Source organism: Oryza glaberrima, chromosome 4 (genome assembly GCF_000147395.1).
Source record: "Oryza glaberrima chromosome 4, OglaRS2, whole genome shotgun sequence".
NCBI classification, from domain to species: Eukaryota; Viridiplantae; Streptophyta; class Magnoliopsida; order Poales; family Poaceae; genus Oryza; species Oryza glaberrima.
In genome coordinates this window covers 4,302,444-4,364,468 of record NC_068329.1, presented here as the reverse complement: position 1 = coordinate 4,364,468, position 62,025 = coordinate 4,302,444, and the positions used below count along the sequence as shown (strand labels likewise).

General features: G+C 44.7%; 3 protein-coding genes and 1 long non-coding RNA gene across 4 annotated transcripts in view; 3 read left to right on the top strand and 1 right to left on the bottom strand.

Moving 5' to 3' along the window:
• The first annotated feature begins 1,287 nt into the window (after positions 1–1,287).
• On the top strand, positions 1,288–4,324 carry LOC127769759 (CDT1-like protein a, chloroplastic). Its single transcript, XM_052295389.1, has 7 exons — positions 1,288–1,791; positions 2,036–2,155; positions 2,246–2,480; positions 2,622–3,263; positions 3,342–3,543; positions 3,629–3,719; positions 3,833–4,324. The coding sequence occupies exons 1-7, from the start codon at positions 1,373–1,375 to the stop codon at positions 3,888–3,890; spliced, it is 1,767 nt and encodes a 588-aa protein (XP_052151349.1). The 5' UTR covers positions 1,288–1,372; the 3' UTR covers positions 3,891–4,324.
• Positions 4,325–6,585: 2,261 nt separating this feature from the next.
• Positions 6,586–32,802, bottom strand: LOC127770212 (probable amidase At4g34880). The gene is made up of 8 exons (XM_052295878.1): positions 32,461–32,802; positions 32,365–32,372; positions 31,790–31,991; positions 31,214–31,549; positions 11,991–12,013; positions 9,932–10,174; positions 7,176–7,377; positions 6,586–6,942 (listed from the first exon to the last, which is right to left on the bottom strand). Exons 1-8 carry the CDS (start codon positions 32,800–32,802, stop codon positions 6,586–6,588), a joined length of 1,713 nt encoding a protein of 570 aa, XP_052151838.1.
• LOC127771668 (uncharacterized) lies at positions 21,891–23,161 on the top strand. Its single transcript, XM_052297594.1, has 2 exons — positions 21,891–22,620; positions 22,725–23,161. The coding sequence occupies exons 1-2, from the start codon at positions 22,121–22,123 to the stop codon at positions 23,074–23,076; spliced, it is 852 nt and encodes a 283-aa protein (XP_052153554.1). The 5' UTR covers positions 21,891–22,120; the 3' UTR covers positions 23,077–23,161.
• A 27,395-nt stretch (positions 32,803–60,197) lies between the features above and the next one.
• Positions 60,198–62,025, top strand: part of LOC127769927 (uncharacterized) — an 8,679-nt gene continuing 6,851 nt past the window's right edge. Inside the window, exon 1 of the long non-coding RNA XR_008016860.1 lies at positions 60,198–60,678. This is a non-coding gene — a long non-coding RNA (uncharacterized LOC127769927). The remainder of the gene's footprint in view (positions 60,679–62,025) is intronic.

Sequence of the window (62,025 nt, the reverse complement as noted above, 5' to 3'; positions counted from 1 at the left end):
TAAAAGTCACTATTTGCATCACATATATCATTACTACATTTTTTTATATAGAATGATTATATATAATTAATATAAATATTAATTAAACTTAAAAAAAGAAAATCTCATAGTATCCCGATACTATGATACAATCCTACGATACGATATTACTTTGAGCAAAACGATACTACCTAGCATCCTGATATTGACAACCTTGCTTGAGAATGAATTGTTGACTACAATTTTGAATTCCTTGTACCTTCAGTTTTATTTGGCAAAAAGGCCAGTAGTCCAATGGCCCGGTTCACAGCACGAATATTTGCCCTGGCCTACACAAAGCATGGCCCGACCCAACCATTGGGCTGTGTCTGGGCTCTTCCTCGGCACTACATGCCATCCCGGCCACAGCACGACCCAACGATCAGTAGACTCAAAGAGTTAAGGAAGGCAAAATAGCCTTATTTCTAGCCATATAAGGCACGGTTCACAGAGATGATAGAGACAAAATAGACTTGTTTCAGCCATATAAAGCATGACAAAAAAATGAGGAAGGCAAAATAAGTTTAGTTAAGGACGAGTACGGTGAGCTAATCGTGTCTTCGGGCCGGCATGGCACGCCCCGAACCTTATGGGCTATGTCTGGGTCATAGATGTAGCCGTGAGCGGGCACAACATGACACGATGAGCTGGTCGGACCCGTCGTTCTTGGGCCGAGCCATGCCAGGCGGTCAATTTGGCCATCTATATACCTTCGGTGCATATCAACGCGAAAACACACCAGGTTATGATCTAGTTTTATTTTGTTTTCTAAATATTTACAAAAGAATCTCTTTTACACCATGTACTCCCTCTATCACATGTTTAGAATTGGATTTTTTTTTACAGAAGGAGTATAATGGAAAAAAATAAATACGCACGTATGTAAAAGCATATAATTGGAAAAACAGAAATACACGCATATGTAGAAAAAAAATGTTGGTACGTCCTTATGGATGTAGTTGTAGAGATTATTAATCCATTATCTATAGAAAATAATTTTATGAAAATATCTTGAAAAAGGAAAGAGAGAGCTAGTGGCTTAAAAGGAAAGAGCGTTTCTGGGCCGGCATAAAAAGGAATGCTCGAGGGTGCTACAGGTATTTGGCGCGAACGCGGCTCCACCTTGGCACCTTGGCGCGAACGCCCCCGCGCCCACCCACGTGGCACCACCCAGATCCCTTCGCGCCATCCCCCTGTTCCCGCCAAAACATTTCGCGCCATATCTGACCCCTATATGGTATACTCCCTCAATATAAAGGCGTTCCTCGAATCGGCCTGTTCTCACTTAAATCCCCCACGAAACCCTAGCAACCGCCGCCTCCTCCACCTCCACCAAATCCAATCCACCTCCGAAATGGAATCCGCGACGCCATCCAAGAGGGCCAAGACGGCGGCCGGTGTCGCCACCCCGCAGAAGATGGGGAAGACGACGGCGGCGGCTGCGTTGGCCGACCAGTTCTTGACGCCGGAGAAGCCGACGCCGAAGGTTGCGGCGGCGGCGGCGGCGGCCGAGCAGATCTGGACGCCGGAGAAGCCGGAGCAGCCGTCGGCGGCGGAGCGGAGGGCGCGGAGCAGCGGCGGCGTGGCGTTCTCTGTCAAGGGGGTCCGGCGGGCGGCGCTCGAGCTGCGGCGGCGGTCGGAGAGGGGGGCGGCATCGCCGGCGGCGGCGGCGGCGGCGGCGGAGGACGAGCTCGAGGCCGTGGAGCGGCAGCTTGGTGTTGGTCCCGCGCCCGTCCGGAGCCCCGTCAAGCGCAGGGCCAAGCTGCCGGAGAGGTAAAGATCCAGGCTCCACCATTTGGATCTGGTTCAATTGAATTCTTACATTTTTTTTAGTTTCAGACAATTATTCTGATGCCTGATTGCAAATCTCGCTCCTTCAGTGAATATAGTCTTCATACCCACCATTAAATTTGATATATTGAGATGCTAATCTCTTTTTTATATATATGTTTGAGATGCTAATTTTTGTACTGGTGCTGACTTTCAATTGGTGTTTGTGGATGGTTTGCTTGGTCAGCTACGAGATGCTGTGCGAGTTCTTCAATTGCTTCGAGAGTTCCACCCGGTTGCTCCGTATGAAGGGGTCCAAGGCATCCTTCCCCAACATTTGTGCTAGCATCCAGCATTTGTCTGAACGGTATAACCTCTCTCTGACAGATATTCAGACAATGGCTGGTGTGTTGGATTGTAGTAATTCAGTTCCTAATACTGATAATTGTGTGTGCAGGAGGTTTACCTACAGCCATCTTGCTCAGCTTAAGTACATAATGCCTGAGGTTATTGTTATCAATAAGATCCTTTTGCGTGATGAGACGACTTGCTGCATGAAGCCTGATCTTCAGGTGAACCTCCTGGTTGATGCGGTTGAGGGTGTTGCCAAGCAAAAGGGGGAAACCGGATACTCGGCCTTGAGAAGGATCTTCAGGCAGAGGCTTGTGGATTACTTCAGAGACCATCCTGAGGTATGATCCTGGAAGAAATCCCCCTTGATATATGGCTATTGCTAGTTTGTTCTATGAAAATTGAATGTGCAATTTGATACTATTATGTATTTGCAGTTGATATTATCCTAAATCCTGGTGCCTGTGTTGCTTGATTTTCAGGGACATGACATTCCAGAGCATGAACTGCCACATCCATTTGGTCCAACAAGATCAAGTGCACCCCAGGCCATTCAAGAAGATATTCCCAAAACTGTTTCTGCGCTACCGTTGTCATCTGCAACTGATCGGCAGCCTGTTGCAATGTCTCACATGCCTAATTCCTTCAAGAGAATGTTTTCACAGCGATCTGCGGCTGCTGCTGCTGCAACTACAAGCACAACCAGTCCGCTTTCAAAGGTTGAGCCCTCTATTACCTCGCCATTGAGCAGGAAGTCGCTGCTCGGTTCTCCTGTTTCTGGTAGTGTGAGCTTAGTCCGTGAATCCGAAGGCCAAGAGAGAAGTGTCGAGGGTGTTGCATTCCAGTCTGGTGTTTCAGAAGGAACTCCTGCAAAGTTTGCCTCTACGCCGGTGAGGTTAATGGCAGAGACACCAGTCCTTCAAACCCCCAAAAGGCCTGTGTCTGGTACAGGCTATGATACTCCACCTCTCAAGATGGCGAAGCGATCTGCTAGGACGAAGCTCTTCATGACACCGACGAAAGATGCTAGCAGCATGGATGAGAAAAAGCAAAGCACAAGTGCATCGACCCTTGATGGTGATGATGAGTTGCTCAGTTTTCTCCCAAAGTCTCTCCTGCAATCGGTAAGTTCTTGTGGTTGGTGACAATGATTTTCTTAGTTTGCTCCATCGATCAAATGTTAAAATATGTGTCCGTTGCAGGTGAAGGACAAGGAAAACAGAGCTTTGGTGGAGAAGCAAACCGGATTTGCAGATCACATTAAAAGGGAGAAACTAATAGCATCACTGCCAAGCATCTTTGACATTATCTTCCTTATCTATCAATCAAGGCAGCGCACTGTGATGACAAAGCAGGAGCTCATCCACAAGATAATTGCAAGCAATCCAAAAATTGTGGACAGAGGTATGTGCTAGCTGTGGTTTCGTTTTTGTTGCTTCAACTGCTCTGTGCAATGTGATTCCAGATGCTGAATCTTTTACATATATAGGTGAAGTTGAAGATCAGTTAAAATTGTTGGAAGAGATAATTCCAGACTGGATCTCTGAGAAAACCGCACGAACTGGTGATGTTCTCTGTTGGTAAGCAAGTTTTTCTGATACATTAATGTCATTAGTGTACTATTGTAGGGAAAGTGAATCACTGCTCTCTTTTGCAAATACATGATCTAATTCCTGGTGGTATTCATTTTCAGTGTGGATACAGCAATGAGCCAAGCAGAGATTCGACAGAGGCTGTATGCTGCTGAATAGGGAGGAACTGCAGTATGGATACATTTTGGTTAGTACTGCAGGGATGCCTATCGATAGCAACTTTACAACCACAGAGGCTTGAAGAAATCAAGATTAAACAAGTCGGAATTAATTTAGTTTAATCAACATATTGCAGTCTTCACATCCCGTTCAAGCTCAAATGAATGACTTGTATAGATAACCCAGCCTTGCTAACTGATTGCTGTTGTTTTTTTGTTCCATCATGTGTAAACTCTATTTGTAAAGCCTTGAATGGCATCAATCCGGAAGAAAGGATGTGTCTATTGAAATTATGTCTAGCTCTCTCAGATGTTTCACTATGCATTCCTGAATTACATCTATATATCAGCTGGATATTTTTCTATGTGCAACCTTGCAGAGGTATTGTACTACTTCCTCCTTTGACTCTTTTAAACATGTTTGACCGTTCGTCTTATTCAAAAACTTTTGTGATATGTGTAAAACTATATGTATACATAAAAGTATATTTAACAATAAATCAAATGATAGAAAAAGAATTAACAATTACTTAAATTTTTTGAATAAGACGAACGGTCAAACATTTTTAAAAAAGTCAACGGCGTCAAACATTTTGAGATGGAGGTAGTATAAAGGAAATCAGCTGATTATTTGACTGAAGTGGAAGATTAAACAACTAGGTGCTTATTGGCATCTGAATGGATCTTTTTTCTTTTTTCTGTTTTTAAAAAGAAAAAAGAAAAAAGATTCTATTCTCAATTGGATTTGTATAACAGTTATTTGGAATCCTACTGTTCAAAGCTTGAAGTAACAAATTACCTTGTTCCGAAAAATTCTCAATTATTCTCAAAAAAAAAATCTCAATTCATCGGACCAATTCAACAAACCATGCAACGCATGGCAAGCAAAGGTTCAGTACCAAACATTATTCATTGTGGGATTCAGATCAGGTGCATATTGACTGCAACTTTAGCAGTCGTGTGATCCACCACGTACAAAATGAATCTAACGGCCAAACGTTAAGGCAACCCTGCACATCGTCATCTACCTGAGCCCAGCACCAATAGACCAGAGCCAAGAGGCCAGAGCATGTCGACGCGACCTGAGCATGCTGCTAGCTAGCCGCTCCTTGCCTGGCGCCTTACCGCCGCTCCCGCTGCTCAACATGCCAACCCCAAGCACCCGCTTGGTCGCTTGCCCGCTTCCATCATCAACTATTCATCTCCCCATCAAGCAAGCCTTGAACATATGCTGATATGCGTGCGTGAAGTAGAAGCTCACCATTACTTAAAAAAAAAGTGAAGCAGAACACAGCCTCAATTAATTAGCAGCTTATTAAATTTAAATATCTCAAACCTCACAGATATAGATGGCCATGTGGTCCGCCCGGCACGGCCCAGGCCCGGCCGTGCCTGGGCCGAGACTTGTCGGGCCAGCACGGCCCGACCGATGCACCGGGCCGTGCCGTGCCAGCCCACGTGCCGCACTCACGGCCCAGGCACAGCCCAACACTCCTCGGGCCGTGCCGGGCTGGCCCGAAGGCACGATGGGCCATTGTGCTTTTTTTTAGAATAAGTCTAATTTTCCTCCCTCCTGTTGGGCTGTGACATATATATAGCTAAAAAAGTCCATTTTACCTCCCTCTTCTTTGGGCTGTGGTATATAAATAGCTAAAATAAGTCAATTTAAGGTCCCTATTCTTTGGACAGTGATATTTATATGTCTATTTTCAGTCCCTATACTTTGTGTGCCGGGCCTGGTCTGCCGGCCCATCGTGCCGGGCCAGCCCAGCGTGCCGGTGGGGAGGCCCAGGCACAGCTCGACAGTCGGGCCGGGCCAGCACGGGCCCGACGCAAGTCGGGCCGTGCCGTGGGCCGGGCCTTCGGGCCTCGGGCCTTATGGCCATCTATACTCACATATGCATTACTATCTCGATTGAGAACTAATGGATCCGTAGTAAGAACCCAGTGCTGCCCAGATTAAGGAACATATATATTACATACCTCTTTCATTTCACCATGCACGGGATCCTCAAGAGCTGGGCAACTCATTTTTTAGTTCACCAGCCTTTCCCCGACCGCCGTCCGCCGACACTACCGCTGGCCAGATCAACCCCTTAATACTCAAGTGGAGCCATGACGAACCTCTTATCAGTGAACACCGTTAGATTCAATTTGGACGCTATGGATCACGCGACTGCCAAAGTTACAGTCGATAGGATTGGGTTAGTACGACTATACTAACCCAATCCTATCGACTGTAACTTTGGCAGGTTGCCTTAACGGTTGGCCGTTAGATTCATTTTGTACGTGGTGGATCACAGGACAGCTAAAGTTGCAGTCAATATAGCAACTGCATCTGATCTGAATCCCTTGTACAGGTGTGCTTTCAGCAATTGTATGTACCGGAGTGTACTATTCTAATAAATAATTGCTGGTTATTTAGGGTCTTTTTGATAGTTGCCATTGTTAATTAACCTCATCAAAATTATGTGGATGCAAGATTTGTGCATTACGAAAATGCCGTTAAAGTTAGTAGTTTCAATCTGCCAAAAGTTTTAGAAGTGTTTGGGTTTTAGATTGGTTTGCTTTTCAAAATTTTGTCAATAAATCAAGTGCACATACAATCTTGTTGTTACTACTCAAAGTAACAAACCAAATGGCAAAATAGTTCCATCAACTTATTTTTGGCATGATCGAAATCCAATGCCCATACACTAGTGCTTGTAACGTGGCATCCTTCGAACTTTGGTAGCTTGCTCAAAAGCATAGGCCATTTCGATAAGCCTCGGCTCGTAGCCCTTCAATCCACCGAAGCAGATAGCAAATGGCACTCCCTGATTGTCATACCCAGCTGGTACAGCGATCGCCGGCATGCCGCCGATGGCGAAAATGGTGGAGGCGTCAGAGTTGGGTGTGACAATCGCATCCAACTGGTGCTTCTTCATCAGTTTCTCCAACACATCAGTAGATATCTCTTTGAGTATCTTGAGTACAGTTTTCTCCCTGGGTCCAATGCCATTGGTTTTTTGGGAATCAGTAAGAAAGCTCTGTCCAAAATCTTTAAGCCTCTCCTGCAACGAAGTGTGATACGACAATAAGTTCTTGCATGAGCTTCTTTTGGCAATTACATAAACATTGCAGTGTGCACAAAACTAATTTCCAGTTTATCTATACAAAAATAATATATTTTTTCAGAACATATATATGAAATCCATAAAAAAAAAGAAAGTAAATTTCATGATTTTTTTAAGGCATGAGAACTTGTGATGAAAGATTACTTATTCAAAGCAAATTTTACACTTACCTCCACAGGATGTGCATTGTTGAATGCTATGACATCTGCAAGAGAACGAACTGGGGAGTACAGCAAGTCTGACAAATAAGCATTTAAGCTTAACTTGAACTCTGCTTTCATAGCGACAAGATCAATTTCGAAAAGATGATTCTTTACTTCAGTCTGATTTTCTGTGGTGCCGATATTCTCTATCACCATGGCTCCATGTTCCCTTGATGAAAATATGAGTTAATAAATGAATGCAAATTCAGCTGTTTTAGCCAGCATTTTAATTGTTCAGCGCTAGTTTAGTCGTTTTGCTAAAAAAAATTGACATGATGTGGCACAATTTTTATAATTGTTTACCACTAAGTTTTCAAGACTATGACTACTGTAATGAACCAATTATATACTGTACGAACGTAACTATAATGTTTGACCCGCACTGTCTTGCCTTTAGATTAGGCCTACGCTTACTAAACTCTACAGAGCAAAAATAAGTAAGATTAAGATTTTGGGTGGATAAATGTTTAGGGAATTCTTTCTTAAAGGATAGATACTCATCTTTTTATATATTATTCGAAGAAAAAATATTTCACACTACTAGAGAGCTCATCTTTTATCCTAGTCCCCAAAATACAAATATATTAGATGTACTAAAAATGCATTTTAGTACCGGTTGATAACATCGGTTGGTGTTACCAAACGGTATTAAAGATGTCTTCATGGTTAGTTCAAAAAGAAAGCAAAAGCATCTCTATCTAAATCAGATGTGTGTAGTAGGTAGAATGGTAATGCACGTGAGGGCTGAGGTGAGACATCTTGAGTTTGAATCCCCATAATCCCTCATATTTTTTTCTTTAGTATATATCTATAGTACCGGTTCCTTCAAATGGTACTAAAGATTGAGATCTTTAGTCTCGGTTTCTTTGTCTCGGTTGCTATAACCAGTAATAAAGGGGGTACGAACCGGCAGTAAAGAGCCATTCTCGTAGTGTCAATTATAACTGTTATTAGTTCTATTTCACTTTATGTTTTCTTTCGAAGAGTGTTGATTGATCAAAACTTAATTAATTGGTATAATTTAGTTGCTCCGGTTGCTCATATTCATTTGAATGATAAAAACGGCATTTTAAAAACGGAATGAACTTCCCTCCTTCAATTCCTGGAGGGCCTTGTTCAAATCAGATGTTCTTCTGCATGTGTAGAATGAAGGATCCTTTAGGGTCCCTTTGATTTATAGGGAAAATATAGGAATTTTGGAGGATTTCAATCCCATGGAAAAAAATCCTATGAAGGCCTTTGAAACAAAGGATTGAATCCTATCCAATCCTTTAAAATTCCTATTGAATGGGTAATCCTATACATATTTTGGAGGAAAGTTAGCAAGAGGTCTAACCTCTTGGAACATTTCCTCTGAGTCTATCTCTCTCATCCGATTCCTGTGTTTTTCCTGCGCTCCAATCAAACGACCATTCCTGTGTTTTTCCTGTGTTTTTTGTAATCCTCTGTTTTACACTTCAATTCCTGTCAGAATCCTGTGTTTTTCCTATTCCTCCGTTTTTTCTACCCTGCAATTCAAAGGGGCCCTTAAAGTAGATAGTTTTTGATTGGTTACAAACTGTGTAATCATTTTCCTTCTCCTTCTGTAACTTGTAACTTGTAAATATTTTGAGTTCTTTTTTATAAAATTCACACTGCGAGGCAAAGCCTTGGCAGTACTTCAAGTAAAAGAAAAAGGCATTTTAGATGGAATTCATCAAAATGGTCAATCCGTTATATGTATTTAGCATTAATCAACAATGGACACATAGACATGAATAAGTTTTTTGGAAACTAAATGCATCTTAAAATAAAGATTTTTATGTGGTATATGTTCTAAGAACAAATTTTAACCAAAGATATTTTACAAAGAATAAATTGGAATTGTAGCAAGAGATGATGCTTTTTATGAAAATAAGACTATTCATCATTTATTAATTTTCTTTACAGATATATTTTTAGCCGAAAACCTTCAAATAGTATTTCTCATATGTGTAGGAATTGTCTCATGGGTATTGACTTGAAGACCAAGAAACTTATTCTAGCAGGAGTATCCATTTTATGATATAGCTTTTCATAAATCTTCATCTAAATCTTATATGTAAATACTTTTCAGGATAACGTACTGAATTCGGTTCTAGGCACAAGTAAAAAGGTGTGACGAAAACAAAAAAAAACTAATATATTTTGCATGTCGAAACTTGGACTCCATAGTTATACAAATATTTGCCAACTTCGAATGAAAATGTACAAATATAAATGTATTTCTTCTTATATGTTGGAGTTGCCAGTCTTTTGCCTCCCATTTTCTGGAATATTTTAGTTGCTCTCTATCGAGCGAACTTTGGTTGTAGCAAGTAGCTGTAGTTTCTTGGAAGCAAAGACCATGATTTGTTCCATTTTCTATAAAAACTTATGGTTAATTAGATCCACCAGCGCATGGGGGAAAAAGTCATATGCCACATGCATATTTGCCTACTTATCCAGAAAGGTAAACGAGAGATTTTGTTGTATGCATATCGTACTTGTGAATTGATCATTAACTGATTATAACATAATTGACTGACTCTGCTTCTTTTCATTTTTAGGCCATGAATAAACAATATTGATATTACATTTGATTATACATTCGAACACCATGGAAGATAATATCATCAATATATTGCAACGACTCTTTTCTTCGTAAATTATGCAGACTGACTGCATGTATGCTAGGATGCATTTTTTAACCGCGCTTTGCTTACCTCATTAATGCAACATGTTTTTGGTATACCATCAATTGTTTCTTCCCATATTTTTCTTTAGTGAAAAAGCCATTGGGAATACCAATCCTCTTGCCCTTCAATCCATCCATCCTTAAGAAGTGTCCATATCCACCAGGTGGGATATACTTGGATGATGCTCCAGTGGCTTCAGCATCAAGTGCATCATACCCAACAATGTTATCCAGTACATGGACAGCATCCGACACTGTACGGCATATTGGCCTGCATAATGTTACATTAGAAAGTCAAACGGCTTTAAGTTTAACTAAATTTATAGATAAATATAGTAATATTTGCATTACAAAATTAGTTTTATTAAATTCATAATTAAATATAGGAAAAAGTATGAATTAACCCCGAACTATCGCGGTCGTCCGAATTATCCCACTGAACTACAAAACCGGACATTCTTCACCCCTCAACTATACAAATCGGACGAACTACCCCCCTCGACCCAATCCGCGGTGGTTTTGGTCTACGTAGCATTCCAATTAGCGTTTTTTAATTAAAAAATGGTGGGGCCTGTCTTTCATACTCTCCCACCTCTCTCTCTTCCCCACTATCCTCTCAATCTCTCTCTCTCTTCCCCTCTTTCTCTCAATCTCTCTCTGTTTGCAGGCGTGCACGGGGGCGGGCGGCGGATGGCAACGTTGAGCGCGAAGTGCTCGCGGTGGGCGAGGCGGAAGTAGAGCGTGGAGGCGTTGGTGCGAGGCGAATGCCCGCCTCCGCCGGATCGGTGGCTGCGGGGTCTCCTCCTCTGCTGCCGCCGCCGCCTCGCCTTGCCTCCTCCGCCGCACCACGCCGTTGCTCGCGGCCTCATCCGCCGACGCTTGCCGCCTCATCCCCCGCCGCTCGCCTCCTCCGCCGCCGCCGCCTCGCCTCGCTCGAGCAGCGCGAGCTCCCGCCACACCCCGCCGCCGCTCGCCGCCTCATCCCCCGCCGCTCGCCTCCTCCTCTGCCGCCGCCTCGCCTCGCTCGAGAAGCGCGAGCTCCCACCGCCGCTCGCCTCCTCCGCCGCCGCCGCTGCTCGTTGCCCCCCGCTTGCCGCTGTGCGCATGAGACAGAGAGTGAGATAAGAGAGAGGAAGAGTGAGAGAGAGAAGAGAGAGAAAGAGAGGGAATAGTGGAATAGGAGTATGACAGGTGGGTCCCATATTTTTTAAATAAATAAATTGCTGACTAGACTACCATGCGTACGCCACGTAGACCAAAACCACCGCAGATTGGGTCGAGGGGAGTAATTCGTCCGGTTTGCATAGTTAGGGGTGAAGAATATCCGGTTTTGTGGTTCAGGGGGTAATTCGGACGACCGCAATAGTTTAGGGGGTAATTCATACTTTTTCCTTAAATATATTTTTATAATAAATTTATGTTGGGTCGAAAATATTACTATTTTTTATAAACTTGGTTAAACTTGAAACAGTCTGACTTTGACCAAAGTCAAAACATCTTATAACCTGAATTGGAGGGAGTACGAATTTGTCCACACATCCAAACATAATTATCCATATCACGTTATTGTTGTTTGTCACAGTTTCAATTAGTTTTAGTCACTTCGTCCACAAATATAATCATTCCTAAATAGTTTACCAGAGACTAGCTAAAATCGAGAAAAAAGGATTTGGGGCAATTGCCTTCATACCCCTATTTTCAATTGTAATTGTGATTTTACCCTCATTTTATAGAGTTTACGATTTCACCCTGTTTTTGAAAATGAAATCGCCGTTTGCCCCTATAATGGACGACAGTTATATGGGTCCCACAATTGCGAGTTAAAGAATTGAAAATGAAAAGAAAACAGATGATTTTTGATATACTCGCTCTGCTTATAAATATTTGACACCGTTGATTTTTTAAGAGTAGATTACATCGCCGGTACACGAACTTGTTAGGCGGGTGCAATCTAGTACACGAACTTGTAAAATGCTCGTTTTGGTGCATGAACTTGTCTGGTGCGTGTGGAGGAAGGCAAGAAGATACTACATGGCTAATCTTATTGATTTAGGGGATAAATTTGGGAAGGATGCTATTAGACATACACCTCTTCACTAAAAAAAAATAGAATAAGATACAATGATAGTAGAAAAAGATTAAAAAAACCGAGCAATGATATAAAGGTTAGAAATATATAAAATTCATCATTCTAGGATGAAAATAAAGTAGAGACCAAATTTATAAATATTGAATATCTTATGCACATTCACTACACGTATGCACGTCACATCGTAGTTAACATCAGCTTTATAAAATTAACATTGCCAAGTTATTTTGGTCCTCATTCACACGAACTAGACAAGTTTGTGTACTGAAACGAGCATTTTACAAGTTTATGTACTAAATTGCACTTATCTAACAAACTATTTGTGTACCACCAATACAATTTACTCTTTTTTTAAATATGTTTGACCATTCGTCTTATTAAAAAAATTAAGTAATTATTAATTCTTTTCTAATCATTTGATTCATTGTTAAAATAATTTTATGTATACATATAATTTTAAAAAGTTAACGGTGTTGAATATTTAGAAACGGAGGGAGTACCAGATTACCGCTTTACCCTTGAAGGTATGAACTAACCTAAAGCTCTACAATTCCCTATCCGTTCCCTATCCCCGAATCCTAGCGAGGAGAAACAACAAGCAGCGAAGGCTCTAGCAAGCCGGCCGGTGCAGCAAGGCAAAACGGGTGGCGGTGGGGCAAGTCTGCTTGGCGAGCCAGTGGCGGCGGGAGCACCCGGCTGCAACCTGCAGGGTGAAGAGGCGGCGCAGCAAGCCAATTGCAAGGCGAGGCGAGCGAGCGGGCACGCAGGAGCAGCCAATTGCAAGGCAGGACTGCAGGAGGCTTAGGCGGCTCCGCGTGGCGAGCCGATGCAAGGCAAGCAGGCCGGCGCTGCTAGTGCTCAACAACAGCAGGAGGCTTCGGCGGCTTCTTGATGAGAGCGGGTACAATAGTGGGCGATACCAGCTCCACATATCATTTTGGGATGACGTGGAGGAGAGAGGAGAAATGAGAGAGAAGGAGCGGGGCGACTATTTTGTCGCCCGCTGCACACGCAGTCCAAGATTGTGGGTTCCGCCAGTAGATGGAATCATGGAAAAGCAGCGCGCCAGCACACCGTAGATGGGAAAGCAGCGGTCCTCCTGCCCGTGGTGTCCGCCTTCGCTTGAGTTCACCGGGACGGCCCTCCTCTACCGCGACCGCGGACCTTGTTGACCCAGCCGCCGCCGTCTCCTCACTTCCGCCGACGCGCCGCATTCGTCCCTCTCGGTCGACGCCGTAACCGCGTCCGCCACACAGCCAGCCGTCCTGCTCGGTCGCCGCCGTCTGCAACGTCAACCGCGTGGCCGCCGTCGTTCGGCTCGGTCGCCGCCATCTGCTGCGTCCGTCGGACTGCCGCCGTCGCCCGGCTCGCCCGCCGCCGTTTCCCGCGTCCGTCGCCTCCTTCATCGCGGTCGCTGCCATTTGTCGCATGGCCGCCGTCGTTCGCTACATGACTGCCGTCTTTGTCCTGCCCGACCGCTGACGTATACCGTGTTAGCCGCAAATTAAAGTCCGGCCATCGTCGTCCGCTTCGGCGTTCGTCCCGCTCGGCCATCGCCATCCCGCTTCCGGCGCACATCCGCCATGGCCATCGTCATCTAGCCTAGCCACCACACTCACATGTATCTGCTGGACTACCGCCATCACCTGCGTGCACCGGATGGCCGTCGTCATCCACCTACTCAAGCCCACATCATCTTCACAGGAGTCATCGACGGAATGGTAAAGAAAAGAAGGGAAGAGAAGAAACAAGATGGGAGGAGTAGGAGGAAGAAGGAGAACAAGGACAAAATAGTGGACCTCACAAGGATAGTAAAATATTTTGTTATAGTATTGTTATTGTAGATATTAGCTGCATTGCTTACTATAGATGACATGGCAATTTTTTAGAGCCGGCAGCCGGCTCTCTTATTGACCTTGCTCAAAACATTAATTCCCAACGTTGCTTCTACTATGTGGTTTCTGTGCCTCTTTTGCATGAATACTTATGCTATTTTGTCATATCATCAAGCTTGCTAGAAGTTCGATAAATATTAGTCCAAAACAGGGATAAGTACACATTTCAATGCATTGAAGTAGGGCAAATATGCAATAACAAACAATGGTATATATATCTTTTCATCACTGATTTAACACCGTCAAACTGACCATCCAAATCAGGGGTAACATGTTGCTGTATTTTCAAAAGAACTAGGGTAAAATCGCAAACCCTAAAAAATATGGGCAAAATCATAATTGCTATTGAAAGTAAGGGCATGAACGCAATTGTCCCAAAGGATTTGGGTGATTCACATTAGATGAGGAATGGTTGGGGGTTAAAAGGTGGTTGGGGATAAGATGAGGATGAATTTAATGAGAGTTGATTAATTAAACTACTGTATGCATATACGTGACATCCTAATCCAATTGAGATGTAGCCTGTGTGATCATGATTATTGTGCGCACTTTGAATAGTATCAACTTTTTAGTCGAGCCAGAGCAGAACTAACTTATAAATACATGTCCTTACAATCATATCACTTTTGGGTTAAACCTTTAACACGAAGAGAGAACTAAAGCGTAAGTGGGCTCGTTCGTTGGACGAGCTGCGCGACGCGGTTCTAGAGGATAGACGGTTACATTATAGCCTAGCATTCTGGAGACCGACTGTTACACTGTAGCCTAGCGGTTACAGTGCTCAAATAGCACCTCTAGTTCTAAGGTTTGACTTCTCACGGGAGCGAATTTTAGAACTTTTTTTTAAAAAAGGAACACGCTGGTCTGGGGGGGGGGGGGGGGCGTCAGAGAGTTCGTGGCTTTTGTCCGCCGGTTTGGGTGAGACTTCTTTTTCTTAATAAAATGCAGTGTGGGTGGCTATTTACCCGGCGGTCGAGTTTTTTTTAAATAAGTAGTACTCTAAAATGTTATTATGCTTATACTTGTTGTTAATTTATAAATACTTGGATTATTTGTATTTGTTTGTGGATGGAGGGTGTACTCGGTAGTTTTGCTATCGCTACCATGGGTTAAATTTTAATGGTGTAACTATTGGCAAAGTGAAAAGATACTGACAGTAAATTAACACTACAAACAATAATCAATTATTTTTAGATACATATATCTATAGATCTTACTATAAAAAATGATTTTCCAAATACATTAGGTTCCATTTTTATAGGTGGACCATTAAATAAACACCTGTAAAAGTATACTCTATTTTCATAAATGGTAAAAAAAGGTGAAAAATATTATGCATATTAAATTGTAGTTGGTTGTTTGGCCCTGTTTGGGAATTTTAAAATTCTAGCAAGAAGCAGCTGATTGGTAGTCAGTTTTTGAGAATTTAGAGAAACTGAAAACCCTAGCTTTTGGATTGTAGTTTATTTTCCGGGTTCTATAACCATAGCTTTTTAAAATCTGAATGAAAAACTAGACTATTTAGGGGGTGCTTATGATTCTATAACTAGTTGTAACTGCCGGAAACTCCCCATACATGTGTCACGTCCTAATAAATTCATCTCGAAATAAAAATCATTCTCTAAAAGGAATAATATAATTAATTAAAATTCGAAAAGAAATTGGCAAACACTAAAATACATATGAGAAAAATTCGAATGTGGCCCGGAGAATTTTTGTTAAATTCTCCTTGGTTTAAAAGGAGCCCTCAAATTTTACTCGAATTTTCAGAACATCGGAAATAATTATTAAGCAACAAAAACAGTTATCAAAGTTTATTAAAAAGAAAACTTAAAAATAACCCTGCTTCCTCCTTTGGGCCGAGCCCAGCCCAAAGTGTGTCCTCCCTCCCTCTCTTTTCCTCCCCTCTCTTTCCCGGGCCTCCACTTCCTCCTCTCCTCCTCTCGGCCTGCCTCGGCCCAGCCGCCCGGCCCAAGCCAGGCCGAGCCAAGCCAGCCGCGTGCGCACAACGCGCACTAACCGCGCGACGCGTGGGGCCCAGGCGTCGGTCGTCTCCTTCCTCCCGCCGGCTCCTCTCTCTCCCCCGTGCAACCCTAGCTCCTTTCTTCCCTCAAATCCGCGCAAATCAATTCCCTTCTTTCCAAATTGATTGGGGGGGGGGGGGAATTAATACCCTTTCCTTCCTCTTCAATTCCCCCTAATTTTCCCCTTGATTCGTGCTCTCAACCGCCCGGAACAGCCGCGCCATTCCCGGCCACCTTCCATGGCCGTCGGCCCCAAATCCTGCCGCCGTTCCCCGCCTCTCCCATGGCCGGATCGCTCCCTTCCACTATAAAATGGAGCCTCCTCCTTCCGTTCTCTCGTTTTTGCCTCTTCCCGAGCTCCCCCGTGGCCACACCACCTCTCCCCGCCGCCCTCCTTTCTCTCTCCCGTGCCGCCGGCCGCCTCCAGCCGCCTGTGCCGCCTCGCCTGTGCACCGGCCGACGTCGCCACCGCCTCCCTCGACTCTGCGATGCCACCCCCTTCGCCGGCCTCACCGTCCCCTCGCCCGAAGCTCGCCGGAACGGTGTCCTCGTTGACGTCCAGTGGTGTTGCCGCCACTGTGCCGCCTCCAGCCACCCCGGTTGCCGCGCCAGAGCGCCGGCCGACGTCATTGTCTCCTCCTCCGGCGTCGAAGCGTCGACCTCCACCCTGGCCTGCCCTCAGTTTCGTCCGGAGACCGCCGTGCCGCGTCGGCTTCTCCATACTCCATGTCGACGTCCCCTTTGGTTGGCCGTTCCTCTCCGTTGGCTCATCGTCCCGTTGTGCCGCCTCCGTCGTCGGCATCGCAGCGGCATGCTCCATGTCGTACTTGCCTCCGTGCAGCTGCTGCTGGCTGCCATCTTCGCCTCCTCGTCGGCCCCGGTCGTCGTCGTCGTCCTCTCGTCGTTCCCAGTCGTCGTGCTGTTCGTTCCTCCGTCAAGCCGTGCTCGTTCGTTGCCCGCGTTTTGTCAGAGTGTGCTGCAGCCCCGTCGTCGTCTTCGTCCTCGGCTCCGCGTCGTCAAGCCCTGCACTGGCCACGTCTCGCCTTCATCCAAGGACCGCCGCCGAAGTCGTCCTCTCATCGTTCGCCTCCGTCGTCCCCGAGCCGTCTCCACCGCGCCCGTTCGTCGTCGTCGTTCCACGCCCCGTCTCGTTGTGGTGAGGACCCCTCTACTGGCTGCCTCGTCCTCGCCCTTTCGATGTCGCCCCGTGCCCGTTGTGCGGTTGTCGACCCCGGTACTCGTGTACCAGTGTCGGTAGTCGTTCGTGTGTGCGTGTGGTGACCGTGTTAGTGTGCCCGCTCGGTAGCCACGTGGTTTCCACGTGTGTAGCCCACGTGGTATCTAGTGGAGTCCATTTGTCGGCCACTGGCCTCGGTTGACACACGGGGTCTGCTTCCGTCAACCCGTGGACTGTCTCTGTGTACCTGGTCCACCGTGGTCCCTTAGGTTGACATGTGGGGTCCGCATGTCAACAGCGTAGCCTTCCTGTCTTTTCCAGGCTAGCGCTTACACATGTTTTATAGTTGTAAAGCTTAATTATAATAATCCGCAAATCTCCATATAACAGCATTAAACTTCAGATGACCACGTCCTGGTCATACGAACTCCGAATCGACCCGTTCAAGTCTCTTAATGTTTGTTATAACCTAAAGAACCATGTGCCTTTCTTTTTATGTATTGTTATTGCTTCTTTGTAGGCTTGTAGCTTAGCTTGTGTGCTTCGCGAAGCTTCCATCGTTCCGGAGGTTCCCGAAGTGTGGTTCGTGGTTGTCGCCGAAGGTTCGAAAGGCCGTTCTCTCTAAGCAAGGCAAGTCACATCATCCTTGAGCATATTGAATCCCAGTTTATAAAATTATTTTGATTTAAATTATTGCATTAACGCTTTATTTAAGTTCTTGCGTTATTACTATTTTATTTAGCACTCCCTATTAATCCTTGTTATAGCCTTATCATTGCTATTGTTTATTATCACCTTGTTCACCCTAGGAAAATAAAACCCCAACTAGTGGGTAATCTATGCGTGGTTCCACTAGTATGAACTTAGGTAGATGCTTCGCTGATTAATTAGGCAACATTAGGTGGTTTTATAACTTTAGACTTTGGGAGTTCTCATATCATTTGGACACACACCTCTCCCTCTATTCAAAACCCCCAAAATGGTTTTAGGTTGGGCTCAAGGTGCATGGTTTTGATAGTAGCACCTCGGCCATCAAAAGGACCGGTCTTCGGGCTTCTATTGCAAAGCACTACCGTACTAACCACTTGTCTAATGAGTAAGGCTTAACTCGGTGTTTAGTCTAGTCCTGAACAAAACGACACGGATAGAGATGGATGAAGTCGTTATGATGAATATCTCTGAGGCAAATGAAGGCTACACGGGCTGCGGTTCGGCAGTCGAGATATGTAGGCAAATGAAGGCTACACGGGCCGGTGTCCGTTAGCCGAGATGCCATGGCACTGGACTAGCACGTGGGTGGTCTCACCTCTATGTGTGTGGTGCACCCGGTCTAGGTCCTATTGCTAGGGGCTCAATCCTGGCCTGCCTGTCCCGGGATACCGGTCGTAGGCAGGGTTGGGTCGGTGCTTTTGTTCACGGCTAGGATGGGTGAAGGGTTATGTCACATTTTTTATGATGGGTTCCACTTGCAAGGGAATGCAGAGTAAAGGCGTGTCTTGTTGTTAACAGTGAAATTTGGTAAGCCCGGAGTAGTCATCGGCTTAGAGTCAGCATCGGCTTGGAAGTCCTGAGATTAGCCGATGAGAGTTGTCAAGTCGTCAGTTGTCGGATTCTTGCTATATTCGGTTAAGGAAATTGATCTACTAAAGGAAGCTTATCTAGAAGAGACCGAGTTCAAAGAGAATGCGGCATGGCATGTTATCTATTAATTAGGAATAGTTTGTTAGTTTCCTTTTATCTCTAGGAAAGTATGTTTAGTGTCCTATAAGGACTTTATTTTTTTCTTTTATCTTTAGGAAAGTTTATTTCTTGTCCGACAAGGACTTGTATCAACCCATGGGTATAAATATGTACACTCGGGGTCTATGTGATCTATCTCTACGATCAATACAATTTGGCGCATCGCCACCCTTTTTACTTCTACTTTTGTTTTTTACGTTCCGGCGGAACTTGGCACCCGACGCGGGGCTGCATCGTCTTCGATCTCCGACGAAGGGATAAGTCCAATGTTCCGCCGGCCTAGGCAATTGTATCGTTTACGTCGGCGTCGTTCAAGGCTGCATCAGTACATTCGACCTCTTGGATTGCTCTGGTTTGGATGATATATTTGCCTACCTATTTATCATATGTCTATGTTAATCTAGTCTTAGCATATCAATTTATCTCTATCGGCTGCTTCTCGTTTTAGGGTTTCTGCCGGTATCGGCTAAATCGTATTGCTAGATTAGATTAGCTTAGACATCTACCACCCTAAAAATCAGTCAACGGCTTGATTGTCTAGATATTATGTTTCTTTTCATACTTAGTGCTGCATCAGTTAAGTTTGATCTACTAAGCCGTGCTTAGAACCATAATCTCTAGCCTGCTTCTTGATTGCCAATAAGGGTTTCATCGAGGTTTCAGCTGGTGAGTTATCTGGACGTTGCATCGGCTCATAAGGATTGCACATACATATAAGTTGGATTTCGCCGATGACAACAAAGGTTTCACTGTTTAATCTAATCTTGTGGATTTCTTGACATCGGACCTCCAGCCGATGTGTGCTTTAACCTTCGGATCGATGCTTATTTATCATATCATTGCTAGCCGATTGATTTATACTGGATTATATTGCAATATTATATTATCATCAGCCGATTGCCTTTATATCATCATCTACATTGGACATATAGCCGATTTATCGAAATCCTATCGCTATCGGCTGGTATTGGCATTGGCTATTACCGATATCGGCTGAGATTGCTCCATCGGCTTGTCAGCCGATCGACTGTTTTGATCTACTATTTGCATATCTTGTCAGTTGCAGGATCAAACTGACTGGCACGCCCGCATCTCATCAACCTTTGGACCTGCACAGGAGCTAAGCAGATTTCCCAGGCTAGTGTGTTCGATTTTTTCGTCAACACTTGTGGGTAAAGATGTACACCTCTGATCAGAGTATAATCTATTCGAATAGCCGCTCCCTCGGTTATGGGCAAGCCTAGCAATGTACCCAAGTTAGTGGTTTACTTCTTAAAACTTGCTTAACAACTAAAACGTGGAATGGTTGGCCTGGGTTGGCTTGGGATGAGCTGGGACCCAGGTAGGTTGCCAGTTCGGTCTGAATCATCGTAGGCCTTGGGTTAAGACAGGTTCGTGTGGGTTCATGGCCTTGAGTAATAATATTGTGTAGCTCTAGGATTATATTTACAAAATAACTTTGGGCAACTAAGTGACTTTTAAATGCTATTTACTGCCAAACCTAACCTATATTATTACCCCTTGTATCCCCTTGCATTAATCATGCATCTCCCGGTGTGACTTGCTGAGTACTGTGGTTGTACTCATTCTTGCTCTATCTCTCCCTCTTTCAGTAAGAGAAGCTTTGGAGAAGAAGTCTGTTGACGGTCGTTATCGATCAGTTTCGACCGTTGATACTACCAAAATAAAGGATAACTAGTGATGCTTGCAATGCATAAATCTGTTAGAATAATAATATTCCACTGGTATTAGGTTTACTAACCTTTTACAGAGAATGATCATAAAGTGGAGGAGAATCGACATCAACTCAGACGATAAATCAATCGGACGATGTCGGGAACCAGACTTATGAATAGATGGGCCAAGAACTCAGAACTGACACGATGAATTGGGCCAAAATTCAGAAGTCTGCAAAGTGGAGCAATAGAGGAGGCCACCAGCCGAAATTGGGCTGGATTGGACCAGCCCTAGGTTCGGCCGAACCTGGTGGTTCGGCCGAACCAATCCCGGCGCCGTTGGATGTAGGTTTTGGCGTCGACGTCCAGGATTGCATCCCAATGACGGTTGGAGGGCACTTCGGACAATTCCCCTTCTACAACCGTCATAACTACCTCTATATAAGGAGCTCACTCTCTTCACTTCACACACATCTCAAGCAATAGCTCTCTCATTTCTCTCAAGTTTAATTTAGTAGTATCTAGCTGGTGGAATAGAAATAGAATAGGAGTCAGGAGTCCGGAAGCCTTCGGAAGAGTTCAGGTATGGCTCTAGTAGCTTTCCTTTCCTCTTTTCTAAGCTTTGTACTTTTATTAGAATACTTTTCTATATACATTTATGGTATTGAAAGGCTTTCCAAATATATGAGTACCTACTTTATATTATGTTCATGTTATGCTGAATATACGGCTAGCTTATCTGGGAGATGCTTTGGTGCGGGTATAATGTTTGCATATGCAATTGCTCTATGTCATGACGATGATATTATAGTAGTATTTGGTAATTTAGGCGTGGTGTCTAGATTACGAGATATCATTATTTGGGGTTATATATTGCGGATGAGAGGTGGGCCGCTGATGGTGACAGCTCAATACGGGTATTCCTTCGCGCCTATATATAATCCTAAGTTAATTCCCTGGGGAGGGTATTCCTCCGTATTTAGCCCCGGTTGTATGGTCATGACGGGCTGTTGTAAGGAACTCGGTAGTCAGGGGTGGCTTCTCAAAGTACCAGGAGGGCATCATATTGAGGGTATTAGCTAGTATATCAGTTAACTATAATGTATGTATACTATGTATATTATAAGTACATGAATAGATTCTCTTTCTCTTTTCTTTCCACCTAGCTTAGATTATTTATTATGAGAATGAATTGTTAATGCTTGTGTATCACTCTACCCTTGGATTATCTTAACCCCTGCTTATAATATGATTATCACAAGTAATATATAAACTATTAGTCAATCTCTCTCTACATGATCTTCCCACGGGATAAAATAAATACGATACCCTTGGAATACTCTCGGGTGAAATGCTACAATGGTATATCCGTGCGCATGCGGATAAACTCTGCAACCATAATATACCCGAAGTATTTTTGCGCCATTGCTAAAAATTATATTTCTAGTAATGTCGTTAAGAAATACCAACAAAGTCCTAGGTAGAGTCCTGTCTTATACCCCAGTTGAGCGCCTGTGAAGATGGAGCCGTAGGCCCGCTAGTCCGCTGCTGTTTATTTGTGTTTGTCAGGCCTTAAGTGCCTTTGTAATAATGTAAATATTATCGATATAATAAAGATGTATCTTTTGTATCATGTTTGTGTGTGTGGTGTACCTTGGCTTTTCAAGGACGGGGATAAATACACTAACGTTCAGGAAAATGTATTTTTTCAGGCGCGACAACATGCCCGTTGTCTCCACTCTTCACCACCACCAACTCATTTCTCCATCAAACTCTCCACTCGATCTCCTCTCCGTCTCTACCGCTTCTCTTTTTTCTCCTCTGCACCATTGTCATCTTGTCTCCTGGTGCTCGACGAGGCGTCGTCTAATAGCTGGAAAAACAAAAATGCTTTGGTTACTTACCCAACGGTGTCCTGTCGAGGGGTGATCGGGATGACGCCGGCCCGGCTGGTGAGACCCACCGTCGGCTTAATCCCGACCACCGAATTCCACGACGACGGGCAGATTATCGACCCATCTGTCTCCGTCCCCAGCGTCACCGCCGCCATGTTCGCCGCCGCGGCCACCGCCGAACCGCTGCTCGACCAGCACGGGGTAGCCGTGACCACGTACGGGTTCTTCCTCATGGACAATTCGACAAACACTTTGTTTACGCGATGAAATGCTGGGGAGATGACATGCACAGAGTTTTGGGGTTGCCACCACCACCACTTACCAGCGTCTCGCCGCCGCGTGCGCTCCAGCCGTTCGTCAAGGGACGGAAGCTGGACCACTCGGCGGGGTTGGACTTGCCGAGGATGACGGCGCCGGCGGCGCGGAGGCGGGCCGCCACGCCGGCGTCGCAGCGGACGACGGAACCGAGCAGCGCCAGCGACCCGGCCGTCGTGTTGAGCCGGTCGCGCGTCGCGATGTTGTCCTTGAGGAGGACGGGGACGCCGTGCAGCGGCCCGAAGCCACGGCGGCCGGAGGCTCGCTCGGCGTCGGCGCGCGCCGCCTGGGCGAGCGCGTCGGGGTTGACCTCGATGACGGCGTGCAGCAGCGGGTTGAGGCGGGCGACGCGGTCGAGGTAGAAGCGGACGAGCGCTGTGGAGGTGAGGCTGCCGTTGCTGAAGCCGAGCTGGATGGCGTCGAAGGTGGCTTCCTCGATCTGGAACGCTCGGCAGGCGGTGGCGGCGGCGGCGAGCGCCATGATAGCGGCGGCGAGTTGCAGCGGCAGGTGAGACATAATGCACGTGCTTTTAGTGTCAGTATGTTTTTATTTTGCGTTTGTTAATCGAGACACGAACGGCATGAGTAAGAGTAAGCACCGAGCAGTGAATTTATAGGTATAGCAGTGGAGGAGTATATGATACGACACATATGCCATGACGCCACTATTACTAATTTTCGCACAAATGTGCTCTTTAGTTAACCAAATCCCACGAATGTTCTTAGACAAAATTTACTACGGAACGCTAAAAAAATATAATTAACTAAGGGATACCGTAAAGACATAAATTAGCTATGGAACACTAATTAGCTAATAGACACCGGACATATTATTTTATTATTTTTATAGAAACGGAGAGAGAAAGAGCGTCGTTTTGCTTTTGCTCAAGTCGCACCGATGCCGCTGGGATCTGCCCCATGGCAGCGAGCTGCCACGCCATGACCGGACTAAACAAATGGGAGAGAGGAAGAGATAAGAAAGAGAAGAAGAAGAAAAGAGAAAAAAAATAGAAACCATGAAAAAGGAGGAAGAAATGGAAAAAAATGAAAAAGGCGATGATGGAGTGATGGACGTCGCGCACGCCGCCACCGCATGGTCAAACGGCGTCGTCGCCCGGCCCCAACAGCCACACATGCGCAAAGCCATCGCCCTGTCGCGCCTGCGCGAACCCATCGCATCCACCCGCGCCACAGTTCTCGGCTGCACCTGCGCCCGCCGCGTTGCCATGCCTGGCGCCCCGGCCGCGCTCACCCTCCAGCCGCTTGCAGCGTTGGCCATTCGCGACGTCGGCCGCCCACCATGGCCATCTACCCGCTCCACCACTCGCAGCGTGGGCATCCATAGCGCCCACTGTGCCGCCTCACCCCTGGTGCCGGCTGGACCATGCCTAAGTATTAATTACTTTTCTAATACTTGCGCATGAACTTCCTTTTCTATCTAGAGTCCTAATACTATAGCACTTAGTACGAATACTAAACAATGAACCTGTAAAGATGTAAATCTATCTTTCTTAGATAAAATAATTAAATAATATAAGAAATGATCCCGAATACTTACTTAATAGAAGACCTGGAGCAGAGTGTACCGATAGCTCTGGTACTCTTACAGAATTCCTCCTAGGAAACTACACTCGTCGAGGCAGAAATCGGAAAGAGCACCAAACTTCCGAGCACTCCTCCATAGCTTTCCCTCACTCTCTACCTACCTCTAATATATAAAAGATACAATAGATCCTCTTGTAATTCAGCTCAAAGTTGTGTGTTCTAAAAATGAGATGAGCTCCTCCTTTTATTTGCTCCATATGATGGTTATAGGTATGCGAAATTTCCAAAATGCCGTCCAACCATCTTTGTAAAGTCATCAGTAGCAAACACGTGGAAGACCAGGATCAAAGGCGCCAGTGGTGGTTCGGCCAAACCCTGGGCCCCACCTCCTGGCCTCTCCTTTAGCTAGGAGATTGAGTGGTGGGTCCTGATGGCAGTTACGACAGTTATGACCCATTCCATGATGGTTTCACTTGACTTGTGGGTCCTTCAATCCGTGTACTTGTGTCTAATTGGCCGGATGTATGTTTCCTTACATGACTGGTGTGTTTTCTCCTTAAAATACCTGCATACTCATATTTCACCAACACTAGTGGAAATAATTAGTAATAATCCCTACCACTAAGTTGGATATCATATTTTATATTATTATATGTAGACATTGACGGTCAGATATTATGATTTAAGGATTGTCAACAGTGCCTTTTTTAATTAACCGGCACCTATAATATATTGTAGGTGTTATTTTTTAAAAAAAGTTACCTATAATATCAGTGATGATTTTTCTTTATAATCGACACCTATAATTGCTCAAAAGTGCCATTTGTAAATTTTTTAACCTGCATAGGTGGAAAAAGGTTTATGGGTGTCGATTTTATCATTTCCTGCATCTATGGTACCATCCCTTTTGTGTGTTTATATGATAGTGCCTTAGGCCCATTGGATAGAGGTCCAATACAAGCGGTAGAGGAGACCTTGCCTTCATCTCTCCCGTCTATCTTGGCTGTCGCGCAGATTGAACGCGTCGTCGTCCATGCCGGGTTGGTAGCACAGCGGAAGGATAAGTTGTAATAGTTCGAGCAAGTAAAATATATCTTTTTTTTCTTTCTAGCTACTTTGGAATGGTCAAAACATCCTTTTCTGGCAGGACTATTGGCTTAATGGAGCCAATCCGAGTCTCCGAGAGTTAAGAGTAGGAGAACGGTAACAGTTGCTCTACAGCAGAAACAATGGCTGAAACACATTCAATTCAAGATGCACCTGGACTCCAAGATGCACCTGGACTCGGCATGCAGGCAGACTATACTTCAATGATACTTGTTGCTTTGGAGACGGTTACAATCAGTCACTCTGCAGGATGATCTTCAGGATTATTTTTCTTGGAAGTGGGAAATCTCAGGTCTGCTTACAAGGAACTGTTTCTTTTTTTTTTGACACCTGCAAGGAACTGTTTCTGGCACCAGCCCCTAATGGCCTTATCCTTGCCAGCTCCACCAAAGTGCCAATATTTAATTTAGACGAGGTGTTTTATAATGATCTCTTGCAGTGATAAAATCTATCCAAACTGTTTATATTTGGCAAAATTTACTGGAAGGCATTGTGATTTTGTGATTTTAGCTGCTGAACATGATAAAAGTTAATCTATCTATTTTTAGTAGAATAGGAGAAAGAAGTTGTGCGAAATATCAAAATTGCCCTTAGCCCCTTCCTCCATGTTTCCATTCTCTGATCGGCCCCGAGGTGAGCTGTCCGTTGCTGGAATTTTTACAATTTAGTCTTTTTAAAAAACTTATTTCACAAATAGATCCCAAAAAAACTTACCTAAAAATGATCCTTTTTGGGTGCCAGAGTCGCTGGCGCCGTTGTCGTCCTCCAGCCACCGTAGCTGGTCGGTGCCGAGGTGGCAGGGGGAGCGCACTAATGTGGCTGGCGCCCCCCATCCCCCTGGCCCGCCCGCCATTTTTCCTCTCCTCTCCTCTCTAGTGTAGATGTGCAACATTTTTTTATTTTGTATTATTTTTTTTGGTATTTTCTTCACAAGAACCAACCATGTGACTTTTTCGAACATTCTTGAGCCTTTTTTTTTACATCTTTTATATCCTATAAACACAAAAAGTTGGGGTTTGTATTTTTTTTTGTTACATTTGGGTGCCATTTCTTAAATCAGGCGTAACTTTCTCATACGGACTCGGAATCAGGCAAATAATATATCCACGGACATTTACAAATTAGAACCTCCAAATTCCGCTTGCAAGATTGTGTTTTCGAGGCTAGAAGCTTTTCGGTAGAGCTTTAGAAAATTCTACAAGTCACATATTTCGTCCATTTGAGTTTATTTTTTTATGGTTGGTTCTTGTGCTCTTAAGTGTGAAAAAATATAAAAAAACTAAAATAAAAATAAAAAAGTTGCATCTATGTAGAGAGAACAAGATTGTAGAATTAGATGGGGGGCGCCAGCATGCAAAACCCTTGGGAGACATGGTTGCTGTAAGGTGACAAGGATTTGATGTATCAATGTTCCACTTTTATCATGGTAATTTAGTAACGTTGACTAGTTAATTTATTGACTGCTGTAAAATATTGTTCAAGTAAATTATGGCTATCATTTCATGTGGTTATATTTTGAATTAGATTAAGTATTTAGTAACGTTGACTAGTTAATCTATTGAGCGCATTATGTTAATCTAATGTGTTCACATAAAAAATCTATTGGCCACATATTTCATTCGTTCGAGTTTAAAATAAAAATAAAAAGGTCGCAACTCCACGGAGAGAAACAGGATTGGAGGGGGGGCGCTAGCCATGCTGGCTCCCTCCTCCTACCACGTCGGTTCACGTGTGCCACAGTGGCGGGGGACTATACCAATCATCCTGGCGCTGTTCCGTTCGACCACGGTGACAGCCACTCTGGCGCCATCAAAAGAACCATTTTTAAGATAAATTTTAAGGGTCTATTTGTGAAATAAGTTCAGTAAGATCATATCGTAAAAATTCAGCTGTCCGTAGCGCACCAATTCAAGCTCTCCAACCTGCACTTCGTCAACGAGCACGTGGCACGAAAGGGAAAAGGGAGTCCTGTTGTTAGTGTGCGGCAGTGTGGCCTCCATCCTCGGGATGTCAGATGAGGGCTTGCGTGTGGCATGGCGCCACCTGACGTACGCCGCTGTGGCACGCGCTCGATTTTCTTTAGAAGTAATACTCCCTCCATCTACTTTTAATATAGTTATATTTTATCTTGACACACAGAACAATAATAAGTAATTCTACTTATCATCCATTTAAATATGATACTAGTCATTTCTCGTAAACAAGCGATTCATTAATATTTATAATTCTCAAGATCCATATAGCCAATCAGGTGTGCAAGAATGGAGAGTCATGCATTAAATCCGAGAAAGTCATTAAGATGATAGGTTGTTGAAAGTAGATGGAGGGAGTATGATTTAATGAAAAATCATAAAATTATATGTCGGTCAGGTGAAATCGTAAGTTTAGCACCTTATCGAACAACCGTGGTTCATCGACAGGGACCTCTCGAACAACGGCTGTTTGGTAGGGGCTTTGTATTAAGACCTATCGAACATGGGATGTTCAACATGCCCCTTGCATGCATGCACTTTTTATTACTCCCTCTATCTAATTTTGATAGTCATGTTTCATATTGACATATAGATCAAGGATAAGTAATTCTACTTATCATCCATTTAAACATGCTACTAGTCATTCCTTGTAAAGAAGTGATTAATTAATATTTACATTTCTCAATGCCCATGTAGCCAATCATGTGTGGAAGAATGGAGAGTCACATATTAAATTCGAGAAAATCATTAAGATGATAGGTTGTTGGTTTGAAATATGCCTATCAAAAATAAAACTTTCAGATTTAAAAATATAACTATCAAAAGTAGATGGAGGGAGTATTATTTTCCTGGGCCCATGATCCTGTCGAACAATGGTGGTTCGACAGGTCCTATTGAACCACCGTTATTCGACAAGTGTTAAACTTATGATTTCATCTGAACGACCTATATTTTTGTGATTTTCATTCAAATCGTATTATTTCTAAGAAAAATTCCTCTCTGCACCGTCCACCTCTCGACAGACTAGCAAGATCGGTGAACAGCTTGTCGAACTCCTCACCTCCACAGCGCCGGCAGCGCCCACACCGGCATCCTGCAAACTCTTCTTATGAATAATGGGTTAATATATTTTTTTTTCTAAAAAGTATCGTTTAACAATTTGAAAAGCGTACGAAACAGAAAGCCTGGGAGATGAACACAACCCTCACATAAATCGCCTGTTCGGGCACAAGCACAATGCCCACATCCACCTCGCCTACATGCCTCCACTGACCACTGACCACTGCTTCCTTCAACCTCAACGGCCAGCAGTGAGATTGTCTCTCCGGTGACCACTCAACATCCATCAAGTCCAAGAGGACTCCGCGAAGACACCGATCTGCCACAACAATTACTGACATTGACCAAGGTTGAGAGGATGATTTTGCTGTGCGTGAAGCTGGCGGGTGATGGTGTATGATCTGAAGACAAGGAAATGTAGAGATTTGGGGAATCAGGGAGGAAAGAAAAGGAAGGATCTGACCAGTGGGACTAGCTAGCTAGGGGCGTTCTTGGCCTTTTATATTTTCTCTCTCTCATATTCAAACAAAAATAATATTTTAATGGGTGCGGTGTTTAAGTAACAAATAACCATATTTTGATCCAAAGATTGACTTTTGTCATGTGCAAAAACTAAAACCACGAAGTTACGATGATTACGGAAAATTTTGCCTTTATATTTTCTACTCCCTCCGTTTTACAATGTAAGTCATTCTAGCATTTTCCACATTCATATTAATATTAATGAATCTAGACATATATATATATATATCTATCTAGATTCATTAACATTAATATAAATATGAGAAATGCTAAAATGACTTACCTTGTGAAACGGAGGAAGTACTCAATATTTTGCTTACGCATGTGCTTGTAAGACAAATTTTAAATTTTAAACTTTAATTTGTAAAACAAATTTTGGTGTTGATGTTGTGGTTTTTCACCATTAATGTTGGTGTTGATGCTATTTAAGGACATATATAAGGACATATTTAAGGACATCAAACTTCGAATTACTAAGGACATATATATAAAAGTTTTACTTATAAATTATTTTTTACTTGCTACTTCCTCCGTTTCACAATGTAAGTCATTCTAGCAGAGGTAGTAATAATCAGTTGGGATATGCATATGCATAAGTGAACAGAAGTGACCGGTAGTACTTAAATCATACCAATTTATACTACCAATTCAACTTGTTTGGTTTGAATATTTCTTCTAGTTAGTTGCAGATCTTATAGATCAATGACTGGGCCGACTGGCGGCCCTTTAATGTTGTTGTTGGACTTCTGATCAGCTACGACAGTGCAATCTGTTAACTCCGGTCCACTGTGCCTTTTGGCGACCAAAACTTGGAAACAATCGCCTCCCTGCCGCTTTCATTAGCGGGAAAAATGGAGGTTCTTGGACACCCTGATAGCTTTGGATAATACGGAAAGGAAAGAAGAATCGGGTTTTCAACCGGGAGCTTCCAACTTGGCCTGAAGTTGTATCGCAAAGCTACGGAAAAAGCCCAGCTATAGTGACCAGGTAAACTATAAGTCGCTTTTCTGGTCGTCTCGTAGGTTGTACTTGTTTGAGTCCTCTATTTTGATAACGTGAGATGTAAGATTGTTGTTTTATTATTTGTTGTCCGCTCTATGTAACTGACAGGGTGTCACTTTGTCTGTTTATTTCCATAATTCTCTATATGTCTAAATTTATTAGCATCTAAATGAATGTGGACAATGCTAAAAAGTCTTACATTGTGAAACGGAGGAAGTATAATATAGACAAAGAATACAATGGGTTGAGAACAATGGAAGGACCAAATAAGTATCATGTATAGGTTATTTGCACTTATAACATGCCTCAATGCCCCCTCACATGTGCACACGACATTCTAATTAGCTTATAACAGAGTATGATTAGTTATAATGTGTTATTTTGGCCTTGATTCACATGCACCGGACAAATTTGTGTACTGAAACAAGCGTTTTATAAGTTCGTGTACTAAATTGTATCAACCTATTCCCTGCAAAAAAAAAATCAACGTATCAAGTTCGTGTATCACCAATACAATTTACTCATATAGAAATGTTATTGGGATGTCTGAAAAAATGGTTTTAAATACTACCTCAGTTTTCATTTACTTGTCACTTTGACCACGTTTTAGGTTTGCAAATACTTGACACAACAAGCTTACCAAGGTAGTGATTCCTATTTTGTCCTTGCTGAGCCTAAGATAATACTCCCACTTAACTAGGGGCATTTTGGTCATTTTAAACTTGATTGCATTAGTATGTGGCGTGGCCAAAAGTGATTCATAAATAAAAGTGGAGGAAGTAGTGTATAACATCTAAGTTAAGAGGCTGTGTGCATGCTGTAGGTGAGATCCACCCATACACTTCGCCCTTTTTCCTCATGATAAGAGGCACTAGGGCTGCCGGTAGCACAGGTGAATGGTGAAACGAAAGTTTTATAGTGGATATGTAGATGGGGACATAGATATGTAGATGGATGCCGGTCCTTGTTTGTGGGTTAGATCACTTATATGCACTACACTAGTATGCTACAGAAAGCAGCGTCCCAACCAAACCTTGACGCTATCAGCGTTAGCGTCCATCCTTTTTCAAAATAGGATATCCTATTTACCAGATATTTAATTTTTGAATTATAAATTAATATAATACATTGAACATATAATACTCTGGACTACCAAATTTTTGGCATCCCTGAATTGGACAACAAAACTAGATGGCTATTTAGTTCCATCAATTTATTTGGGCAAGGATCAAAAAGCTCCGTGAATTATATAACACAAATTTTATATACACTATATCTTGAAGCCAGGCATCATTCGAACTTTGGTAGCTTGCTCATAAGCATAGGCCATTTCAATCACCCTTGGCTCATAGCCCTTCAATCCACCGAAGCAAGTACCAAATGGCACTCCTTGACTGTCGTACCTAGCCGGCACGGTGATCGCTGGCATGCCACTGACGGCGAAGAAGACTCTCCCGTTGTTATTGGGCGTGACAATCGCATCCAACTGGTGCATCCTCATCAACTTCTCCAGCCCATCAGCAGACAGCTTATTGAGATGTTGGATTGAAGCTTTCTCCACCGGTCCAACGCCGTTGGTCTTTTTGGCTTCAATAAAATAGGGTTGTCCAAAATCTTTAAGCCTCTCCTGTAACAAAGCGTCATACAACACTATGTTCTGGCATACTTATTTTTGGCAATTAAATCGTAATTAAACAAGAGTGTGCTCAAATTTAATTTTCTGCATTGGGTTGCAAAATTTGCACTTTCAAGAATATATATATGAAATCCATCACAACAAATTCATATCTAATCTTATAATTTTTTCAAGCCAAGAGAATTTGTGATGCAAGATTGATTAATTAATTCAATTAGCTTCCATACATACCTCCACCGGATATGCCTTGTTGAATGCTATGACATCTGCAAGGGAACGAACTGGGGAATACAACAAGTCGGACAAATAAGCATTCAAGCTTAACTTGAACTCTGCTATCATTGCGATATGCTCGTTGGAAAAAAGAACATTCTGTACTTCAGTCAGATTTTTTGCGATGTCAATGTTCTCAATCACCATGGCTCCATGTTTCCTTTGATTAAGAAGATATGACGTTTTTTAGAACATTAAGAAGATATGACTTAATAAACGATGAATGCTAGTATAATTCATTTTGAGCTATTTTAGCCAACATTTTAATGGTTCTGCGGTACACAATATGGCACACTTTTTATTATTGTATACAACTCAATTTGCAAGACTATATCCAGATAAATAAACAAAATAATTTGTTGTATATTTTCCACGTGCATATTTTCCTACTATATCCAGATAAATAAACAAAAGAATTTGTTGTGTATGCGATAGTTTTTATCATATTATTGAATCGATCATTTGCTGATTACAGTGCTTAATATGATTGACTGAGTCTACTTTCTTTTTTCATTTTTATGCCAGAAACAAACAATATTGACTATAACATTTTATTATACTTTCAAACATCATAGAAAGAATATTATTTTACTGCAACAATTTCTTTCTTCATAAATTATGCTTCTAACACGAATATCACCAAAATCTTTTATAGACTGAGACCCGGCCGTCGTGTTGAGCCGGTCGCGTGTCGCGATGTTGTCCTTGAGGAGGACGGGGACGCCGTGGAGCGGCCCGCAGCGGCGACCGGTGGCGCGCTCGGCGTCGGCGCGCACCGCCTGGGTGAGCGCGTCGGGGTTGACCTCGATGACGGCGTGCAGCAGCGGGTTGAGGCCGGTGATCTGGTGGAGGTAGAAGCGGACGAGCGCCGTGGAGGTGAGGCTGCCGTTGCTGAAGCCGAGCTGGATGGCGTCGACGGTGGCCTCGTGGAACTCGAAGCCGGTGGCGGTGGCGACGGCGGCGAGAGCCATGTGTTGGCAACTTTTTGTGACAAGTTGACAAGCACGATCGCAGCACCTAAAGCCTTGTGGTGATCCTAGAGCTGCCAACCACCTCGATCTAGCAAAGAGCTAAACCTAGATGTGTTTTGATAACTAAACCGGCTAGCGGAACCGATTTCTAGATAACTACCCGTCTCGTGGGCAAAACGGAAGGTTTTCAGGACAAACCTACAAAGAGATATCGCACTCTCGCAGCGGCGGCGGACGGTTTACGGTGCAAACCGACAAAGATGGACAAACTAAGAGAAAACTACAAGTAATATGAAAAACGATTCGATTGATTGATTGTAGATTGTTTTTTACAATGAACCGGCCATGTCCCTTATATAGGGGTTGGTCTTGCCCTCTACAGGCCCTCCTCCACGTCCAACTCGGGGTAGAAACAAAAGGAAACCCGAAACATGCCTTCCCGAGCAAGGAAACCTCGAGACCCGATGAAACACAGTCGGACTTGGACCTGCCGGTCAGACCGGCCACACACCGCCGGTCTGACCGGCACTCAACTGGCGGTCTAACCGCCCAACACACGGCGGTCACACAGGCCCACTCGGAGGAAATCGGTAGACTTCCAAATTTTGGCAATCTTTCCTATTTTATTCTTAGGTGCCAAATTTGGGTGTAAACACATGCCCCCCTGCCTTTTTGATGAACAACGTGAATCTAAAAGCATAGAACATGTTTTGGTCTTACGACGATAATCCAATTACCGGCCATAGTACCTCCTAAGCGTCTTGCCAAACTCTCGGGAAGTATTTCTTCAAGTATTTCCCGTTGATCACTCGCTGGAAACGCTCCCCTTGAAGTGTCTCCAAAAAGTATGCGTTCCCTCGAACAATGCCGCACACTCGATAAGGACCCTCCCAACTAGGAGACCACTTACCGAACTCCTTGGATCGAGTACCCAAAGGCAAAATTGTCTTCCAAACCAAGTCTCCAACTTGAAACAACTTTGCTTTTCACTCTCTTGTTGTACGCCTTGGCCACCCTCTTATTCTCTTTCTCTATCTCTTCCAATGCCTTCAAGCGCTTGTCGATGACTTCATCAAGATTATCTCCTATCAATGTCTTGTAATCTTCACTTGACAAATCATTTTTCTTGATATAACGAAGAAAACCAAGATTTACCTCCACCGGTAAAACGGCTTCTTGACCATAAACCAACTCAAAAGGAGTGACTTTAGTGGCACCATGTTTAGATATCCTATGCGCCCACAATGCTTCGGAAAGCACCTCATGCCACCTCTTTGGGTATTCCTCAATCTTCTTTTTCACTAATTTCAACAATGTCTTATTACTCGACTCGGCTTGCCCATTAGCCTGAGCGTAGTAAGGAGAAGAACTCAATAATTTAATACCATAAGATTCGATAAAACTCTTCACTTCCTTAGACATAAAAGAAGCACCTTGGTCCGTAGTTAATGTTTGCGGAATACCGAATCTATGAATAATATGCTTCAAAATAAAGTCAATTACCTCCGTATGAGTCATATTCTTCAAAGGCACGGCTTCAGCCCACTTAGTGAAGTAATCCGTAGCAACTAGCACGAACCTATGCCCCTTTGACGACGAAGGATAAATTTGACCAATAAAATCCAAAGCCCATCCTCGGAACGGCCATGGTTTGATTATGGGGTTCAACACGGCGGCGGACGCCAATTGAACATTGCCGAACCGTTGACAAGCCTCACATCCTCTATAATATTTGAAGCAATTATCAATCATTTTCGGCCAATAGAACCCCTCTCTCCTAAGAAACCAATTCATCTTGTGGGCCGATTGATGAGTTCCATAAATCCCTTCATGTACCTCTCCAAAGCCACTTTAGATTGATCTTCATCTAAGCACTTCAACCAAACACCATCTATATTTTGGCGATATAAATCCTCATCAAGCAATGTGTATTTGAATGCTTGCCGCCGAATTTTCCGATCAACCTTAAGCGTGGGATCTTTCAAATATCGAATCAAAGGAATTCTCCAATCTTCTTCTGCCTCCTGGGCACAAATGTCCGAATTCACAATTAATTTGGCCTCTAAATTGATTGAAACATGCCCCCCAACGCTCTACTCAGAACCGGTCAGACCGGCCACACAGGGCCAGTCAGACCGGCGGCATGTGGCCGGTCAGACGCCTCTGGTCACCGGTCAGACTGGCCGTGCAATGCCGGTCAGACCGCCCCTGGTCTCCAGTTTTGCCAATTTCGCACAAAGATTTAAAATCAAGCACCGGCTCTTCTAATATCAGAAATAATCCCTTCTTCACATTATAGCCAGATGCTTGTTGTGCCAAGTCATTTGCTCTAGAATTATCACGTCTAGCAATATGTCTAATAGCAAAATTATCAAAATTGGCAATAATATCCAAACATGAATCGAGGTACCTATTTAGTGATCCGTCCAAGCATTTGTAGACTCCGGCGACTTGTCGCACCACCAATTCCGAATCACCAAAAGCCTCCACGTACTTAGCTCCAACCATCTCCATAACTTGTAAGCCAAACAATAAAACATTGTATTCGGCTTAATTATTTGTACAATAATACTCCAAACGAACCGATGCTTCATAACATATGCTATTAGGTGAAAACAAAACTACCCCTATGCCTTGACCTTCTTTGCAAGAGGAACCATCAAAATAAATCTTCCAAGTTGTAACTTCAACTAAACAAACTTTTTCCTCATAATCAATATCTACATCATGGTCCACTATAAAATCACATACAATTTGGCCTTTTATAGATTTCAATGGTTCATAAGCCAAATCATATTCTATCAAAGCATACTAGCCACATTAGTCACGACTTGCACGACTTTGGATACCCGTTTAAGAACTCTCTATATATTGGCCATTAGATATGAGAATAACGTAAAGCAAATTTCCTCGAAAATCTTCAATTTCAATATCTGGTAACCACGCTCAGAAATTATGGAGGGTAATGGCCTGATGGGTCAGACATTGGTCATTTCAACCGGCAGATAAAATTGATAAATGGTTGTACATTATAAATTTGAGCGGTATTCCCCATTCTTAAATTTGATTAAAATCAGGTGGTAATGGCTAAATATAGTAGCAATGTGTTTAGTTGCCTTTATGAGTTTGGAACCCTGAACATTTGAGTAGAAAGATTTATAACTTCCCACAAGATGTATATATATTTGTTGAAACTACTGTCAGTCTGTAACCCACACTGAAGACTCTTCTATAGATGTAATTTGTAGTTAATGACAAGAACCTAGATCTATGTTCTTTCCTCCATCGAGATTTATGTAAATACCACCAGTTCAGTGAGGACATCAATTTACTGCAAAGACAATATTTGGGAATTTTTTGGAGAAAGTAATCATATATCCTAGCTGAAAATTAAGCCAAATGGATCGAACTGAATCACATATAAGTGACAGAGATAACTAAGTGACACGTTTGATCACATTTTGAAAAGGATAAAAACAGACCTCATTTTCCGCTAATTTTTCAGGCTATGAATTAATAGCAGAAAAAACAATGTTCCTCCCAAACCTTGTTCTCTTATCCGACATTTTTTTTTTCTTTCTGCAAGCTCCCTTCCATTGTCTTTTCTAGCTTGCCTGCATCATCGGCTCTTACTATTGCTGCTGCAGTTCTCTGCATGTGTAAGAAGGGAACAAAAATAGACAAATCAGGTTAACCAAGAAGAAAAACGGTGTCAGGTGAGAGGAATGAGTAAACATGATTAGAATTGCCAAGTGCCCCCAGTCCGATAGTTTGAATAATCTCAAAAGCTCCATAACAAAAGAACCCGTTTAATCTTTTTTTTTAAGATAATGGAAATAGGTTACATCTCCGGCCTCTGTCCGTAGGCACACAGCCAAAAAAATCCAGAAGTGAACAGAAAAGAGTTTAAAAAAGGTGAGATGGGATAAACCCCCAACTTCTGCCGATGATATGATCTACTAAAATAATGTTTTTTTAAAATCACGTAGATTCTATCACGAAATTCTGTAGGTACTACGCCATCCAAATTGGAGTAAAAGTTCCTTGGCTACTAATTCCAAGCGTGTAGCACCATTGCGCATAGTATCCTGTTGTTCCTGTGAAAACATCATACACCAAGAGTGGAGCCAATTGGAACACATGAAGATAACCTGCATGATGTTAGATATTTTTTTATGGTTAAAAACTATATCATTACGGCAACGCCAAATTGACCAACATAAAGCACTAGCTCCAAACAAAATCATTTTTTTTGTGGGTCTAGGCACTCCCCTTAGCCAGTCACCAAAAAAATCTTTTGCATTGTGGGAAGGAGGGATGTTGAAGGCAAAGAAGACACATCGCCAAGCAAAACGTGCAACATGACAGTCAAAGAAAAGATGTTGGATGGTCTCTTGTGTATTAAAAAACAACATTGTTTGTTTCCCCTCCAATTTCTCTTTATGAGGTTATCTTTCGTCAAGATTACTTTTTTTTTTTGAAGAAACCACATAAATACTTTGATTTTTAGTGGTACCTTTACCTCCTATAAGATACTCTTGTGGATTCTTACATTGAAATTGATGATCGCATTATACATAAGAACCCGTTTAATCTAAAAATCAAATCCTACACTGTCTCGCCTAAATAAGTATTATAAAGGTATAGCCCAGTGGTACCAAATCACTGAAATCCAACATTACAATTTAATTAAATGATAGGACCAAAATCGTCTATAGAGATGCAAGCTGTATTTTTTGACCTATTCTGTGAGTGGATCAAAATCTCTTACATGATAAATAAATCCTATTCATCTCATATATGATATCAAGAAAATCTAAGTTATGGGTCTTAATTACATCATAACAAATTACAGCTTTTCTTTTTCCTTTTAGGTCTTAATTATAGTTCTTTTCCTATCCATTTATTGGCATGACTGTACAGTTAAACAATTTAATAGTTCTATGCATTTGGTAGATAAGCACACATCGTTTTGGACTATTTGACTATTTGAGTGACAGAAAATCAAGAACTGAACGAGTGGAGGCAACTAAAAAAGCTAAGCTAGCTGAAGAATACATGACAGAGGCATCTGTGGCAGAGAGAAAGGAGAGGTCTGCCGACTAGGGTCTGATTTCTCTGATTCATATCATCATGCCACCACCACAGAAGCAGGTGCTGAGAATTCCATCATCAGCTCCATGTCCGTGGCAACCTTCCTCCTCTTGTTGACTCCGGAGGTGGACACCTGTGGCCTCCTGGCACGGGGATGGCAGCAGCATTTCTTTCTCGATGCTCGAGGAGGTGGGAGCTAGCCCGCTGCCATCGCCGCGTGCTCGAGGAGGATCCGTCGCCGGGCCGTGCTCTACGCCATAACTTTGACGCCTCGCCTACTCCCACCTCCACCGTAGGCTGCAGTAACCTTTTGCCTCCTGCCGCTCCCCCTCCTCCCCAATAGCCATTGCTTCCACTTTCCCCACTTTCCCCTCCTATTACATCTACCTAGCCACCGTGACTAGGAGGCAAAGGAGACTGGAAGCAGGAGGGACGGCGACAGTAGGGATGGGGCAGAGAGCTGGAGAGGCACAACGGCATGGGAATAGGAAGGACGAGGAGCGGGAGTGCCGGGCGCGTGGGAGGAGGCGGAGGCGCGGCGTAGAGAGGGGAGACGGAGACGGCGGTGGTGCGGGGAGGGTCCGAGGCGGAGACGGAGACGGCAGTGGTGCTAGAAAGAGAGAAAGGGGCAAAATGAAAATCACCGGGACGTGGAAGGACTAAAAACTGATAGAAGTTTATTGAAGGATCTAGATGATTTTTTGCCAATGGACAGATCTGACGGCTTGCATCGTCCTAAGCGAAAATCGGATGTTCCATGATTTCCTGATGACGTGGCCTAACCAGATTGCAAGAAACTTTAGTTCTTTCAATACTTTAGATGCCCACTTGCCAATTCTCCCACTTAGAATTGGCCTTTGCAACATGTGTTTAATAACATCGGCTTGACAAGCAACTATGCATGTACTAGATAACAAGTAATGCCTCAATTTGGTACAAGCATAGTATAAGCATAGACAAAGTCTCTCTATAAAGACATACCTCGTTTCGGCATCCAAAAGACGGCGGCTCAAATATGTAATGATATATTCCTTGCCATCTTCCTCTTGCATCAAAACGACACCAATGACTTTGTCTTCGGAGGCAATATGTCACGACCGGAAATAACCCAACGGGTGTTCCTTACGTGCGTGTATTATTCCTTGTCCCAGGAGGCAAGGTACACCAAAAGTTGATACATTTAAGAGTTTATCAAGCGGAAGCGTAAATAGTTAATTTATTACATGGGCGGCGAAGGCCCAGCACACAAGAAGACAAATGAAAAACAGCGGAAGACTAGGACGACGACCACAGGCGCTTGACGGCAGGCACGAGCTAGACACCAAAGCCTTCATCATCCAGAGGCTCCTCTTCTGGGTTTAGGAAAAATTGAGCAAGACTGAGTACAACCACCGTACTCAACAAGACACACCCACAAGTGCAGAATAAATGCAAGGGAGTACAAGGGGGTTATAATATAAAGGGTTAGGGTTTGCAGTAAACAGCATTAAAAGACACTTAGTTGCTCAAACCTATTTTGTAAATACGATCCTAGAGCTATACAAGATTATTAATCAAGGCCGTGAACCCACACGAACCTGCCTTAACCCAAGGCCTACGATGATTCAGACCGAACTGGCAACCCGACCCTGGGTCCCAGCTCGTCCCAAGCCAACCCAGGCCAACCATTCCACATTTTAGTTGTTAAGCAGGTTTTAAGAATTAAAACACTAACTTGGGTACATTGCTCGGCTTGCCCATAACCGAGGGCGCGGCTATTCGAATAGGTTATACTCTGATCAGAGGTGTACATCTTTACCCACAAGACACATCTTCCTCACGTGTAACCACGTGCCACATACCACCACGGTATACGGACGGAAGACGTGACAGTTTCCAACCCATCCGAGCCATAGACAAGAGTACCGACCCAACCCCACCTACGGCCGGAACGCCCGGGACAGGTAGGCAGGACTGAGCCCCTAGCAGCAGGACACCGGCCCTGTGCCATGACATCTCGACTACCGGGCCGCAGCCCGTATAGCCTTCATTTGCCCTAGAGATGTTCATCGACCCCCGACTTCGTCCATCTCCATCCGTGTACTTTTGTTTATAACCAGACTGAGCCACAAACTAAGCCTTACCCACTAGACATGTGGAAGTACGGTAGTGCTTTGCAAGAGAGGCCCGAAGACCGGTCCTTATATGGCCGAGGTGCTACTATCAAAACCATGCACCCCAAGCCCAGCCTAAAACCATTTTGAGGATTTTGAATAGAGGGGGAGGTGTGAATCCAATTCCACAATAATCCAACCATTCCATAGTGTCCAGGTGATATGAATATTCCCAAAGTCTAGAGTTGTAAAACCACCTAATGTTACCTAATTAAGCGGCGAAGCATCTACCTAAACTCATACTAGTGGTACCATGAGTAGAGTGTCCACTAGTTGGGGTTTTGTTTATTCTAGGGTGAACAAGGTAATAATAACAATAACAATAATAAGGTCATAACAAAGGTAAATACGCATGGCTAGATAAAACAGTGATAACGCGAGAATTTAAATAAAGCGATAATGCAATAATTTAAATCAAAATAATTTTATAAACTGGGATTCAATATGTTCAAGGATGATGTGACATGCCTTGCTCGCTTTCCCAAACGTCGGCTTCAACCTCCACGAAGAGCGGATCTTCCGAAGCTGCAGCGTCTACATGACCAACGGAAAAGAAAAGGCTTTTACTCTAATAAACACCATATAACAAGTAGGAACAAAGCACAAAAATTAGTTCTTGACTTCTTAAGGAGAAATTAGAGACTTGAACAGTCCAATTCCGAGTTCAAATGGCCAAGTTATGGCCATTTGAAGTTTATATGCTCTTGAAATGAATATTTATGAATTTCTTCATTTAAATTTTTAATTTAAAAAGGGTTTATTGCGTCAGCCGAGGGGGAGGGGCGCGCGCACCGGGTCCACGGGAGTGGGGCCCACGCGGCAGCCTCACTGTCCACGGTGGACCGGGAGCACCCGGGCTCGCACCGGCCGGCGCCGTGGGCCCCACGCGTCAGCCGCACCCAAGGGCGCGGGCGGCTGACGGCCGGGCCCCACGCGGCAGCCACTCGGCACGCTCGAGGGCGGCCAAGCCGGCGCGGCCGGCGGAAGGCGGCGCGCCCGCGCCCCTATGGTCGCTGGCGGCGGCCATAGGCACGGCGGAGTGGCGGTCGAGAGAGGGGACGGAAAGGGGGAAACGAGGCGGCGATCCACGGCTCACCCAAGGTCGACGGCGACGACGGAAAAGGCGACCGGAGCGGAGGAAGGCGGCGGCGCTTCTCGGGTGGACGGGGACGGCGGCGCTCCGGTGGTCGGCGAGCTCGACGAGGGGGTCGACGGGGACGGCGGCGATGCGGCGAAGCCGGAGGAGGCAACGCCGGGGCGGGAGACGGTCCGGGGCGACGACGGCGGCGGACCGGAGCTCGGCGGCGACGGCGGAGAGAGAGAGCGACGGCGCGAGCTCGAATACGGCGAGGAGGAAGGGCGGCGAGAGGAAGGGGCAGAGAGCAGCCGGGGAGGAAGGAAACCGGCGCGGCGTTCTCGGGCTCCATCAATGGCGCCGGCGGGATTAGGGGAGGGTTTCCAAACGAATCCAAGGGAGAGCGGGAGGGAAAAATGGGGGGAAAGGGAGAGGGAATCACGGGGAATAATTCCCCCCTATTGATTGCACGCGGGGACGACGGGATGCGGCGGATTCGGCGGCGGCGGCGGCGCTTGGCGCAGGCGGAGCGGCGGGAGCGGCGGGAGGTCGGGGATGACGGGTGGGCCCCACCCGTCAGCGAGGGTGGCGGGCGGGCCCGCCCGTCAGCGGCGCGCGCGCGGGGAGGGGCTGAGTGGGCCACGGGGAGAGGAGAGAGAGAGGGGGGGAAGAGAGATGGGCCGGGCCGGCCCAAGGGAGGGGAGGGGGACTTTTAGGGTTTTTCTTTTTATAAAACCTTTTTAACTTTGTTTATTTCTTAACAATTATTATTTGTGCTCTGAAAATTCCACTAAAATTTATTTACACATTTTAGGCTTTTAGGTAATATACAAAAATCCTCTAAGCCTTATTTGACTTTTACTTTGTACATTTTAATTTTTGGAGGCTTTCACAAGGATTTTAATTATTCTAGGCATAATTTAAAGGATATATTTTAGAGTAGTTTTGGGACGTGACACAATATATAACTGAAAAGGCTTTCCGGCTTTAGGCGCTCACATAACGGGTGGAGTAGACAAATATCTCTTCAACTCTTCAAACGCCTCTTGTTGTTTTGCCCCCCAAGTAAAATCGGCTTCTTTTTTCAAACGAAGTATAGGAACAAAAGCATTGATTTTATCCGCTAGGTTAGAAATAAACCTTCTCAAATAATTCACCTTACCTAGCAAATTTTGAACCTCCTTCTTACATGTCAGCGCTTTGAAATGATGAATCTTTTCTATCTTTTTAGGATCAATCTCAACTCCTCTCTCATGCACCATGAATCCTAAGAACTTCCCCGCCGACACACCAAAAGCACATTTAAGTGGGTTCATTTTCAAACCATACCGGCGCATCCTCTCAAAAGCTAACCTCAAATCGGCTATGTGTCCTTCCATACCATCCGATTTGACAACAATATCATCAATATAGATCTCTAAGATAATATCTAGCAAATCATGAAAGATTAAATTCATTGCCCTTTGATATGTTGCACCGGCGTTCTTCAATCCAAAAGTTATGACAACCCACTCAAATAAACTAGCAAATCCCGGGCACCTAAAAGCCGTCTTGTACATATCCTCTTCCGCCAAAAAGATTTGATTGTAGCCGGCATTATCATCTAAAAAGCTAATCACCTTATGACCCGAGGCATCATTAATCATCATGTCGGCTATAGGCATAGGATACTCATCTTTGGGAGTGGCTTTATTTAAATCTCTAAAATCTATGCAAACTCTAATCTTACCACTTCCCTTCTTCTCCACCGGGACTATGCTAGATACCCATTCCGCATAACGACATGGCCTAATAAACCCCGCCTTCAACAACCGATCAATCTCCTCTTTGACTCGGTCATATAGCAAAGGATTAAAACGACGAGGTGGTTGCTTATAAGGCCTAAAACCCGGTTTAATTGGGAGCCGATGCTCAACGAGCTCACGGCTAAGACCCGGCATCTCATGATATTCTCACGCAAAGCAATCAACATACTCTTTAAGTAGCTCGATTATTTTAACCTTATAATCGACTCTCATATTTTCGTTTACAAAAGTCAGCCTTGGTTTAGTTTCATCACCTATATCTACTTCTTCCAAAGGATCAGCCGATGTAAACCCTTTCCCAAGCTTCTCTACTTCATCAAAATCTTCAACGGTTTCACTAATATCATTCTTTGTAGACCGATATTCTTGCACCCTCTTTTGTAACCACTCTAAATTAGCCTCCTTACTCATTATACAAATTTATATGGCTTAGCCGTGCTACACTAGCCGGCTTTACAGAGATAGGTACAAATTTGCCATCGGAGATACTAATAAAATCATACCTAGAAAGATCTCTCCCCGATAAGCATTGAATATTCCCAAGACGCCACTCAAAAGTAGCATCGGCCATTGCAACCTCGGCCGATGTATCCGCTTGAACAATCTCAACATCATCGCCGTCCCATTGAATTAAACATTGGTGCAAGGTAGAAGGCACACAACAATTGGCATGGATCCAACAATGACCCAAAATAACATTGTAGTTACCTTGCACATCGACGATGAAGAAAGCGGTTGGTAGCGTCTTGTTTCCCATAGTGAGCTTCGCCGAAAAGATAACCTTTGCCTCTGTTGGTTCACCATTGAAGCCATTAAGAATCATGTTGGTCTTCTTCAACTCATCATCCTCACGCCCCAATTTCTTGAATAATGAATACGGCATCAAGTTCACAGCGGCACCTCCATCCACTAGCATCCTAGAGACCGGATTCCCATCAACATGGCCTTTGAGATAGAGAGGCTTCATGTGACGGTTTGATTCATCGGGCTTCTCAAAAACCGCATCTTTAGAACCTAATGAGAATTGAGCAACCTCGGCTTCATCCATAGCACAAAACTCCATAGGCAACATACATACCATGTTGATATCCATGTCTTCTTTTGGAGATGATTCACCTTTATCAACCGATTGTTCCTCCTTCTCCTCTACATCAACCTGTTGTTCCTTCTCTATGGATTTACGCCTCCATACCGGTGGTGGTTGCAACTCGTTGAACCTTTTATCTCTTTGCTCTAAGGGCTTTTTCTCTCTTATCTCTTGAGCCCGAAGACGTTGCAACCTTCTCTTTTGAGTAGCCATCAAATCCTTAGGCATCCACCTAGGATTCGGCTCTGTTCCAGGAGGTAAATAATGTCCTCTATTAACCTTGTTTGAAGACGATGTAGCCCTCACATCGCCCTTTGCAATTCTCCTGTCAAACCGGCGCTGGAGCCCGGTCAAACCGGCCGTAGACCACCGATCAGACCGGCCAGACGTGCCGGTCAGACCGCCACTTGGCGCACGGTCAGACCGGCCTGAGGCGTCGGTGGGACCGCTGTCGGGTCGGCGGTCAGACCGGCCTGATGGCCCGGTCAGACCGGCAACATGGCTGCGGTCAGACCGGCCAGAGGGCCTGGTCAGACCGGCCGACTGCGATGAGCTGGTACCGGCTTCGGATTTTTTGCTTGGGGACTCTCCAACTTTATCTCCAGAAGGTATTGGCACATCATGAGACCCCCTTTGATGGTAATTACTTCCAAAGTCCTTGCCTCCACCTTGACGCGCTTTCTTTCCCTCTTTTCTTCATTAGCCCGATTCTTACCATAAAATCGGCCATTGTTTGGTGAATACAAACGCTCATTAATTGGCCTTAGTGAATACAAACGCTCATGAATTGGCCTCCTCAGTCCTCCCCATCCTTGGTTGAATTGCATTGGAGGCATATGATTGAACATTGGCGACGTTGCCTCCCATGGCATGAAGTAAGGATAAGGATAACCCGGCGGCGGCATTGGATAAGAACCCCATGACATGTCTTGTGGATGATGATATGGAGGTGAATGCGACCGTCTTGGTGAATGACCAAATCGCTCCCTAGGAGGTGATCTTGGTCTTTTCCCTTTGTTGCGAGCCCTCTCACCACCTTGCTTCTCATACCTCTCCAAAAGCATATCAAAAGTCACTTTGGTCTTCCTAGGGGCTTTAGAATTTGAAGCTCCACTCTTATTCTCCCTCCAAACGCCAACCTCCGGCTTCTTTGGCACTATCATCTTAGGCCTTGGTTCGCCAATGACCACTCCTTTTCCCTTAGTAGATTCGGCTTGCTCCGGCCGAATCAACACCTTTTTATCATTGAAATTAATTGTATTCATCGGAAAAGGATCATGATCAAGCTTCATCTTGGAGCCATCGGTGAACTTCAATCGTCCTTCATCTATGGCCGATTGAACCTGTCATCAAAACACATTGCAATCATTAGTAGAATGAGAATCATGCCATTTGCAATATGCTCGATGTTTCAACTCTTCTTGAGATGGTATGACATGGCCTTTAGGTAATCTAATTTGTTTTTCTTGTAAAAGATAATAAAAAATTTTATCACACTTGGCCACATCAAAACTATATTTAACCTCACTTTGCCGGTCTTTGCGAGGAGTCGGCATTAGGTTAGAGCAAACACAAGGCTTGTTTTTGTTAGTCCATGACCATTCAGCAACATATATATCATGATCACCCTCCTCCTCACTATCACTAGCCTCAGGGTAATCAATCACATTAACATTAGGCTTTTTGTCATATGATCTAACAAGTTTTTTATTATCCTTAACCCGGCTTTCTTGAGCCAAAGCCCTTTGCATGAGTTGACTAACATCAAGAAATTGTTTGCCATCTATTCTTTCTCTAAGAGGAGCAAGTAAACCATTAAAAGCAAGACCAGCTAAATCTCTATCAGTTATATTCAAACTATAACATCGGTTTCTAACATCCCTAAATCTCTTAATATAATCAATGACAGATTCATTATATTTTTGCTTAACCGATGTTAAATCACACATAACATAAGCTCAGTTTCTCCAGTATAGAAATAATCATGAAATTTTTCTTCTAATTGAGCCCAAGTATGAATAGAATTTGCCGGTAAAGAAGTAAACCATGTAAAAGCATTACCGGACAAAGATAAAGAAAACAAGTGCAATTTAAAAGTATCACTATTAGCCTCACCACATTGCGCCAAAAATTGACCTACATGCTCCCATGTGGTCTTACCATCTTCACCACTAAACTTGGCAAATTCGGGAACTCTATAATTACGGGGAAACGGCACATTATCATAATAATCAGGATACAGCTTTTTATAAACCCTAGCACGATTCCTAGTTTCAATCCCGAATCTATCTCTAATAATATCACTAATAATATCCTCCATATTATTAGGCCCATGTTGATTTGGCGGTGGATTTGATGGCCTAATAGGTTGTGTTTGTGGCGCAATGTGATTATATTGGCCTTGTCTAGTATCGGAAGGATACCTCCTAGCAACATCATTATAAGCATTACGAACATGTGGGGGAACTTGGGGACTATTTGCAGCAGTAGATACAGGAGGATCAAATGTTCTAAGATGATACAAATAACTAGCATTAGTCATTGGATCTATCCCCTGTATCGGAATAATTGCGCCGGTCTGACCGGCCCAGGGCCCGGTCTAACCGGCATCCAAAGGCGCGGTCGGACCGGCCTGAGTCCCGGTCTCACCGCCGGGGTAATACCCGGTCTGATCGGCCGTCTGGCCAGTCACACCGACAGCTAGGTCGCGGTCTGACCGGCCGTCAGGCCCGGTCGGACCGGCCGTGTACGCCGTTCCATCGGTTCTACTACCCGTTTGATCTATAGGAGGTTGGTTAGCAGTGGTAAAGGCTTTATCCTTTGACATATAATCGGCCATAAGAGGGCCGAATTTAACCCTTAAAAACTCATCAAATTTACCCTCAAAAGTTGCATCTAACTTATCTTTAAAAGCAATCATAGATGAATCTATTGTAGATGCTACTTGTTGTTGGATAGATTGTGTTACCTCATCATTGCTTACCAAATCGGGGGCGAGCTTAGGACGTGGCCCGAGCTTGATGATCACGCCTTGACGAGTCCTAGTGCATGCCCTCATCAACGCCTCCCATGTGAGCTCATTGATGTACTCCTCCATAGCTTTGCGGTCTTCTCCTTCGAAGTCATCCAATGTGATCGGTATCATATTGGATGGCTCCACCTCCGTCTTAGATGGTGGCTTCGTCATGGCGAAGTCGAAGTTGAGTTGACGATGAACGGATCTCCTCCCCAGCGGAGTCGCCAAAAATCGTGTTGGCAACTTTTTGTGACAAGTTGACAAGCACGATCGCAACACTTAAAGCCTTGCGGTGATCCTAGAGTCGCCAATCACCTCGATCTAGCAAAGAGCTAAACCTAGATGGGTTTTGATAACTAAACCGGCTAGCGGAGCCGATTTCTAGATAACTACCCGTCTCGTAGGCAAAACGGAAGGTTTTCAGGACAAACCTACAAAGAGATGTCGCACTCTCGCAGCGGCGGCGGACGTTTTACAGCGCAAACCGACAAAGATGGACAAACTAAGAGAAAACTAAAAGTAATATGAAAAACGATTCGATTGGTTGATTGTAGATTATTTTTTACAATGAACCGGCCATGTCCCTTATATAGGGGTTGGTCTTGCCCTCTACAGGCCCTCCTCCACGTCCAACTCGGGGTAGAAATCAAAGGAAACCCGAAACATGCCTTTCCGAGCAAGGAAACCTCGAGACCCGACGAAACACAGTCGGACTCGGACCTGCCGGTCAGACCGGCCACACACCGCCGGTCTGACCGGCACTCAACCGGCGGTCTGACCGCCCAACACATGGCGGTCAGACCGGCCCACTCGGAGAAAACCAGTAGACTTCTAAATTATGGCAATCTTTCCTATTTTAATCCAAGATGCCAAATTTGGATGTAAACACCGTAATGGCGAGTAGCAGCTGCCGCTGAGCCATGAGTAAAGTAAGCAGTGAGCAGTGTCTCAGCAGACTCGTGTTTATTTTGCGTTGGTTAATTCAGACACGAACGCCATGAGGCCATGAGTAAGCACACCAAGTAGTGGAAAACAGTGGGTTTATTATTGCTGTGGAGCAGTGGGACGCCTGACGACGCCCCGTTTCTCCATTATCAATTGTCGCATAAATGCTCTCTTTGGTCGAAGAAAGCCATGTAGCTTTTCGATATTCGGTATTTTTTATAGATGAAAAACTTTTAAATGCAAATGCAAGTGCAGTATAATCACTTCCACAGAAATGATCAGAAACATATTTTCGCAAACGGCCAGTGGCTTGTCTCCCCAAGGTGTTTTTAAAAAGCCGATACTTTTCCAAGTGGGCAGAGCAACCGCGCGTGCAGAGGCCGCCGCGGTCGTATGTGCCGTGTGCAAGCGGTTAAATTGTGCCACCCGCGGACCCGCCTACAATAAAAAAATCAAAAAAGAGAAAAATCCAAAAATTGAAACCCCACCTTCGGTTTGCTTCAACTGCTCCCATACCCGAGGGCCATCGTCGTCGCTGCTCTCATGCTTGACCGCCATCGTCGCTATAGATGGCCAAAAGGACCGAGGCCCGACGACCCAGCCCATGGCACAACATTTTGGCCCGGACCAAGCACGGCACGGCCCAACAGAGGTCGGGCCCATGCCGGCCCGGCCCGACCACCGGGTCGTGCCTGGGCCCCTCCACCGGCACGTTGGGCCGGCCCAGCACGATGGGCCGGCAGCTAGGCCTGATACACAAAAATATAAGGGAGTAAAAATAGACATATTATGCCATTGACGAAAGAATAGGGACCTACAATAGACTTTTTTTATCTATACATATGTCAGCCCAAAGAGGAGGGACGGAAAATAGACTTATTTTAGCTATACATATGTCAGCCCAAAGATGAGGGACAGAAAATAGGCTTATTTTAGCTACATATGTAATAGCCCAAAGAGGAGGGATGAAAAATAGACTTATTTTAAAAAAAGGCCCGATGGGCCATCCAGCCTTCGGGCCGGCACGGCACGGCCCGATAGCTGGTGGGCCGTGCCTGGGCGGGAGGTGCAGCCCATGGGCCAGCACGGCCCGGCACGAAGTGCCGATCGGCCCGATGGCTGCTGGGCCATGCCCAGCCGTGCCTGGGCCGGGCCGTGCCGGGCGGGCCTCTTGGCCATCTATAATCGTCACCGCTGCCAAGCTTAGCGACTATGGTTCCATTGCTACAGAAGCCGATAGCGGCAGATCCACGCTCCTAGGACGTTGAGGTCATCGTCGCCGCTCCCATTCCTGGCGGTGGCGGATCCATGCTCCTGAGGCCGCGGCTGTTGCCGTCGTCGCTCCTTCCCTAGCGATGAGGGATTCACGCTCGAGAGATCACCGTGGTCGTCTGTACTGCTCCCGTGCCCAACGGCGGCGGGTCCGTGTTCTAGTGGCTGCCACGGATGATCTACGCACTAGGAATGGAATGTGATGGAAGGAAGAGGTCGTTGGTCGATCTCCCATTGTCACTGCCGATGCCGGATCCTTCCCAGCTATGGCCACGGCCAATGGATCTGTTGCCTTTCGTCACTGCCACCAGATCTGCCTCAGCCGAGGCCACCACTTACAGCTCCACAGCTGGCATGCGCAGCCGACGAACTCCAACCTCCGTCAGTGCCACTGTCGTATCGATCACAGACCTGCATTGACTGTGCCGAGGATAGAGGTGAGAATGAGAGAGTGGAGAGGCCGAGGGTAGAGGAGAGGAGAGGTTGAAAATAAGAGGCCGAGGAAGATAAAGATAAAATAATGAGATAGAGGAGAGAGGTTGAGTGATAGAGAGAAGAAGAGAAGATTGTGTTGATCAGGTCGGTCCGTGCGCCTGTACGTAATATGTTAAGATGTGTACCTGCGAGAATAGGTTTGTTTTTTTAGACAGACCTCTTAATACATCCGCCTGCGAGAATTGATTTTCACCAGTGAGTTAATACAGGAGACCCCAAAATTTTTAAATATGGATTTTCTTTTGGTCCATTTGTAAAAATAAAAGGGGTTGTTTGCATACATCATTTTTAAATTAGTGAATTATAGTATAGTTACATAACTAGTTTATAATTAACATGAAAATACCTTAGCACGAGCAGTTGGTTAGCTCCATAGGCTTCCACATCGAAGGTCGCAAGTTGCGTGCATTTTTTCCTCACAATCTGCACGAAACTTGATGTGACCGAATCCGAAAGTTCATGGAAAAGAACCGCAAGCAAATCCGATCTGCCACTACAATAATCTATTTAATCTGTGACGAAATTTTCGTGATGTTTTCAGAGATCGTCATGTATATGCAACTATGGATACAAGGCCCATAATACCGTGACAGTTTATTGATTTCGTCATAAACCGGCCCAAAAACTGTGATGTTATAGCAATTTCGTCACGATTTACAAATATAATATTAAATACTTCAAAATCATATAAGAGATGTAAATTTTTTAACAATGTTAATATCACTTTATCGGATGAAGAAATGACCAAAATAAAAATTATAGATATTGATGAGTTATACAATTTTGATGTTGATGACTTTTTTAGTTGAAATCATTTAGTATTTGAAAATGTTGTTTGAAGTTGTTATAATTTGAAATTCAAATTCAAATTATTGAAACAGAGTCATATAGCAAAATGACCAAAAAAAAAGTTGTAGATATTGATGATTTATATAACTTTGTTGTTGATGACTTTTTCAGTTGAAATCATTTAGTATTTGAAAATGTTGTTTGAAGTTGTCATAATTTGAAATTCAAATTTTATATAGTTCAATCAAACTCGAATGGGGAAATGACCAAAAGAAAAATGGTAGATCACAATGAGTTCTAGAACTTTGGCTTTTACAACTTTTTCATACGAGTTGATTTATTATGACTTTTGTGTGTTACTTCACAAAGGTATAATAAAATAAAAAGAAAAAAGGTTAAACAGAGATAGAATGAAACAAGGCCTGTTATGGGCCAGCCCTTTTGCTACTCCCTCGCCGAGAAGTCCATTTTACCTCCCTCATTTCAATTAAATTCAAAATATTATTGTGTGATTTTTTGGTTGCGATAGGTTCCAGAGGGGCCTGAAGAGGGAGCCCATGGCGCTCATCAAGAAGATTCGCAAGGCGGTGAGTGTTGTTATACTCATCAGTCATTTGTTCTGAGTTGATGGAAATTTGTTAAATGTGATACTTCTACAGAAGTATGCAGAAGCTTCATTTGCAGTTTTCTCCCCTTATTTTTCTGATCCAATTTGGCAGTTGCATTTTTCTTTCTCTGAATGCATTGCTTGCTCGATGAGACCACATGAATGATGATTGATGAGTCAACTTGTTGCAGGGCTGTTGAGAGGCACTTGCAGACGTTTACTCACAGGGAAAAGAAGAAGGTAATTAGTGGTTTCTTGCAGACATGTTAGCACATGAGTTCTGCAACTAATCTGCATACTTAGTGAATCAGGCTCTCTAACTGTCAGCTTTCTGCAGATGCCAGACATGCTAAACTGGTTTGGCTAGTGCACATGGGATGCGTTTTATACTGATGTTACTTCAGAAGGAGTGAAGGAAGGACTACAGAGGTATTTTTACCAGTCTTATTTCACCAAATAACAATGCTTAAGCATGGTAATTATACTGAACTCCACCATATTCGTTTTTTTAAAATTCTTTCCCAGTCTAAAGGTGGAACTGGCCCAAAATTTGTGATAATTGATGAGAAGACCTGTGTGTATGACAGTTTCCAATAACATACGTTGAGATAGAATGTCTTCAATACATCCATTGTGAATATTTGAATTGCTTCCTTGCTCTAAAAGTATGGTTGGATAAATAAGATCTACAGATACGGACATAACTAATTGGCATTTGGTTTCTTCATACCACCAAACCAGAGACCTTGTGTTCCATGTCATATAGATGTTTATCGGTAGCTTTTATGTCTTAAAGTTTCATACTAACGGTTCTCCAATTCCCTATGTCACACATAAAAGGGTTAATGTGTGTTGACCATATAAGCTTCTGTTGTCATGCTAATACCAAATACAAGTTTGGTGATGTCAATTTTTTTAACATGTCTTGAGTTTCTCTGGTTTAGATTATAGACTGATTTGGTGTTTGTTGTAGACAAAGGTTGAACATGGAGTAGGCCCAGGTTATGCCAACGGTCATCTTAATATACTAGGGTATATGGTTAGGTAAAGCTGTGTAGGTTAGTTTAATAATTAAAAAAGGTCCATTTTACTTGAGCTATAATTTGATATGTAAAATGAGCCAAAAGATTGTTTAGAGAGTTAATTGAACTTAAAATAGACTACCCATTATGCTTTGCGACAAATACGAACGCAAGCAAAAGTACCATTTAAATTTCTATGCATTAACACTTTATGTATGTATACTGATTTCTGCCACAATGATTGTTAATTAACTATAATTTTCACTAAGCACAAACATAGCCAATAACTAACCCTTGTTTGGATCCTTGGGATTCAAACTATGCGCAGGCGGCGCGCCATTGGCGCACCCCGTCCTCTAGTATGATATTAATAACCCTCTTCAGAGGACAAACTGCATGCCTACATCTTTCTTTTATGTACTTGTTTCTGGTTTCGTTTTGCTGCCATGTCCTATTAGAAATGAAATGGCTATGCTAGGGCGCACGGTATCGACTGCGGTATATTATACCCACAGATGGTGTTGAAATTTGGTGGAGCTTTTGGTGAAGACAAAGCAATTGGTGGAGGACGAGAAGCAGGGAGTGATTCCATTGAATGTTTGAAAGATTTGTTTCGGTTTTCTGTTTTCAGATTTCCTGATATTAGGTTGAATCTGAGATGGACTATTGTTTGAAATCTGTTGTAATTTGATTGTATCTGTTATTAGTTGGATCTGAGATGGTATCTGTTATTAGGTTTGAATCTGAGATGGTATGAGAAATTGGATTGAATTTGGTGGGCTCAAATTTAATGGGCCTGTTTAGTGGGTTTTGATCTGATAGTTGGTTGACAAAATGGGCTAGTTCTGAAATGGGCCTAGTTCTGAAATGGACCTATTTTAAAATGGGCCAGTTAAAAAAATTAATGGGCTGTTTAAAAATTAATGGGCCGTCAAAAAAATAATGGGCTGTTAAAAAAAATAATGGGCCGTAAAAAAAATATGCGGACGTCAGCTGCCACGTCATCAGTGACACATCATCGTACACGTGTCAAAATTACCACGTCACCTGCCATGTTGGCTGCCACGTGGCAACCATCTGTGATGTTTAATTTCGTCGCAAAGGTTGGGCCTGGGCTGGACTGCACGAGTCCATAAGCATTTTATGACGGTTAAAAAACATCATAAATTATGCTGATCCATGACGATTTCAGAAAAAACGTTGGCAAATTTAATCTGTGACGCTCAATAGATGACGATAAGTATAATCGTCACAGATAAATTCCTATACGAATTTTCAGTGATCCATGACGAATTTTTTTGGTCATAGATTAAATAGATTCTTGTAGCGTGCACACTTTTTTCTCTCTCGATCTGCACGAATCTATTGGTAAATTCGTCATAGGAATTTATTTAAGTCTTGAAAAGCACTTTTGTATCTACTTTAATAGCTTTTAAAAAAGGTACTTAGAAATAGTTGTGATAAAACATGTGCATTGAAGACCTTGTCATTGTACAACACAAGTAAAAAAGAATGGAGGTAGAATTACAATAGATTATATGCCTATAAGATTGGTATTTTAAATAACTAAATTTAACCTAATCTCTTTTTTCTCTCACTTATATATTAATTTCTGTCTCTATAGGAGCACGTGCAAGGGTGATTGTTGCATGATAGTCAATGTTTTCCTTTTCACCAATTTCGTATTTATAATTAGCTTACAAGCCTTTGGCAGGACTTGAGCTCCCTGGTTCTCAGACCACCAAAGCTTCGTAGAATCGTAGCGGCTTCCTTGTCATGCACCCTGGGTAATGCTCAAACCTCCCATCCTATTGCCCCTTATGCAGGAATTGCAAAAACTCTCATCCGTTCAAATTGGAAATGGAAAACGATCCTCCTTTTGGCTAGACAGATGGTCAGCTGAGTGAATTCTTGCTGAAAGATTCCAGCCACTCTTCTCGCATGCCTTAGACCAGTCGGCAACAGTGGCGCAGGTTTCCAGTGGAGCCTTCAGCGAGCAGTTTGCTCCCAGGCTGTCTTCAGCTGCCCAGGCTCAGGTGGATGAACTGCTCATGATCTGACAAAACACATCCCTAAATTCTGAGCCGGACTCTAGGGTGGCCCGGGGTACGACGAGGACTTTGCGCACAAAGGAGATTTATCAAGCCCTCTCTGCAAGCAACGTCTGTCCCAACTGGCTCTTCGTCTGGCGGAACAGAGCTCCCCCTAAAGCTCAATTCTTCGCATGGCTTCTCTCAGAGGAACGTCTGCCCACTAAAGTTAATCTGTGCAAAAAAGGAATCGTCCAGTCGGCGTTATGCCCTATTTGTCACTCGGCAGAAGAAACGGCGGCTCATTTATCCTTCCTCTGCCCCTTCGCAACAGCATTCTAGAATCAGCTTGAAATCCCCCAGACTATCACCAGCGCAAGCGACCTCCATGCTCTGCGTCCAAATGGCCGCCTCCCAACAAAACACTTCAAGGTTTTCTTCTTTCTTTGTCTCTAGGGATTATGGAATCATCGTCATGATGTTGTCTTCCGTGGAGAATCCCCCTCTCTGCATAGACTAGTTACTAGATGTATTGAGGATGCAACCTTGTGGGCAGAGAGACTTATTTGTGCTGACAGGATCGTTGTAGAATCCTGGAAACAAATTATTTCCTCCCCCCTTCGCACTATGTAATCCAAAGTCGTGTACTTCTTCTATCTTTCAATGAAAATACAGGTGGGGAAGCTCCCCCCCCCCCCCCCCCGGTGATCAGTCTAAAAAAAAACCTCCCATCCTTTTCTGGGAGGACTGTTGGCTTGATGGAGCCAATCTAAGAATTAGGAAAAGGAGAACAGTAGCCTGCAGCAAAAACAATGGACCAATGGCATTCCTGGTGCACTTGGACTGGTATGCTGGGTGGCTATATACTCTAATACTTATCAATTTGGAGATGGCTACAATCAATCAGTCTCACTATTACTAAAAGACAAATACAAGCTGGCACTATAGATGTCGGAATAGCTAAAATCAACACCTATAGTACTTTTTCCACCTTCAAAAGGATGAAAAAAAACTAACACCTTTAAGCGATAGGTGTCGGTTTTAAAGAAAAACTGACACTAGTAAAATAAATGTCGATTTAATTTTAAAATAACCGGCACTTACAATATAATATATTATAGGTGTCGGTTTATTAGAAAAACGACACCTATAATATATTATAGGTGCCGGTTTTTAAAATACCGATCCGATAACATCAAGCCAAGCCGACGGGATGCGAGGGGATATTTTTGAACCAGTGGGGCCCACACCCATGTGGAGGGGATAATGCCACCCCCAGCCTCTCGATCCATCTCCACTTCTCCAGCCTCTCGATCCTTCCCCTCTCTCTTTCTCTCTCTCTCTCGTTCACCCAGCAGCGGTGGGGTGGGTTGCGGCGGCGACCGGTCCTCCCTGGTAGCGGTGGGAGGGCCGGCAGCGCCTTCCCTCTGCCAGATCTAACCGGGAGGGGAGTCAACGACGGCCCGACGGCGTCCTACCCTCCGCCAGATCCAGCGGTGGCCCGTCTTCCTTGGCAATGGCAGGAGGGGAGTCAACGACGGCCCGACGGCGCCCTACCCTCCGCCATATCTGGTGGGAGAGGAGGCGGCGACCTGACGGGAAGTGCGCGGTGGTGGTGGCGCCATCTCAGCCGGCAGCAGGAACACAAAGGATTAATGTGTTTTTTAAGTTCATATTGTGTTTTTGATGCGTTTTGATGTGTTTTTGATGTTTGTGTTGTGTTCTTGATGTTTATGTGTTTGTTCATGTTGTATCTTGATGTTCATGTCTATGAATTAAATGTGGTATATAATCTGGTCAAGCCGATGCAGCGAGTAACTCCCCATCACCCCAAGCCGATATTGCCGTTGTTCTTCAGTCTCTCCCCCCCCCCCCCCCAAGCTAGCGTCTTTGAACAATTAACTCATTAATGTCTTTGATTCATCTATTGCTTTTGTTCCTCCGTCAAATTCTCCATTTGCGACCAGGATATTGGCGTTGACTTCTTTAGATATGTAGGTGTAAAACTCGTGTCTCACCAGGCGTGCCAAAAGAGTGTTGACGAGAAATCCGCGCTTGGACGATGGTGCCAGGTCTGTGTTGACACAAACTAAGTCGACAAACACAACGGCATTGGAGATCTTCTTAGCTCCAGTGCAGGTCCAAAAGTTGATGAGATGCAAGTGTACTAGTCAGTTTGATCGTGCAACTGACAAGATATGTAATAGTAGATCAAATAGCCAATCGGCTGACCAGCCGATGGAGCAATTCCAGCCGATGCTGATACTAGCCGATAACGATAAGGTTTTGAGCTATCGTCTATATGTTTGATGTAGAGTCCGACACTTGATGCAAATAAAGACAATCGGCTGATGATGATAAACAACAATAATATAATCTAGTAGAAACCAATCGGCTAACAATGATATAATAGAATATGTATTGATCCGAAGGTTAAAGCATACATCAGTTGGAAGTCCGATGTCGTAAAATCTACAAGATTAGATAAACAGTAAAATCTTTGTTGCGATCGGTTAAATCCAACTTGTATGTAATCCTTATAAGCCGATGGAACGTCCAGATTACTCATCGGCTAAAACCCCAATAAATTGGCAATCAAAAAGCAGGCTAGAGATTATGGTTCTAAGCATATCTTAGTAGGTCAAATGTACTGATGCAACACTAAGTATGAAAGGAAACATAATATCTAGACAATCAAGTCCTTGACTGATTTTCAGGGTGGTAGATACCTTAGATAATCTAATCTGGTAAAGCGATTTAGCCGATACCGGCATAAACCCTAGAGCGAATCTTAGCCAATACAAGTAAATCGAACTACCAAGCTAGATTAACTAAGATATATGATAGATAGGTGCTTACATTGACAAGATCAGAGTGTCGAAGCCCTAGCCCCACCGATGCAAACAACCATGACAAGTATAAACTCGTCAAAAAGTAGAAAAATAAAAAGGGTGGTGATGCGCCGAATTTGCATTGATCGAGAGATAGTTTACAATGACCCCGGGTGTACATATTTATACCCATCGGTAGATACAAGTCCTTATTGGACAAGAAAGAAATCTTCCTAAAGATAAAAAGGAAAACATAAAGTCCTTATCGGACACTAAACACACTTTCCTAAAGATAAAAAGGAAACTATCAGACTATTCCTAATTAATAGATAACTTGCCATGCCGCATCCTCCTTAACTCGGTTACTTCTGGATAAACTTTCTTGAATAGATCTATTTCCTTAACCGAATCATCCAAGAATCTGACTGCTGGTGACTTGATAACTCCCATCGGCCGATTCTAGAACTCTGAAGCCGATATTGATTTTAGGCCGATGACAACTTCAGGGCTTACCAAATTTCACCATTAACAACTTGGCAGTGATTTTGTGAACATGGAGGTGGCAGAGCAGTTTTACAACGTGAAGGGAAAATAGTCATGCAGTAACTAGAGATATCAGTTTTATTAACGAGATGACAAAAATTGCAGTAACACTGATGGGGGGACAAGTTGTAAGATACTATATTTTTCATGGTAAAAATTTTGCGAAAAATCTTTGAAGTCACTGTTCTTCGTTGTTTTGAATGGGAGCCTCCCAATCTCTATATTTGTTAATGCCACAGTTTGGTAAGCCCTGGAGTCATTATTGGCCTAGAGTCAGTATCGGCTTCAGAGTCCTAGAATCAGCCCGATGGAAATTATCAGTCGCCAGCAGTTGTATTCGGTTAAGGAAATTGTTTAATTAAGGGAAGCTTATCCAGAAGAGTCCGAGTTCAAGAAGAATGCGGCATAGCAGTTTATCTATTAACTAGGAAGAATCTGTTAGTTTTCTTTTATCTTTAGGACAGTGTGTTTGCTGTCTGATAAGGACTTTATGTTTTCCTTTTATCTTAGGTAAGTTTCTTTCTTGTCCAATAAGGACTAGTATCTATCTACCCATTAGTATAAATATATACACCAGAGGTCATTGTAAACTATCTCTCGATCAATACAATTTCGGCACATGGTCACCTTTTACCTTTCTACTTCTTTGATGAGTTCTTGCTTCGAGTTAGGGCACCTGAATATCGTATAAAGGAAAAGTACGTAATTTTTCAAACTTTTAAAAATCTTTTGCATCATGCTGTTATCTTTGGTTGAATTGTGCACTAATCCTCTCTAGGATAACATATCAAATACTAAAACCCTAAAATATACCAAGGCAACCTCGGTCCAGCTTAACAAGGATGATCCAAGATAGTTATAATTAAATTCAAATAAATAAATGACCCACACAAAGAATAATAATGAATACGACTCGTCGACAAGGACCTTGTCGGGAAATTAAAACTCTAACCCATTCTCTCTAGTAATGGAAAGGCTAAAGCCAAATCAATCCACCCAAGGAAAATTGAAATGTTCTATACATAAATTTATTTATAAATAAAGTGGAGTAGGAATATGTATCCCTGCACTTATTAAATTGAGAGCCCAAGCAATAAATTAATAATCCATACAAATATAATCAGTCAACCGGGACCAAGTCGGGAAAAGTAAATCTGAAACTAAATCCCTAAATAAAATGATAATACTTGGACTGAAATTTACCGTTTAAATAAATTAAAAACTTTAAAGAGGAGCATAAACAATTATGTTGCCTAAATTTAAAGTAAATTGAGAACTCAAGAAATAAGGTATTAATGCACTTGTAAAAGGACTAAAACCGTTAAAATGCTTCCCTAAAAACCCTTCTCCTTGGTCTAAGTTCACGGCTAATCATTGCAATAAGAGTGTAACCCCAATTCAAACCCTTATGAACCAAGATCAATGGAAGAAGTAAATCTAAAAACCATGACAGAGAAAAGTCTGGTTTGGGTTCCTTGCCCCTCCTTCCCTTTGCCCTTGCTCTGCCCATTCTCTGTTTAGCCCCCTTCCATGTGGTCCCCACCCGAGACATCAAGCAGCCAGGCCGACCGAGTGAGCCGTCGGCCGAGCCGAACCAAGGCCGGTCGACTCGTTCCCCTCCCCCTTCCTTGCGCAGGACCGCACCATCCGGCCGCCATCGCCCCGACGGCCGAAATCGCGCAGCCGCCGTCTCTGGCATGCGGGCCACCGTGCTCTGCCCTTTCTGCCGTACCCTGGCAGGCCCAAGGAATCGCCGAGCCACCGCATCGAGCCCTGGTTCCAGCCACTGAGCCACCCGACCATGCGCACGCGTGGTGTTCGACAAGGTGCCGCGTTCCACCTCGCGCCGAGTCACTCGCGCATGGAGCCTCCCCACCGCGGTCGCAACGTTCCACCTCGCACCGAGTCACTCGCGCATGGAGCCTCCCCGCCGCCTCGCCGTTGTGACCGCGTCTTTGTGCGGCGTGTCTGCTCGATGGGCGTCGCGGCTGATCACGCCCAACCGCACCGCACGACCACGCGCCAGCCTAGCCGCAATCAGCCGTCGTCCACCCGACCCCACCTTCTCCGGCACCGTCCCATCCCATCGCGCGAGCACCGCCGTGAATCCCGGACCGAATCAGTAGCGAGAGGACGCCGCTCGCCCACCTCGTTTCCCGTCGAAGTTAGGCGCCGCTCGACCCTCTGCCGCACGCCATCCCTCTTGCGCGGGCCCCCCGCGCCACTGCCCCGGCGTCCGCGCCCCCGTCCCTGCGCCCCGTCCACCACCCGGCTCCAGCGCGCCCATTCTTTCCCTTCCCCCTCGAGCCACGCGACCACACTGCGCCGAGTCCACCCGTGCCGCACACGCACGCTCGGCTCCACCAACACTGGTGCACCCGCGATTCCCGTGCAACGCCGACGAGCAGCGACAATCACGAGGGGCCCACCGTGCCCAATCCATGGCCGCCCCGCCACGCGCCCCGTCGCAGCGGGACGCCGTTCTCCGCCGCTCCGTTCGTCCCTAGCTGGCGCACCCACCCCGTTAGCATTAAGGGCGCTTCAATGCCGCCGTCGCCACGCGCACCCGGAGGCTATATATATGTGGGCAGCTCGAGCCCGCAACCGCGCCCTTCTTTCCCCTCTGTCCTCCCTCCACGTCGCTCGTCCACCATGGCTCAAAACCATCGCGCACACGACGCTGTCCCTCCGTTTGCCCCGCCGAGGCTGGCACTGGTCAGCGTCGGTTGGGCAAGGGGATTGGGCAGGCCGCCGCGCCTGTGCTTGCACCCAACCAGCTCGAAACCTGACACCCGAGAACAAATGGGCTAGGAACGCCCGAACACAAACTCTAACTCGTCTAACACTAACCACTAACCACTGTCCACTCACGCTAACCGCTGACTACTAACCCCTAACCTAGCTGACTACTAAACCCTAACGTTATTGCGTACTAACTCCTAACCCCTAACCCTTATCTCTGCTTGTTTTGCCTCGGCGGACATCGGCGACCGCGATCGAGCACCTGGCGTGCGTGGATGAACCGCGAGCTCGACCTTCCCCAACCTGTACCCCGACGACCGTAGTTGTGCTGTGGCCCTCGCTCGGTGTGCCGCTACCCGGCTACCGCACGGTCAGTACCCCTCCTCCCCTATCCCCTACTTTTTCGCTCGGCCGCCGTGGCGCAGTGCCGCCCGAAGGGCGAACCGCCGCGCCCGTCATCCGCTGTTAGGAAACGATAGGCAAACAAACGATAAAGAACAATAGATCAATCACAAAAGACACGAGATTTAACATGGAAAACCCTCTCAAAATAGGAGAGAAAAAAACCACGAGCGCCAGCCAGCAAAATATCTTCACTATATCTGAGGTGAGGTTACATCACCGCACGGCGGCTTACAAGAGGTATATATATAGTGGAACCCTAAAAGGGATGATGATCCGTACCGCGGGGGCTCCGCCCCCGCACCCCCGGACGTCCCCAAGCGCACAACCCAATGGGCCAGCTTCAGCCTTCGCTCCGCTACGGCAGAAGCTGGCCTTTATTAAGTGTAAATGAATTTGGATCGCAACTCAACAATCCGCGACGACCGCCACCTTGGCAGCGGACCTTTCGCCCCTCTTAGAGTACCCCCTGCCGCACCCCTCGCCCTGTCGAGCCCCATGGCAACCGGACTAGCCGCGCCGCGGGCATGCACACACGCACGCACGAGAGCGCGCGGGTTGCCGCGCTCTGTTCGGCCCCGTGCCGGACCGCGCGAGGCACCTCGCCGCCCCCGTGTGATCCCCTCCGTTACTCCCACCGGTGCATGCCCCACGCGCCCACGAACCCAACCCTGCACCCCTCGCCATTGACTAGGCCCCGCCGCCGTGTCGATCTCAGACCGGCGACGCCAGACCGCCTCCGCCCGCACTAAGCGAGGGAAATCACCGATGCTCCCCTAGCATCAGCGATGCTCCCCGAGGCCGCCGACTGATCGATTCACCGCCACCCGTGACCAATTTCGTCGGCGACCCCAGGCTCGGCCGCCCCGACCATGGACGTCCCGCAAGCACCATCACGCCCAACACCCTTACCTAACCTCCAGCCGCCATGTTTAGCATCAATTACACCCCTCGGAGCCGTGGAACCCCTTCCCCCTTGCCCCGAGCCGTCGCGACGGCCGCTCCGTCGGTGCGCCGTTCGGCCCAAACGCCATTACCGCCGCACCCAAGCCGTCACGTCGCCTCGGTCATCCCCGACCCTCGAGCCACCGCCTGTTAGTGCGTAGAACCCCTAGGGTTCTCCCCTCCCAAGCCGCATCAGGCTCCGGCCTTGCTCGCCGCCGCGCCGCCTAGCCCTAATCGTGCTGTCGCCCGTGTGTGTGAGAGAGAGCAGCGAGAGTGAGGGGGAGAAGAAAAGGGAATAGAGAAAGGAAAGAGAGTAGAGACTGACGACCGGGCCCCACTTCTAAAAAGTTTTGGTTAAAAACTAATCCAA

What these genes read in the sequence shown, in the direction of transcription:
- LOC127771668 (XM_052297594.1), top strand. Translation starts at nt 22,121, where the DNA reads ATGTATCTTTTGTATCATGTTTGTGTGTGTGGTGTACCTTGGCTTTTC. An exon ending in GTAGCCGTGACCACGTACGG is followed by an intron (nt 22,621 to 22,724) that starts GTTCTTCCTCAT and finishes ACCACTTACCAG; the next exon opens with CGTCTCGCCGCCGCGTGCGC.
- LOC127769759 (XM_052295389.1), top strand. Translation starts at nt 1,373, where the DNA reads ATGGAATCCGCGACGCCATCCAAGAGGGCCAAGACGGCGGCCGGTGTC. An exon ending in ATCCAGCATTTGTCTGAACG is followed by an intron (nt 2,156 to 2,245) that starts GTATAACCTCTC and finishes TTGTGTGTGCAG; the next exon opens with GAGGTTTACCTACAGCCATC. An exon ending in CAAAGTCTCTCCTGCAATCG is followed by an intron (nt 3,264 to 3,341) that starts GTAAGTTCTTGT and finishes TGTCCGTTGCAG; the next exon opens with GTGAAGGACAAGGAAAACAG.
- LOC127770212 (XM_052295878.1), bottom strand. Translation starts at nt 32,802, where the DNA reads ATGGCTCTCGCCGCCGTCGCCACCGCCACCGGCTTCGAGTTCCACGAG. An exon ending in ACAAGGCATATCCGGTGGAG is followed by an intron (nt 31,550 to 31,789) that starts GTATGTATGGAA and finishes GCTTTGTTACAG; the next exon opens with GAGAGGCTTAAAGATTTTGG. An exon ending in ACAATGCACATCCTGTGGAG is followed by an intron (nt 6,943 to 7,175) that starts GTAAGTGTAAAA and finishes ACTTCGTTGCAG; the next exon opens with GAGAGGCTTAAAGATTTTGG.